Raw genomic sequence first — 60,948 nt, 5'->3', positions numbered from 1 at the left:
TGGTGCTGGTGCAAGTGTATATAAGGAATTGGCTCGTGCCGCATCTTTTCAGACTCCTTTTAGAACCGCTTATGATGGTAGGACTCTGCCCAATGTGTTGTTCATTAACCTTTTTATATTTAAGCTCAAATTTGCCTCAAGGTGTACAATAAGGGGTACATCCTGATCAGCCAGAGAGGGGAGCAGGATGAGGCTGTTGGTGCTGTTTGTACGAGTGCTCTGTGTGCCTGTATTGAGCTGCGTGGCTGGCCATATATATGTGTGCATGCACATGTTGTATAGGCATGCCTGCACATCTGCCTGCTGGAAATCGGCCATTGACTCAACAGCTGGTTGGACCTGGTGGCGTGGAGCTGTGGCAGCTTTGTCTCAGGTTGCTGGATGCAGCAAACCCTAACACCAGTGACAGAGGGCAAAGCTCTTTTGCTGGTCCCATGCCCTGGACTTGCACCCAGAGGTAGGTCTCTAGCTGGGGGATGAGAGAAAAGGCTCTGCAGAGGAGGGCCCAGGAGTCCCAACATGCGCATGTATAGGCCCTGTGGCATCGCCACCAGCCCTGTCCTGGACTGCATTAGCCAGGGCATAGCCAGCAGGGTGAGCCAGGGAGTTGTTCTTTACTGGGCACTGGTGAGGCCAGAGCAGTTTGGTGTCCCTCAGGCCAGTGTGGACAGTTGGAGGCTGTTCAGATGAATGGGCCTGAAAGGAGGCTATCCAAGCAGGTGCCAAGAATTGGTTGAGCCTGGGGGGGCAAAGGAGGGTTAGACAGGAGATGGGGCCAGAAGAGGTGCCCAGAAAAGGAGAAGCCCATAGGACACCATGCTGCAAAACTTCTCCTACCCTGTGATATCTCCAAGGCAGACCAAAAGGGCTCAAGGGGGAAGAAAGAAAAGGGTAGCGGATCTAGGGGGGACCACATGGGGCAGCCAAGAGCCCTGGAGAAGTCCAGTGGCGGCTTTGCCTTTTCCCCCTAGATGACAGCCATATAAACACCATCTGCCTAGCCCTGAGCCCTGCACTTTTGTTCCTGCTGGGGCCAATTGTGGCAGAGATTGTGCACAGCTGGCAGAGGGCAGGACATGCCTCCCTGCAGCTTGCAGGAGAGCAGGGAGCTGCAGATGCTGCAGCCTTCAGCAGTGTGGCATCTCTGGACAAGCTGCCACCTGTCCTACACAGCTCCAGTCCCACAACCCATCCTTTACCTGCTCTCCTTGCTCCCACATCACCCAAAGGTGCAAGCAACTTCCCCTGTTTAATTAACCCTTTGTTATCACCAAAGGGAGCTCTGTCTACACCACTGGCCAACCCAGACTAGATGGCAGCTGAGAAGGCTGGAGGCCAGGCTCCAGGTGTGGTGGAAGTGAGCAGTTATTTGGAGTAAGGACCTTGCCATTGCTCCAGCGTAGGACTAGGGAGGTCTGGATGGATGAGCAATGGGGCCAGGCCTGTGGGATGGATCCAGACCTACAGGTAGGAGATATTGCTGTCCCTCCTCCAAAGAAAAACGCTATAGACCAGGTGGGATGAAACAGCCCCTGAGGAGACCAAGAGGGAAGCCAAGTTAATTCCCTCCTATTCCACTCTGTGGAGCCACCAAACCTGGCTGGCAGCCATGGGGAAGAGCACAGCCTGGACATAGCCTATGGCTGGGCCCAGTGTCCTTTCCCCCTCCACTACCTGGTCTGCACTGCAGCAGGGGGAAACCATGCAGGGTTTCTGGGCATGATGAGGGGACATGCCATGGTGCAGAGGTTTTCCTGGACCGTGGTAAGAAAGGCCTGACAACAAATAGAGCAATAAAGTATCTGTTTTAATGGCATAGAATAAAAAAGAGGAATATAGATCACAAGTAAATCTTATGCCCCTTCAGATGCTGGGCACATCTCCACAAATGGGATTTGCACAGCATGCCATGGGGAAACCTATGCAGGGCCCATCGATGCTGCAGAACAGTGGGGTGCCCTGCCTCTGAATGGATGTAAGATTTACTTGCTATCTATAGTCTCCTTTTTATTCTGTCTTATTAAAACAGCTATTTTATGATGCCACTTGTTGTTGGAGCTTTCTCAGTGAGATTCAAAAAGAGTCCTGCACTGTCTCTTCTCCCCGCCCTGGCTGCAAAACATTACCCTGTTTCGCAAGGGCTAAGAGGAAGCTGTTTCCCCATCAAGTGACCAGAGCTAAGAAAGAGAAACAAAAAGCCATGATAGCTTCTCTTCTAAGGTCTGCAGGATCCTAAGACCAGGTCGTCAGGGGTACCCAGCCCTGGGCAGGTGACTGGGACATTTGGGTTCCAGTTCAACCATCCCAGACCTGCAACTGTGTCTGCAGAAACGCAAGCTGTGGGACAGAAGGTGGCTTGTGGCAACAAAGGCATATCAGGACCCACAAGAAGCCACCCAGCTGCTCAGTGCCTCCGGCCAAAGCCTTCCTCTGAAGAAGCCCTGCTTGAGTTGAGGACAGAGGGAGCCAAGAGGGACATGATGCTGCTCGTGACCCACGTGCTTGCCTTCGGTGAGTGCCAGAGGCTGTGTGGGCTTCCTGAGGGTGACATGAGGCATCCGGAGACTCCACAGAGATGTTACACGGCTGTTTCTCTTGCAGGTGCTTGGCTGGTGGCACACAGCAAGGCTACACCAAGTGAGTATCATGAGGAGGTAGGTGGGGAGTTTGGACACATCTTTGGTCCTGAACCCATCTCCCAGGTCTCTTCCCCAGCCCCACAGAACAAAACTCATCTTTGTGTGGAGATGGGGCCTGGAGCCAGCTCCAGGCTCACTGCAGGGCAGCCAGGCACTGGGGACACCCTGTCTGTCTGGCAGCATCTCTCTCCCTGTGCAGGTGCCCCGACAATCTCCATCTTCCTGAAGCCACCTGGGGTGATCCCACCCGGAGGCTCCACCACCATCTGCTGCAGTTGCCAGGGTGACAATGGGAACTTCGTGCTGTACAAGAAGGGCCACCAGCTCCGTAGCCTGGAGCTCCGTGGCAGCAGGGCCGAGTTCTCCATCTCTAATGCCACGCACGAGGACACAGGTCCCTACAGCTGCCATTACGTGGATGGAGACACTGTGCTGGCTCGCAGTGAAACCGTGGATGTCATAGTGCAAGGTGAGGGATGTGCTGTTACCCCTTTGCGTGGGGTCAGATGCCACATGGGCAGACCAGGATGCACGTAGCCACTTGGCTTCCCCGTACACATGATGGGCAGGGTTTTTCCCTTCTTCCCTGGCTTGGAGAGGTGGGGACCATCTTCACCTCTGCCTGAGCCAGGTGGTGGGGTCATGGAGATCCTGGTGGCTCCCGCCACCACATCAAAGCCCTACACACCTTCTCATGCCCTCTACTCTCCCCACAGAGTTCCGTCTCCCCAAACCTGTCCTCTCTGTCCTGCCTGGGCATGAGGTGGTTGCAGGATCTTACGTGACTTTCCGTTGCACCATCGCACACGCCAGTGCTGGCTGTTTTCTGTACCTGGAGGGCCAGGTTAAAACCCTCAGCTTACTCCCAAAGGAACAAGATGATTTCAACCTCTCCCATGTGCATAAAGGCAACGGGGGCCGCTACAGCTGCCAGTGTTTCACCAAGGGTGCTTCACTCGAATGGTCTGCTGTCAGCAAGACCCTGGATTTGGTAGTGAGAGGTGAGACATCCCCCCAGCCACATCCTGCTCTTCTCTTCCTCCCTGGCTGGCGTCTGTCACATCCTGGGAGGAACTAGAAAAGAGGATGTCGGAGAAGAAAGGAGCTGTAATAGCAGTCCAAGCAGAGGCTTACAGCTTCCTTCAGATGTGTTTGAGCCTTGGCAACTCCTCAGAGACCCTACAGATGACCTACAGACACAGGCTTGCTACGCTAGCAGTTGGGGGGCAAGGGTCAGGGGACACCTGTGCCTGCACCTACCAGCCCCAGGGACAGTTGTACATCCCGTTGCAGCCCAGTGGCACCGTCTGGCTGGCAGTGGCAAGTGAGGGCCAGCTCCACGTTCCTGTCCTTCTCCGCATCTTTGGTGCCACTGGGTGGGGTGACAGGTCAAAGACTGTGGGTAGAGGGTGTCCCACGGGGCAGGGATGTGGGAGGTAGAGCCAACAGGAGTCCTTGGGGCTCCCTTTGCTCCCTATGAGCTTCCCTTTATCACTCTTTAGCCCAGGAGCTCCCCAGCATGCCCCCTTGTCCACATGTGTTTGCCCTGGGAGCCCCATGTGTACCCCATGTTGCCCCCACGGGACTCCTTTTGTCTAGGAGCTCCCAGGGGGGCTCCTCCCAGGGTCCCCCAGTGACTGTCCCTTCCTGTGCCCTGCAGATTACACCTGGAGCAATGTGGTGCGCCTGGCCCTGGGGGCTGGGGTCCTGGTCCTGCTGGGGCTGATCATGGCTGAGGCTGTGCACAGCCACCAGCGCAGGCCAAGGCCCTGCTAGGACGGGGCACAGCTCCCCTCCGCCTCGGTGGGACAGATGGCTGCGCTGCCCCAGCTGCTGGAGCTGGAGGGGCCAGCATGCTCCCCACACACAGAGCTCCCCGTGACTGGGACCAGTAAGGGAACACTGGGATTCCACTCCAGCACCTCACAGCGGGATAAATAAACTGTCCCTCCCCATCCAGCTGCCTCTGGGAGTCACTCTGCGGGACGGGCAGGGTTCGGGTGGGCTTTGGGGTCTGCATGGCTGGGGTGACACCCATGGCACGGCCTGGCGTGACTCTGGGCTGGGGTAGGGCCCAGGGAGCCAGCCCACCTCCCCCTGCCATGTCTGTAGGTCTGTCTCCTTCTGTCCCCAGGGACAAGCACCTTTCCCCAGGGCAGGCAGCAGGGCTAAATAACCAGTGTCCAGCTGCACAGACTTCCATTGCTCACATTCGTTTATTATTTTAAAACACTGACGGAACACATCACACCGTGATCTCTATATATAAATTTACTTTTATACAGATGTAAATTTATATATATAGAACCTTTAAACCTCTGTATACTCGGGACACAAAGTTCCAGAATAGCTTCACTGGCTACAACAAAAGTATTTTTGTTATGAAAACACAAAGAGGAGGTGCGAATATCAAAAACACAGAAAAAAGAAATTGAAAACAAGTGCAAAATGAATGAAAGTGCAAAAAAGCTTTTGTTATCATAATCACGCTCCTTCCAAAATACGCCCCCCTTTCCTCCCTCCAAGGAGGAGCGAGCCTCAGGCCCCAGAGGGAAGGGGTGGATTGGAGAAAAGGAGCTAGGTTTCAGCCCTCAGGTCTTTCCCCCTCCTCTGCACTGACGGGTCCCCTCCTGGAGGTTATGGAGTGAGGAACAGAGGAGCAGAAGCGGCCAAGTCACATCCCTTTCACAGCTCCCTCCTCTTCTCCAGTGCTCCTCATTGCACTCATGTCCCCAGGTTTGCATCTGCAGACAGCAGCTGCCCTAAGCCTTCAACCCTCCTAGACAATTTGGAGGGTTTCTTTCTTTTCTAAAAGTGCTTGTGATTGACATGGAAATCACTGGAGGAAGGCAGAGGCAGGCATGGCTGCCCTCCTCACTGAGCTTCAGGCTGGCTGCTCTCACAGAAATGGAGACCTTGGCCTTGCACTGTCAAAATACTGCCTGTTTCCATGAGGAGGGAGAAACACCTTCCTGAGAGGCTCCAACTGCTCCCATGCACCTGGAGTCACCTGCGGACCAGCCGCCCCAGAAGATACCCCGTGCCCAAGGCTGAAGTACGTGGTAGGACATCTCCAATGGCTCCAGCTAAGCCCTGCCAACACCATCTGCAGCAGGGGCAGGAATGACAGGAGCACAGGCTTGGAGTCCTCCACTCAAAAAAAACATTTGACTTGAAAAATTCTTCATTGACTTACAAATTTTGGCTGCAGTCACATCTCTCAGAAAGACCCAAGAGAAGAACCCGTGGGCCACTCAGCCCCATTGTCCTCTCCAGCTTCTTAGTGACATGGCAGTGGACATCCCTGTGAGGAGTTTGGTCAGGCAACAGGGGAAGGATGAAAAACTTTGGTGCTTCTGCCTTGGTCACAGTTGCCCTTGATGCTCCCTGAGGGGGGGACTCCCAGTCAATGCTCTGTGGAGATGGAGGACCTGCCAAGGCCAGGGGTACAGCAGACCTTCCTTCTCCTGGCTTCCCTGCTGGGACCAGAGATAACTTCTGCTCATGGAGGACACATCGCCTGAGACCCTGGGACCATAGCCTGCCACCTCCACAGCCACAGAGACCACCGCATTAAAACAGTGACACACCAACACTAGGGGAAATGGCATCGTGGTACCGCCACAAACACCCATCCACACATACACACACAATGCTTTGGGTTTAGTTTGGTTTTAAAGGAAACAAGAAGGTTCTAAGTTTTAACAGTAAATAGCCCTTGACCACCTACAAACCCTGTAACTCTCACCCAGATGAATCCAGAAGCTTTGTGCCCAAACAGCTGAGGAACTGATGCTCAAGACAGCAGGCAAGTGTGTCCAACAGGGACCCTCACATCTCGCATCACCCTTCCAAGTGGGGCTGGTTTTCCGGAGAGCTGCTCCCTGCGCAAAGCTCAGACCCAGCAGAGACTTGGGGTCCAGCTGTGCAGCCAGACCCCACAGCCAAGGGGGAGCACCTTGGCAGTCCTGTCCAGTTTGCATCTGCTCTCTTAGAGGGAGGGCATAAGAGCCCAGGTAAGGCAGTGCCCCACGGGCACAGCTTCCTGCTGATGCCCATGACTAGCACAGTCTGGAGCATGCACTTCTGTCTGTTTTGCTGCTGCCCAAGCAGAGCACAGCTTGATTGCACCCAACAGCAGAGCAAGAGCTGATTGCAAGAGGTTGGTTGTACACAGTCTTGGGGGCCAGCCATGGCTTGGATCATGGCTCCCCTTCCCCTTCAGCGGGGGTCTTCTGAGCTTACCACCACCTCTGCTCTCCAGGGCAGCCCTGTGAGAGACAAGGCTCCCCATCCTTCACTCTCGTTTCAGATCTGACACCTGGGTAGCAACTCCTCTTCCAGCACCCAGTGACAGTGCTTAGTCCCTTCCCCAACAAGAGGAATGACCTAGCATGAGAGAATGGAGCAGATGAGAATAGGGTGCTTTCATGAGATGTTTCCTTATAAGTTCAATAACCATGGCCTGTGCAAGGGAGCCTTTCCATTCCAGATCACACCTGGAGAGGTCTCAGCACTGTTTGCACAGCTGAAGATCACAGGGCTCATCTGCTCCCCCAGCACACAGTGGCCCAGAAGGAGACTCCCCATCAGCTGAAGAGACCAACTTCAGGACCATTTACTGCAGATCAAGGGCAACCTGGGGGGTGACTGTGGGACCCAGGAACACAGCTGTTCCTTCCCACTCTCCCCCTCTCCACAGCTGGCCACACTGCAGTGCTTGAAGAGATGGAAAAAAAAAAGGAAAGGAGAGGAAGAGCTGCCTAAATCAAACCCAAGCATTGACAAAAATACACAGACTAGTTGCAAGTCCTGTGTGAAGAGCAAGCAGCAGATGTTTCAAGAGCAGGTCAAATGTGATCCCAAATATTCAATAACGGAGTCAAAAAATGCTACATTTCTATGGGAAGCCTAGAACAGATTGACCCAGGTGTGACAGCGGCTCCCAAGGCAGCGCTGCTCCAAGACACATTGCTGGTGCACTTGCTAAGAACCCTTCATGCCTGTCTTTGGGCACCAGGAAAGGGGGAAAAATTGTTTTGCTACTGATACGTCATTCTTGGGAATGGGAAAGAAAGTGGATGTGGGACCTGGCTCACATCACTGCAGACTATGGAGAGCCCTCAGGGCAGGGGGCTGCCCTCCAGCACTGCATGGCCACACCACTGCTCCAACAGCACCCGCAGCAGGCATGCACAGGATGACAGACCATGGTGAGAGCAGCCTGGGTGATGCCAGGAGACACAGGGACTATCAAGAACTGGCTGGGACTTTGCCAGAACCCCCAAGGCATGTTGGCTTTCCTGGCTCCGGAGTCCTAGCCTACTTGGCCTCTCCTTCATTACAAGGGACAGCATTACATGGATATTCCCCAAACGCCTGCACCCTTACTGAAAAGGTGCTATGTTACTAAAAGGACAGAAAAAAGAGTTAACTGGTGAATTTCTTTTAGCTCTGCAGGTAAGGAATCCAGGGACAGCAGATCTTGCTCTTCAGACAGCAAAACCTGGGGGCCTCGCAAGGGCAAAAAAGGGGGAGAAGGTGGCTCAGCAGGATCGAGTCACCCACCTCAGGAACACCTTCAGAAGCGAGCCATAGATCTGCCTACGGAGGAATGGATGCTTCTTGTCCTTGGCAGCTGTCTCCATTCTAGAAAGAGCCTTGTTCCTAATACATGGGCCAAAGAGGGCTCAACTCCACTTTGCAGAGGATTTTTTAATTGCTTCAAGGGACACAAGTTAACCAAGCATCCTTTCTCCCAGAGACATGCTGGCCAAGACAGCCTGAAGCGCAAGAGGAAATGGAGCTTGTTCTATACCCACCCAGCCCTGGCCCTGTGGGGCACTGGGGCTGCTGCATTACAGTAAAGAGGAATAAAGCACAGATACTGGTTGTGGGCAGAGCAGCAACCAGGACACATTGCTCCCTGGAAGGGGCAAGAGGTGGGCCACTGGTTCCCAGTGCGGTGAAGGGGCAAAGCAAAATCGTCATCTGGCCTTAAAAGGGAAAGTCAAAAGAATTCAGAGAAAAAGGCAAAGTGAGCAGAAGCTCCTTGAGAGCATCCCTTGGAAACAATGTTAGCACAAGCCACTCCAGAGGAACACATTGAAGAAAAAAAAACACAAACAAAAAAAATGCAAACTCAGCTGCTGAGCAAAGCCAAGACCAGCCTTTAAATGGGTGCAAGCACATACACAGTCAGTCCCTTCCCTTATCTGCATGACTTCAGTAGTGGTGTCAGCCCCCAGCTGCTACACCCTCCGCACTGCTCCTCTGTCCCTCAACACCCCCCCCCCCCCGAATCAGTGCAGTCACAGCAGGACATGGGGGGCAGCTGTTACACTAGAACAGGCTAGTCCCATGTCCACCCTCTGTCCCTGCAGCCACCCCTGAGGCTTGGGGTCAAGCCTGTATCCAGTGCTGGAGGAGAAGGGCAGTGTGGAGTGGAGGGGAGAGGATGGGAGATGGACTGCTGGGAGAGTGGAGATGCGGCATCCGAGAGGACATGAGCAGGACATGACAAGCTGCACTCGGTCAGGGGGAATCTCTGTCCTGACCAGACAGTTTGGCAGCACCGGTACTGAGGGAGTGTCCCAGTTGGGCCAAGAAAAGTCACTTTAAGGTGTCATCAGCGTTCTTGAACATGAGGATGGCATTGTAGATCTTGAGTGCCGGGCCCAGCTTGACACTCATAATCTTGACGATGTCAGACTGCGTCAGCAAGAGGAACGCCTCACCGTCAATCATCTGGAGAGGAGAGCAGGGACAAAGGCACTCACCGAAAACCCAGGCTGTGACTTCCTAGGGACAGCCAGCACAGGCACAACCTGGGAACGTGCACAATTGCACTCATCCTCAGCCAGGTGCCACAGATGATGATCCCAGGGAGGAGGGCAGGGGCCACCCACAGCACTCCCACGCTGCCCCAGATAAGCCAGAGCTGCGAGCTCCCATGACCAGGAACCAGGCAGAGAGGGGGAGAGGCCCTTCCAGGGGCCGCCCCAGGAGCTCAAACTGCAGCCAGCCTGGGCTTCTGCACCAGAGTGTAACAAGCACAGCACACAGCCAGCAGGCAACTTGCTCTGGGCAAACACCCCTCCATTTCCTGCTCCAGGTTCCGGCACACGTGGAGGCTGCCTCCAGCTCAGCTTTGCGTGCCTGAGCGCCCTTAAAGCACAGGGGCTATTTACTAACAGGCTGAGACACTTGTTGTACCCAGCGTGCCCAGCATCGGCCTGCCCTGGGTGTACCGTACATGCCTGAAAGCAGCCCCTCTGTGTGTCTGTCCAGAGGGGTCTAAAAACAATGAACCTGCCTGACAGACAGCAATGCCACCAAACTGCTGTGCTGGTAAGAGGATGCAGGCAGGGAAGGATGAATGGGTGAAGAGTAAGCAGCTTCCCTCAAGAGGTGATGGTGCTATTAAGGCTGCAGCACCATCCTCCTCCTGCTCCCCCATCCTACCCTCCCCAGAGGGTCCATCCCTCAGCCATGCCAGGAAAACAGGGCAGCACAGCTCCTTGGGCGTCAGCATGTCCCCTCCTGTGACTGTATCTGCACAGGCAGACAGCTGCACACTCAAATGCAGTGGGGTTGCTGCCCCCAGGGCTGCAGGGTGGGATCGCTGCCAGCTGCTGGACATGCTCTCAGCATTCAGCAGCAACGTGCTGCAGGAAGGCCACTGGCCAATTCCTCCCTACTCTGTTGGCAAACAGCTATCCTTGGCCACCTGCACTCATCCTCCAGCCCTTCTCACCTCATCCTTGAAGAGCTTGGCTTGATCCTCGCAACCCGTCAGAGTCTGAACAAAGCTAAAGACCTTGGAATAAATTGAGAAAAATGTCAAGACAGAAGCAATGTTTATGGCTGGAGACCTCCCATGAGCCCACATCCTCACTTCCACAGAGGCATTTTGCACCCTGTAAGGTAACATGCGGCTGTTAGGGCACAGCTGGCTGCTGGGACTGATGCCAGAGTTCCAGCTACCCAGGCCTTCAGAGGGCCCATCATAGATGCCCAAGAAAGTGAAGGAAGGTGATGATGAAGAATCTGAGGTAAAGATTTCTTTTTCAGAGAAACAGGGAAGTGACTTCTTATCTGCAGAGTCTATGGTTTAATTTTTTAACCTGGCAAAGATGAAACTGATTGCTTTAGAAAACTGTAACATGCTAAATGAAGAGACTGCTGTTTGCCTTCACCTGCTTGCCCTGGGCTAGTGTCACATTCAAGCCAAGCGAGAACCTGGTAGTTCTGCATGTGCTTCCCAGAAGCTGCCATCAGGGCTCATGTCTGACAGCTGTCCATGCAGTACCACCCAAGCATGTCCAGCAGACCATCTTCTCACTAATGCAGGAAAGGGGCCGCTGAAGCACCTCCATGCCTTGTGCATGTACCATGGTGCTGCACAGCCAGGTAGAGTGCTTCCAGCCATGCCAACGGGTTAGGAGCCAGCATGCAGTCTTCAAAACCATCTTACCTCATCAATGGTCCACTTGGCCACTGTAGTTGCTGTGATGCCAGCCACACCCGGCAGGAGTTTGCAGTGCTGCTCCCAGCAGAGCGACAGGGAGCGGTCGGGGTGGGCAGACAGGGCAGACATGAAGAGCGATTGGTGCATATTGTCTGAAGAAATAGCTGGCAATAAAAATGCAAGATGTGATACAAGGTAGAAGGATGAGAACATCCCATCCCATCCTATCCTACAAGCCTTGGGGAAGGCCCCATTTAGGGGAGGGCCCAGGGCTGGCAGCAGATGGTCTCATGGGTCCAGGTATCAAGAGCTAGTGGTTGTCCCTTGAATTAATAGGATATCAGTGTATCCAAGTGTTCAGTTTGGTGGGATTGGGGATGGTGAGGGAAGAAGTTTAGAGACAAGCTTGTCTTTGCCTTGTTCTCACCACCTTCAATCGTTCATTTTCCATACTAAACTAGATTTCCATATCAAATCTCACACCAGAATGCCAGCCCATATCATTCAGTTCATTTCATGTTTTTAACAAAGCTTTTCCCTTGCTCTCTGCTCCAAGGAGTCAAGGATGGCTCCCAAGAAGACATCCTCTTCATTCATCCCCAGTGCTGGGGCAGGCAGCAGGACAGCCTATGGTAAAATGGGATACTGGCTGGAATAAATGTCAGTCATTGTCCTATATCAGTCAGAACTAAATGCCAAGCAAACTGTTTAGCATCGGTTTCTGTGCTGCAGCAATAATTTGGCATTTCACAACCACATTGATATTTTGGGGTACGGCAGCCACAGGATGAAGGCACAGCATCCCTGCCTGAAGAGGACAAAGCGCTGGGGAAAATGCACTGCCATAGAGGGAAGATCCCAATTCCCTGCCCTAAAGCACTCAAAGATTCACAGATGTAAACAGAGAGACATGATGAGGGACCTAGCAGAGCTCTGGTAAGAGGTAGGGACGTTCTTTGTCAGATGGCCAACTTTGGCAGTTGACCACAAGCTCCTCACTGGTGCTGACCTGCATGAGGTCTGAGCAAGTGAGTCAAGGCAGACCTGCCTCCAACAGCTACCACCCCAGCTCCTCAAGCCTTGCCCCTGTGGTGACACCGCGGCAGAGGATGGCACTTACTCTGGAAGTCTTCCTGCTGGATCTTCCGGTACTTTGGAGGTCGCCCTCTAAAGAGACAGGAAGACCGATTTCCAACTGGGTTGGGACTGGCCCGAGGGCCCTCCTCCACACCGCACAGAGCAATGCCTCGGCAGTGGGAGCAAGGATTACCTCTTGGACCCTGACCCAAAGGGTTGACAGCTAAAGACACAAAATGTGGGAAGAAAAACCAAGAAAGGTGCCCAACAGAGCTGGAAGGACAAACGCCAGCTGCCAGCAACTGTGCTCCCCCGCGGTCAAGGAGCCTCTCCAGCTTGGCCATCCCTCCCAGGGATGGCAGTCGTGGTACAGGGGCCCTGCACTGCTGCATGGGGCTCACCGGGCTTGCCCCTACCTCCCGTGGTGCCGAGATTTCTTTCGCTGAGGGAAGCCAATCAGGTTCCTCTTGCGAGTTGAGGCCTCCGTGTCGGACAAGTCTGCCTTAAGCCTGCCCTGGTTCTTCTCTGCCAGTGGGCACCCTGAGAGGCAGTAATGGGCCGTGAATCTCCCCGTCACGTGTCCTGACCCGTCACAACCCGGTGTGGGGCACTTCCTAGAGAACAGAGGGGAGGCAAGCGTCGGACCTGGCTCCCAGCAGCATGGGGGAGGCGAGCCAGCAGGGCCACGCCTCCACCCCCAAGCACGGGAAGCCATAGCCTTAGCCACGGAAAGCAGAGTACAGACGTGCTGAACAGATTCCCCGAGCGAGGGCGCTGGGTGCGTGGGCAGGGCACACCCAGTCCCTCCAGGTACAAACACCCGTCCCACCTTCTCCGCTGCCATCACAGTGACCCTGTGCAAGTCACCACAGTGCTGATCAAGCAGGTCATTGGGGTTCACAGAGTGTCCATCTTCCCTTCCTTGCCCCCACAGGCATCCAGACTAGCCTCAGAGTGAAAAGGAAGCAAGTGTCATGAGTGTGGCCAGTAGAGAAACCCCTGGGAGCCAGATCTGCCTTCCCCATCCTCACGGATGTTCCACCATACTCGCTCCTCTCGATGCCAGCCTGCCATGCTGGGGTCAGCACTACACCATGCCTGGCTTCCCCTGGAAAAGGTCATGCAAGCAACTGACTGAGCTGGGGGAGATGCACTGTTCCTTCTCAGGACTTCCCAGCTCACAACCTCACAGTGAAAGGCATCCATGGGGGCAGGAGGAACATCATCCTCGAAGCTGGCATCAGTGAACAGCATCTTAGAGGCACTGTCCCCTGCATAGCCCATATGTCCCCACAGGCAGATGGGCATGTAGGGCACCCCCAGGGGCTCTGGGTGCCACAGGACAGCCGCAGAGTAGGAGCTCACAGGACTTACACTAGCCATAGACTCCAGGCTGTCTTGGGGCCTGGCCTAAAGAGAGCAAGGGCTGCCCCTAAGCCGGGGGCAGAGCCAGGCGTGGGCTGGGTGCAGGGAAGGGCTGGTTGCTGGCGGGGGTGGCAGGTACAGAGGCGCGGAGGAAGGGCTGGCACGAGCCAGCAGTGAAGCTGTGCCCCTCTGAGCCATGCTGGCGAGCTCACCTGTGGTGAAAGCTGTACTTGGAGCTCTTGGTGTGAGGAATGCTCTTGCAGCCCAGGGTTGGGCAGCCCCCATGGGCAGAGGAGGCTGGTTCCTTTGGCCCTAGACCAGGAAGAGAAACAGGAGATACACTATCATGGCTGCAGCCCCAGGCAGAGCCAGGGCTCTGGGCTCCCTGCCTGTGCCAAATCAGGAGGACTTTTCCAACTGACAACTCTACAGAAAAGCCCTTCCTCTCTGCCCATCCTTGGCCAGCACCTGCCTTCCTATTTCTGCGCACAAGCAGGTGGTGACAGTGGGGATCTGGCACGCTTGGGCCCTGGTATGAGGGACTGACCCAGGCACATGACTTACTGAGAGGGGGCTGCAGTGGGTGTCCAGTTTTTGAGCACCAGCCTATGGGGTGGATGTCCGGATGATCTGCATCAATCCAGAAGTCATAGACATGACTCCAGCCATCAAAATGGATCTGGGGAGACAAGTAGAGAGGTCACCCTTCAAACCTCAGGGCACCTCTCTGAGGAGTTCTGGAGCCCTCCAAGCTGAGAGCAAGCAGCATGGTAGAGCTGAACTGCAGCACAAGGCTCTCCTCCACTCCTGGAGCCAGGCACTGGGACCTGCCAACCTCTGCACGGTGTGCTTCCACAGACCTCCACACACTGTGCCACTGCAACTGGCAGTGAGTTGGGAAGGGCAGGAGCAAGCCACCACAGTGCCTGGTCACAGGTTCAGCACTGAGACTCCAGCACCCACCTTTATCCTATGGTCTTCCACATCCTCCACACTGGCCACTCGGATGAAGGAAGGAGTCCTCCTGTCCACTGCCTCCAGCTTCATGTTGACCAGGAAGCTGTGGGGTGGGCGCTGAGGCCAGGAAGAATCCAGGTCAGTGGGGAGCAGAGCCTTTCTTCGGGCTCCCACTCCCCATGGCAGCTTTCCCAGCAGTGTGTGCTCCTCAAGCCCAGCCCCCAGCCCTGGCCTGTCTGGGTAAGAGCCATCCCAGCTGACAGTGGCAACAGCAGAGAGTGGAGACAGGCCTCCTGGATCTAAGCTGTGTTTCAACAAGATGGGAAAGCTGTGCCCAAGGGAAGAAGGTCTCCAAGAGACACATTTTTGTGATTTATATTGCAGCCACACTTGGCTGGTCACAGCTGCTCTTGCTGCAGTTGGAGACAACAACTATAAAGCAAGCCTAAATGATTTCCCGCCATCCGGATCCTGTCTAGCCAAGGGGATGGTCATACTTTCCATTTTTCCCAGTTTTGAAATATTTGCGCAGGATAGCCCTGACTTCTGAACCTTGAGCGTAGATCCAAACCCCAGGCCTGTGGCAGGAGCATACTGAACATCACTTGACTTTTCATAAAAGCAAAGACCTGTCAATGGAGAAAACCCAAATTCCTGCCCAAGCACAGTGGAGCAGATGATGTGGCACTCACCACTTTAAAGGCCCAGGCTGGGACAGCAGATGCTCCAGTTTCCTTTAAGTACTTTTCCCAGGTGAAGTTGTCGGGGTCAGGATAATCTAGAAGGGGGAAGATGCAGAAGGTGAGATACACCTGCAGGGAGACAGAAAATACCCCAGAATGTCTTACTGCCTCGAAGGACCAACCAAGTCTGTGTCAGGCACACAGGAACCTGAGAGACATCAAGAAGTACTACTATTTTCTCATGGACCATGAAATCCAGGGTACAAGGAAGCAGAAACATCTGGGCCTGCACAGACAGCTTGGATGTCCTCGTGTCTCCACTTGGCCCGACACAACTGCCATGCTGCACCTGAACACATGTACAGGAGCCTTGGCAGGACCATGCCACCTCCCTGGCTGTGGCCCTGCTGAAGGAAACTGCCTCATCTGCAGACAAGCAAGGGCCATGGGGTTTGCGCCCCCAGGCTCCCCACGCCACCCTGGGAAGCCTGTCCCCAAGGGGATGTGGCAGCAAAGGCTGCGTTCCCAGGACACTGACTCACCTTGAGGAGGTGTGAGGGGTTTGCCATGCTCCTGACACCATCCAACTGGGTGGATGTATGGACTGCTGGGGTCACACCTAGAAAACACACCCAAACTCTTACATAGGGCTGACATACCCGGCTCATCACTGCGAGACAGCGCAGGCTGCAGGGGCTCAGGGCAGGCCACTTGGTGGCACCCCCCAGGCCTGCACCATCAGCAAAAGCCCCTGCAGAAGCTGAGGTCTTCTACAGCACCCTTGTCCCTGAGTGACCCAGGGAACCACGGGTGCTGGCAAGGCAAAGGCCCAACATGAACACACCCCAGGTGCAAGCCCTGACACAGAGCTGCCCAGGGAACAGCAACCCTTTGCTGCAAGTGGGGAGACAGGCCATGCCTTTCAGAGCTCGGAGCAGTGGGACCTGAGCAACTCGGGGGGAGCTCATGTCCTGGTCACGGCTCCAAGTAGGTCACAGCACACTCGGGTGCTGCTGCTTCACAGGTCTGCCCTGGGACAGAGCAGGTAGCTGCCCAGCACCAGAGAGGGAGGAGTAGCTGGGGACAGAAACTGCTGCAGCCCCACAGCTCCTCAGGGCAAGAAGTAAGAGAAGGTCAGAGGTCTCCAGCCACAAAGGAACCAGTTGCTCTCAGAATCCTGACTGCGCTAACTGGCCATTTTAATTGGCCTTATCCAGCCTCAACTAGGACACCTCCCCACCCCAGCCACAATCCCCTGCCTAAAGATGCAGGGGCTCCTTTTAAGATCAGGCCTTCAGTCTCTGCATTGCAGGTGGCCCCATCTTCCAGGTGGATTTCAGGGCAAGCCCACAGCATGCAATCACATCTGTCTTTGCCCCACGTTAATTACAAGGCCATGGCAATATCCCAGGCGGTGATGTGGAACCAGTAAAGGTTTGTCCCCCGGCACAGGGGGTGACCCTCTGCCTCACTGGACCACTGGTGGCCTGTCTGCAGCAGCATGCTGGGATTGTCCCACATTTTCCCGAGCAGCCCATCACTCTTGCTGAAGCAATGGCAGGGTGTCTCCCCAGCACTGGCACCCCAGGAACCTCTGTGCACTTACCAGTAGTCGTAAGTATCATCCCAGTTGTCAAAGTGCACCAAAAAGCGATTGTCCACCACGTCAGTCACTGTGGCAACACAGATCAGGGAAGGGTTCATGCGGTCCACAGCTTCAAGCTTCATGCCCACCTCGAAGCCTGGGGAAGCCTCGTGCTGGGAGAAGAGAGGTACAGGTTTCTTTCAGAACCGCAATCCCAGTGCCCTCCTCACCACTTCCCTTGCCTGCTGCAAGGAGGCACCTGCCCAAACCCTCCTAAAACCAGACCCTCCCTGGACTCCAGGCAGGCCCAGGATCACTTAGGATCCCAGAAGGGCAGTACCTTGCTCTGCATGCAAGAAAAGAGGCAGAGGGTAAGTAACTTGGCTAGGCCACACAAAGGAAGAGGAAAAGAAATCTTCAGACCCTCAGGAACTTCTATAAGTAGTAACCTCCAAGAGGAAAACAGCCTCCAACTTACACTGATTCATATTTTGTCACAGAACACTTGTCTGCGGTCACGCTTCTGCAGTGTTAGCAGTGACCATGGCTTGGCAGCAGCAATACCCTAGGCTTGGCAGGAGGAGCTAGGATGGGACCCTTCATCCCACCTTGCCTTTATTTCTTGGACCCAAAATCTGTGCAAAATGCTGTGTCCCATGCTAGTGGGATTGTTGCAGCAATGAACAGGAGGGTTTAGACACAATAAATAACTTGAAAAGGCTGATTTATCAGTAGGTTGAGTTTCCTCTGTAGCTGACAAAGAAAGCATCAGCATTTTGCACTCCGCTATATTCCAACTTTCCTTACCCAAGCTGCCATATGAAAAATAAGGGCAGAGACAGAAACAATGAACACACAAAACAGAGACAAAAGAATTAGTTATCAAACATTAACTGAGAGTTTTTGGCAAAACAATTGTTGAGAGTAGCAGTTATTTCTCCTCACCAGTACTTTTCCAACAGATTTAACTGTCCACGAGACCGACCTGGATGAAACAGTGAATCAGACCAGTGCCAATTTTGGGCACACCAAACTAGTGTCCAAGCTACAGATCCTCAGCAGCAAAGCATGCCACATCTCATTAAGCAATGCCAGCAGTACAATCTCCTGGCCATCTGCACTGTAGGCTTGAGAAGCGTGGGGTGGACAGAGAAAAGCCCAGCACTGGCAGAGGCAGTCTGCTCAGCTGGAGGGGAAGAAGCCACACCTGAACCTGCAGGCTCCGGCAGAAGGAGAAGCTGCTACTCACAGTGTTTCGGACCATGAAGAGGTGCTTAGGAGCTGCCTGAGCCTTTGTTATCTTCAGGTAGTTTGTCCAGCTGAATTCTTCTTCCTTATAACCTACAACCCCTCATGAAGACAAATGAGAGCACCGAATTCACCAAGAGCAGCCAGGAGGTCGTGAGGCCGAGACTGGCCATCCCCGACCAGCCGTCAGCCTGCCAGGCATGTCCTGCTGTGGGCAGATGGGGTCTACGGCAGCCCTGGGAAACCCAAAGCCCATGGCTTAGGCCCAATGGCTGATTTTGAAGGAGCACTAGGAAATGTTGGCAGCGGAGTGGAAATCCAGAGCTCAACTCCTCCCCAGAAAGCATCAGTCCCACCTGCCCTGGGGCACAGCTGCTGGCTCTAGCCTGGCACTGGGACATCCAGGGTGACACGGCTTTGCCCCAAAAGGGAGTGAGGAGAGATCTTTAGCGTGATGGGTGGCTGAAATGTTGTCCTGTGGAACACCCCCAGCACAGCAGCATCCCTTCCTGGGCCCCATGGAGCCACCCTGTCCCCATCTCCAGCTCTACATTTGGGAGCCCACTACTTGTCCCCCTCCTTCAACAGGACCCATGAACTGAGACTTGCTAACTCCTTACCTTTTGGGGGCTGAAGTTTGTGCCCCGTCTCCTCAAACCAGCCAGCAGGGTGGATGTCGGGGGAGTCAGCATTCAGCCAGAAATCATGGCACTCAGAGTAGCCATCAAAGTGGAGGCGCATCCGGTAACCACACACCTATCAGCAAGGAGGGCAGGAAAAGGAAAGGACCATGTAAACCCCCTGCTGTCCCTGGCTGAGCATTGCACACACCTCCCCTCCCACACATAATCTCAGCATACCACTTAGGGAAGCCAAGAGTCAATCATAGGCCAATGCCCAAATAGGGAAGCACATGCCAGTCGCAGAAGGTGTCCATCACAGAACAGGGTAAATGCAAGGCTACCATAAGCCAGCCCTGATAAGGGAGGTTCAGGCTGGTGCATGAGATGCCACGGTGGGGCACCTTGATGGATCCAGCAAGAGCAAGGATTCCCTTTTCTGCACCTGGGGGAGATGCTGGTGCAGGGATTTTGGCTAAATGCCATACTGCTTTGGCAAAATCTCTCCAGCAGCAAGAAGAGCAGCCACTGTTGTATGGCTGATCTCTCTGCCTGCCTGGGGAGCACTGTGAGCCAAGGCTGGTTCGGCTGCCACATGGCTGAGCAGAAAGCCCCACAGACAGAGGGCCTCCACGGACACAAGGAAGAGCAATGCAATGCCTCCACACCCTCCATCTCAAGGGCTCAGACCTGTCTGAGGAGCACCAGCAGTAAGATAAGCTGTTGCCATCACCACAGTCTCTCCCTCCATGGCCCTGCTGTGTCAGGGTGATAAAGAGACCAACTAGGCTGGGGCATGACAGCTGCTCTACAGAGCTGTTTCCTGCCCCTCCAAACTGGAAGGAAACTCCTCATTTGCTTGACCAAGGTGCTGGAGTGCCACCTCATGTCATGGAGCAGCATGCAGGCAAGGGCCCAAAGCCAGTCTCCTCCACAGCCCAGCTGGCAGCACCTCCCCTCCCACAGAGCCTCCTGCTGCACAGGTGTGAGGAGGAACCACAGAACACGGGAACCGGAGGCGCCTTACCTCAGCCACTGTCAGGATAAAGTACATAGATGGGTGCTGTGGATCAATCCCCTCCAGCTTCATCCCCACTTTAAAGCCGTTCTTGTGCTGGGAAGCTACTTGGTACTGGAAACAAAAATTAAACTACAATGTAAAAAACGACACAGGTAGTTGGGTCTAGAACCATCCCAAGGAGCAACCATCAGGCAACGGGAGCTGCTGGGACCAGGAGATTGTGGGCCACAGGTCATGTTGTCATCCAAATTTTAATTCTTTTCCCATACAAAAACACATTCTTCCACCTCCTTGTGGGTTTGCATCTCTTGCTACTGGCAGGGCAGGGTGCCCCTAGGCTAACAGCTGCAGCCAGGGAGAGTGGGGCACAGGTCTGGCTCCTTTTGCACCCTGGCAATCAGACGCCTGGGAGCAGGGGTGCAGCACATCAGCGTGGCCTCAGAAGAGCCCATACCTGGCTTTGAGGAAGGGCTGGAAAGGCTCCATCACCTGCCAGAGCTACAGGGGTGTCCTAGGCAAATGTGGGGTGCTTGGGATGGGGGACAGCACCCTGCTGGGGAGTGGGACTTGGGGCAAATCAAAACTGGAGGCTGACTGGTCACCTCCAGGTGAAGATGGGAGCTTACTTATTGCTCAGAGTCCCACAAAATAGGGAAGCAAGGAAGAGAGGAGAAGGAGGAGGGGTGGGAAAAAAAAGGGAAAGGAAAGAGAAGATGAAAGAAGGAAAAAGACAGGAAAATCCCAACTCACATCCTGGAAGAGATCTAAAGGGGCAGCGACAGCTTTCTGCTCCTCCAAGTAGGACGCCCAAGACCAGACTTCTTTCTTCTCCTCACTGGCACCTGAGCGCAGCACAAACGCACACACAAGAGGCGCTGCTGAGGGTCTGCTCCAGCCTCCGTCCCTGCCTCGGGGCAGTGCAGAGGGCAGGCAAGCACATGGCTCCCACTGGGGCCGCATCCCATTCTCACGCACAGGCCTGCATCCCTGCAAAGCTCAGCACCATCCTACCAGAGCCCCTTCACGAGCAAACCTGGCTGGTTGTCCAAGGAGGGACAGAGCTAAGAGGCCCCCTCTCACACAGGTCCCCATGACCCAATGTCCTCTGTCACTGTACAATGTTCTAGCAAGGCACCGAAGGAGCCTGAGGGACAAGCCATCCTGTGCAAAGCATCAGGACACCTCTGCAACCAGTCCTCCTCCAGCTAGTACATCCGAAACGGCCACAGCACTGATGGATTTGGGACAGCCAGCAGGATCCATCCAGAGGTCTGGGAATCACTCGCAGCTGCAAGGGGCTCCCGGCCAGTCAAACCAGCAGCGAGCTCACCTCCCGCCACCACTCCAGAGGCACCAGCTCTGCTATCCTTGCTCTGAGACAATCACCTGGGCCCCCCTTGGCACACCAGCACCACCCTGATACCCTAGAGATGCATTTACCCTTACGGTATTCAGGAAAAGAAGACAACATCGTCTCTTCATAGGCAGGGAGGTAATCCTTCGTGCCTTCAGCCCCTTTGGGAAGGCCACAAAGGCCTTATCCAGGGCACATGAGACACATGCCAAGTCTCTTGCTTTCCAGCCACTTTCTCTCCCTGCTTCATAGTGCCTGAAGGGACTCCAGGAATGCTGTGCCTATTCCAGCACTGAGTAATTCACAGCTACAGGCCAGCCATGGCAGACAGCCTTTGGTAGGACAGGCCAGAAAGGCAGGGAAAAACAAACCAACTCCTTCCTCCCTTGGGCTTAGTGGAAGCGGAGATGGAAAAAATAGGAACTTGCAGAAGAAATTAAAGCTGAGCTTCAGTGAGCAAGGTTACTAACCTAGATGCTGAGCTAATACTTAAGAGTGACAAACACCTTTATGATTCTTTAGGACATAGAAAAAAGTGGCAGGCATGTTTGGGGAATCTGTAAGTACAAGCTCTGCACTTCTGGAGAATGACAAATACACCTGGAGATAGAGCATACACTGACTCTGCTGCACTGAAGCATCCAGGTGTATATTTTGTTTGCTGATGTACTTCTAAAATAAGAGAAAAATGCTAAAATAACAAGGCTCATCACTGCTTACTTGTATGCAGCAGGGAAGGTTACATGCTCAGGGCTCAGACTGTAGAGAAAAGGACCTGGCAAGCAAGTATGAGATCTTTTTTTAATAGTGGTTAACTCAGTGTAACATCAGGGGTTAATGACATCTGGCCCCTGCTACTGTCCCTACATTTGGCTATGGAGAAGAGCATGAAACTGGAGGAGTTTAATTTTAAAATTACTTTGAGTATGACCTTTCACTATGCAAAGACAAAAAGTTTCCCATAAATGTTTATTTTCAGTATTTTCCCCAGTTTTCCTTCCCCCTTACCCCCATCACACTGCAGAGAAAAAAATCAAACAAGCAAACACTGCATCCCTCAACTTGTCTCCTTTCCCGCTGTGTTGACAGCTCTGCATTTGAGATCTCCTCTGATATGGTCCAGGAATAGATCCACACAAGATGAGACAACCCCAAATCACCCAGCTTCAGCTGCACCAGACCTACAGGAGCAGCTCCCAAACTTGTGAGCTCCTGATAACATGAGGGAAGTTCCCTGTAAGACCGTTCAAAGCAGGGGCAAAGCCAGACATGGTGCAGAGTTACACTACTGCTCAGGATAGTGCCTCTTGGAGCAAACACAGTATCCACAAGCAAGTAATAAATTCAGCTCCCAAGGGAAGGGACCAGAAAGCACTGTACAGTATGGCCCAGTGCCTGAAGAAGACACAGCCGTATCTGTAAGGGTGCACCCTTCCCATGGAGAGAAAGAGAGGAAAGGAGAGAAATGGAAAGAGACAGAGAGAGCGGGATCAAGCCAGCAGAGGAGCTTACAAGCCTTCAGGAACATGTACCACTGCATTGTACTGGGTGTTTGACTCTGCTGGAGCACCAAAATGCTGGCCCAGCCCCACAGTACCACAGCTGGACCCCACAGCCATGGCGAGAGCGCTCACCCCACCGCCCGCCTAGCCCTCCATACCGTGCTGGCTCCCATTCCACGCATCAGCCTCTGGATTGCTGATGACAGAGTCTCCTGCAGAGTTTTTCCTCTCTTCCTGCTTTTCTTCCTAGACATGAGAGCAGACAAAAAAGAAACCCATTGTGTTGGAGGTCTGCACAGTGGTTTATACTGTATTGTACCCTCACACCAGTGCAAAGGACCATACCGTGCCGGGAGCCCAAGGGGGATTTTTATGCTGAGTGGTAGCAATCACAACCGGAGTGGACTGGCAAGCAGAGCTTCCTTGCCTCATCAGTCACTCTCCCTTCCCCAGGATACACATCATGCAGATAAACACTCTCTTACTTCAACACTTACTTTGGCGGCCCAGACTCAAGAGAGCAGTTGAGAGTGCTGGATACCTACAGCCCAATGTGGACATGTCTAGCACTGCCCAATCCAAGGTGCTCAGCATGCCAAACAGCCAGCCAAGTGTCTAGAAGCCCTAATGCTCCACACATTCAAGTCTTTTTGGTATTAACAGCCTACAGGTTACCCTTTTGACATATAGCTGACACAGCACTGAAAAGCACCAATGAGAACTGCACGCACCCTCAGTGCATACAGGGGTGTCCCATGCCCCACCCTTGACATCAGCATGTGCACACACATCCCCTCCCTGCGCTCTTCCTACCATTTGCTCAGATTCATATTCTTCCTCTGAAGGGCTCTGGTAGTCCTTCCTCTTTCGTTTCTTCACTGGCTTTAGGATTTCAGTGGCATTGTTGCTGCTGGCAGAGTTTTCCACAATGACGGACCTGCATGGAAGAAGGGTAAGTAAACCTACTGCAGTATGGTACGTGGCAATGGATAGGGTGTCAGTAAGGGAGTGGTTGCTGGAGAATCACTGTCACCCCATTTCTTACTCATACGTGCTCCCATCCCTCCTGCCTAATGTATGTGCCCCTCTTGGCACACAAGTTGGCAAGAAGTTAGAACCAGGGTACAGACCAGAATCACCCTCACACACTTGGGTGTCAGAAACCTGAATCCAGGGATGGATCAAAAGCAATCTAGTTTCACAGCAGGGCTCTAAGTTGCATCAGTCACACAGAGATGTTGGAAAACGAGTCCCAGCAGACACACATTAGTAAGCAGAGGGGCTGGAAATGCCCTCATGACCCATGCCTCCCACTGCTGCTCAGCCTGGAAGCACCCACTACAGCAACCTCCTGCTGCAGCCCTGCTCCAGCAGATACATGTTTATGAGGCCACAAATTGGGCAGGAGAAAATCTGGCGCCTGTGCTTCCTGCTGTCCCCTGGGACAAGTCTTGATCCCCCCACAGTGCAGCCAGGGCACTCCACCTACAGGAAAGAGAGAAACAAGTGGGGTCCCCAGCACCTGCCAGAGACAGATGCGCTTGCATCCCTTGCTGGAGCATGTGGACAAGGGGAGGCAGGGCAGACAGACAGATGGATATGGCTCTGTATGGAGCAGACTCCCCTTCCTTCACCTTTCTTTGAACTGCTGGTGACAGTGCTCGCTGCAGAAGCCCCTGCCTTCCCGGGCTCCATCTGACACATGTCTCCGGCCACAGGTATCACAGTGGCACATGCTTTCTGCTGTTGGCAGCTTGGTCTGCTCTGGCACATCTGAGTCAGAGAGAAGAGGAGCAGTGAGGCACAAGGTACAGCAAAGGAAGGAGAGCAGGAAGCAGGAGACATTTGCCTTGCTCAGGGCCTATGCCAAACACCCGCTGGATAACAGTACCCACCCCAGAAATGCCACCATGGTGTCCTTACCCTGAGCAGTAGGATTGTCCCTGCTGGTGGGTGCCACCTCTGAGTCCCCATCTTTCTCTGTCTGACCCTCCTTTATAGCTTCCACTGGAGGCATCTTATCAGCACTCACCACCTTCAGCGTCCCATACTCGTTTATTCGAAACTATGTCATTGAACCAAAAAAACAAGGAAAAATAGTTAACAAGGAGGATAGAAATGTAACTTGATAGCTAGTGGGTGCATGCGAGCTCTGAGAATGAGAGGGACATGGTTCAGTCATTAGCGCATCCAACAAGAGGACAGGTCTTCTGATGATAGAGGTGAGCACAGCACCAAAGTCACCTGTTCTGCTGCCCCTCCTTGCAGCCTGTGCTGGCCACTGAGCCTGCCAGGGCAAGCACACTGCCTGCACTTGGGTGAGACCAGCACCAGCTGGCAGCACAAGGGGCAGGGCGGTGGCTGGAGGATGTGGTGCCCTGAGGCTAAGAAATCAATGCATTTTGTGCAAGCTATTTCACATACCAAGCGGTACACCTAAAGGCACCTGCTGTCTGATGAGCGCAAGGCCACTGTTTCCAGGGTGAGTGCAGGAGTTTGGTGAGAGCCAACTCCATGGCACAGCTTGGAAAAGAAAGATGCCCTGCACAGCAGTAACATCCCTCTGCCTGCTGCAGCCCCCCAGCGTGCTCTCTCTTGCTAAGCTCACAAGATGGGAGGGGCATAGGGATGGGGCACAATAAGAGCCTCGCAGAGCAGGAATAGGTGGGATCCTCCAGCTGGGGTGCGGGTACTGCCAGGGGCCACTTCACATCCTGGTGGTCCCTGCCTGGCACAGGCTGAGGGACTGCCACTTACAAGGGGCAAGCAGCTCCAGGGAGTGTGGGGGGAGGGGGGTGTGCAAACACAGTGGCCCAGGGCTACACTTACCCGCAGGTTACTCCCAGGCAAAGTAGCCACCCCATCTTTCCACTCCAGCACACGGACTGTGCTGCAGGTCTGCACCCCGCTGATCTGGGGAATGACAGTAGCTGTGATGGGCTCACTCCCTGCTCCCCTCTCTGGCCTCTCAGCCCCTGTGCTTCTCTGTGGTTCCCTGGGGAATCGCTGAATTTCTAAGGTGCTCGTGGGAAGGTTGATGGTAGTGGCATTTGCTTGAGAAGGGAAGAAAGGAAACAAACAACCAGAGGCATACACAGAACACTTAACTGATGCAAACAGGGCTCAAAGGCAGCACAGAATGACAGAGAGGACATGGTCTCCCAGCTGAGGGCTCACTGCTGTGGGCTAAAGCACCCACAAGCAGGCAGCACGACCCAACAAGATCTACAGCCAGCAATGGCTTGTGCTGTGGGGTGGCACCAACACTATCCACATTCAAGGGTTCCTACTTCAGCCTAACCTCAGACTATTCCCATGATCAGGATGCCCTGATGTGGCAGGAGTGTGCTGGCGAGCTCCTGGACTGCATCTTCCAGTTCAGTTTCATTCCAAAGGAACACACTGTGCAACCCAGGGCCATTCCACAGTGGGAACCGAGGCACTGGGAGCAAGAAAAATTGGGAGATTTGCTTCTAAAGAACACCCCTGGTTTCACCTAACACACATTCATGCTTTCCTTGCACACCTCCTGAAAGATGCTGGTCAGCTGGGCTGAAAATTGTTGTCCCAATTTTCAAGAAGGGTAAGAAGGACGACCCTGGTAATTACAGGCCTGTCAGTCTCACTTCAGTGCCTAGTAAAATTATGGAGAAGGTTATTCTGGGAGTTATTGAAAAACACTTGAGAGACAGTGCAGTCATTGGTCATAGCCAACACAGGTTCATGAAGGGAAAGTCCTGCTTAAGTAACTTAATTTCCTTTTATGATAAGGTCACCCATCTACTTGACCAAGGGAAGCCAGTAGATGTGGGTTTTTTGGATTTTAGCAAAGCTTTTGATACTGTCTCTCACAGTATCCTTCTGGACAAAATATCCAGCACACAGCTAGACAAGTCCATAATATGTTGGGTGAACAACTGGCTGATGGGTTGGCCTCAAAGACTTACAGTAAATGGGGTCACATCAGGCTGGTGGCCAGTCACCAGTGGGGTTCTGCAGGGATCAATTTTAGGGCCAGTGCTCTTTAATGTTTTTATAAATGATCTGGATGGAGGAGTCAAATGTATATTAAGTAAGTTTTTGCCAATGACACTAAATTAGGAGAAGCTGTGGACTCCCTTGAGGGTAGAGAGGCCTTACAGAGATCTGGATAAACTAGAGAGCTGAGCAATCACCAACTGTATAAAATTTAACAAGAGCAAGTGTCAGATTCTGCACCTGGGACGGGTTAATCCTGGTTATGTGTACAAACTGGGTGACGAGAGGCTGGAGAGCAGCCCCGCGGAAAGAGATCGGGGGTTTGGGTTCATGGCAAGTTGAATGGGAGTCAGCGGTGTGCCCTGGCAGCCAAAAGGGCCAGCTGTGTCCTAGGGTGCATCAGGCACAGCATCGCTAGCTGGTCGAGGGGGGTGATTGTCCCACTCTACACCGCACTGGTGCAGCCCCACCTTGAGTACTGGGTGCAGTTTTGGGCACCTCAATACAGAAAGGACATCAAACTGCTAGAGTGTGTCCGGAGGAGGGCGACCAAGATGGTGAAAGGTCTCGAGGGCAAGACTTACGAGGAGCGGCTGAGGTCACTTGGCTTGTTCAGCTTGGAGAAGAGAAGGCTGAGGGGTGCCCTCATCGCAGTCTACAACTTCCTCAAGGGGGGCAGCGGAGGGGGAGGTGCTGATCTCCTCTCTCTGGTGACCAGCGATAGGACACGAGGAAATGGAATGAAGCTGCGTCAGGGGAAGTTCAGATTGGACATTAGGAAAAGGTTCTTCACTGAGAGGGTGGTCGGTCCCTGGAACAGGCTCCCCAGGGAAGTGGTCACGGCACCAAGCCTGTCAGAGTTCAGGGAGCGTCTGGACAACGCTCTCAGTCATATGGTTTAGTTTTAGGTAGTCCTGCAAGGAGCAGGGAGTTGGACTTGATGATCCTTATGGGTCCCTTCCAACTTGAGATATTCTGTGTTCTGTGGTAAGCGGCAACCCAGGAGCCCACATGCCCTGCAGAGCAGGCACCCAGCACACCATGCTGCACTGGCACAGGGCCCCAGACATCAGGGCTTTAGTTTAAAACTCAAGAGGTTTTGATCGGCCACAAATTGTCCAAGTGATGTGGGATAGCCACAGAGAACCTCTAAGATGGCAACAGCAGCACGGCTTTGCCTCCCAAGGTTTGGGAAGAGCACAGATATACAATGAACGTGAGGTATCAACGTGAGGGGAGAAGGCTGGGGAGGCACCAGTTAGAGAGGACAGTTCCACATACCTGGTATGATGAAGGCAGTTGTTGGCAGGTGGGTGCTCTGCACAGTGCTCTCAGTGGTGACCACATGGACACTGACCTCCCCAGCAGCATTCCCCTTTGTGCTTCTCACAACCTCCATCTCTGCTCTGCTGTCCATCACCTTGCCTGGGCACAGAGCAAGATACTGGAAGACAGTTAAGAAAGAAATCAAGTTGGGTACAAGTACAAACATGACAAAGGAGTGAGAAAGAGACTGTGGAGGATGGTCCCTCCCTTTCCACCATCTCTCAGCAGAAACCCCTGTAAGACATATTAAAGGTCCATTGAACCCAACAGAGAACAGCATGAAGGTCACAGCTGGTACCAACACGACCTAGTAAAGCCCCTGTTGCAAGATCCCAGCTCCGAGCCTGCAAATGGCAAGGGTTTTTTCTTACCTGGCACCACCATAAGATGGTACAAGCACAGCAGGTCCACCACAAGCTATGTCTGCTCCTGGCTCCCACTGGGGCCTACATCACTCTGACACAGACTGTGACTGAGGGTTGGCAAATCCTACCCTGGAGAAGACGGAGGTCCCTGAAGCTCCCTTTCCAGTTCTCCCATTGGGCAGTCACCCTTGATCTTCTAACTGGCTGTAAGAGGGAATTTCACAAGTGACAGGAGTTAACCAGGGCAGGTTGGGGGGGAGTGGAACATGAAGTCCACTGCATGCAACTGAGTTTCTCACAAGACTGGTGATGTTCAACCCATTTAGCCATGAATTTCAAGGAGTAGGCAAGGTGTCAGGGCCGTGAGAGTACTACTGCGCCTTACTGGCCCTGACCAGCCTTCCCTGGGACCCCCACCCATGGGCCCAGGGGCTCCGTGTCAGCCCACCCTCAGCCTGCCTATGCCATGCTGCAGCAGTGCTGGTCTCCAGCTGCTGTCTGGCAGCAGTGGGACCTGACCTGCCAGCTGGCATCCCGGCGTGATCTTGGACCTTGCCTGCTGACCTGAGCTCCTCACTGGACCTGGCCACAGTGGCCCTGCCAGCTGCCTTCCTCAGTTCCCTGCTCCTGGGCTAGCAGCTGGCCCCTGCTGTGCCCCAGCAGGCAGGACGGTGCCTACACCAGGATAGCCCCAAACCAGGGCCTGCCTGCAAAACAGAGGAAAGAACAGCATTGCCTCCCAGTGCCGAGGTGAGGGAGGGCTCTTGGCACTGCTCCTGCCCTAGTGAAAAACACAATGGACACCCAGAGCTAAGCAGAAAACCAGCAGTATCATCAGATGTGCTCGGGGAAGGCAGAATTCTCCATGCCTGCTGAAAATGATGGTCCGAGTGTCCCAGAGACCGCTGGAGTCTGAGGACGCTGGGCTGGGGAGGGATTTTGGACCTGCCCTGTTTCCCACACCCTCGTCAAAGCAGTTGCTGCCAGGATGGAGGCAGGGCTGCTATGGGGCTAAGTAGGGGACCATGCTCTTGTCTGGGTTGCTTTTGATGCAACCTAAATTCGAAAGAGAAGACAGCCATGTGGAAAACAGGATGATCATTTCAGTGAAGCATGGTTAAGTAAGAATTTGGTTACAAAGGGGAAAGTCTGAAATTTTAAAATCAGAGACATTAAGATAAAGGTGTTGCAACCAGAGGGTAAAGAGTGGGATGGTGTGCTCAGGTTAGGGGAGGATCTACTTCTTCCTCTCTCTTACAGTGCTGTCAGGTTTGTGATCAGAAATACGTGATGTTCAATTGACAGATGGTATGGACCTTTAAGGCCCTCCAGGTGCAATGTCAGAAAAGCACTGTTAAGTGTTGGGAGAACTGAAGGAACCGAGTCATTCAGCTGGACACCAGACTTCAACTGAAAGCCAAAATGAATTTGGCAGCCAACCTGTCTTGGTGCTTCCTAATACCCACCAGGAACCTATCTGCTTTCTTAGGAACTTAAATCTGATATTTATCCTTGATTCATCACTTGGGTCAGATATTTCAAGGGCAACTCCTCATTTTGTGTGAGCTCTTGGCTTTTTTTTTTTATTATTTAAACAGAACTTCAGACTGAAATGCCTAGAAAGGAAGAGAAATAACTAGATCCAGTGCCCAAGCTGGGTGATGCTCAAACTCATCTCTACAGCAGTCTATGATGTGAACACAATAGCAAATAATTGCACAGGAAATAACCAGCAGTAATTATCACGTGTCAAACACTCTCCAACTCCTTGCAAGGCTGCCTCCTGATGCTGTCGAGACTGGTTCTCCTGTGCCTTTTGAGTTCAGGGTGAACAGAATTAATTTGGATTATAGATTGTGGCACTATTCCTTAAACTGAAAGAATTAAATAACTGAGATTTAGGACTTAACCTCCAGACAATCCCTCCTCCAACAGCCTCCTGGGACAGAACTCGCTGCAGCAAAAGGCATGTCCCCCCACTGTATTACTGCTGGGCAGCCCAGCTCAGAGGGTCAAGAGCCCTCGAAGGAGCTTGAGGGAGGCAGAGGACCCCACCCAGCCCATGGCCCTGCCCTACAACAAACTGTCACTCCGGTTCCTCTTATCTGCCCCTGAGCAGCACTGTCCATGCTTTCCCTGGCACTTCTGGCCAAAGCAACCTCTTTCTTGTTGGCAGAAAGCTTTCCCTAACACCCTGCCCCAATTCCTGCCCTTTGAGCTCACGTGGAGCACAAATTCTGCAAACAACTCCCGCAGCATGTGTCCTGCTCCAACCCGCAGGGGAGCAAAGACTTTGAGGTCCTGGACACCATAAAACCTTATGCTTACAGATGTCTCGAGGCATGTTTCTTTCTTTTTAAGATCCATGGGGGGAGACAGGTCCAAAGCTATTCCAAGGCCACACATGAGCAGCAAGAACATTGTCGGTGTGAACCTGTAAGCACACCGTTGCCACAGCTGAAACCAGCGACCCCCAGGGCTCTCCCACCTCTTGTCAAGGGCTTCCATGGTGTTAGACAACAATTTACCACCAACACTGTTCACATCAACCATAGCACACATTGTTAAACTTTTAACTCAGGATTTCTGAGATAACTCCTGCACAAAGAGTCCCAAGCCCCAGAACACTGCTCTGGACCACTGCCCCACAATGCCTTGGAGCCTTGCTGGTGGGACAGGTGTGGGCATGACACGACACCCAGGCTGCAGAACTCCATCCCCAACCCAGAGGAGTGAGAATCAGGATTGGAGACATTGTTTGCAGCTCACGGTTTTCAAAAGCCTAGCAGAAAAAACCCTGGAAGCCCAGGAGCAGCATATGAGCCAAAGGGGAGAAGAGAACAAGCATCTCTGTAAAGGAGCACAGTCACAGCTATGATCTGCCCTAGCATCAGTGTCACAGCAGGAAAAAGGCACTGGTACACCTCCCTGTGGACAACCCCGTTCCCTGAGAGCAGGACCTCTGACAGATGTCGGGGAGAGGATGCCTGCGGCTGAGACAAGTCCAGTTGCTTCAGCGCATGGAGCCAAAGCCCAGGCAGGTACCACCATGCCAGAGATGACTTCAAGGGGTCTCCTTCAAGCCCTGGTATGACCCATTAAGGATTGCAGGATAATTCAGGCTGGAAGGAACCTCAGGAGGTCTCTAGTCCAACCTCCTGCTCACAGCAGGGTCAGCTATGAGATCAGACCAGGTTGCTCAGGGCTTTATCCAGTCTGGTCTTGAAAACCTCCCAGGATGGAAACCATACTTCCTGCAAATTAGCACAACAATTAGCAACAAACTAACACATTGCCTTTCTGAAGACTGCTCTCGACAATGATCACAAGGTTTATTTATTTTCTAAATTTTTTTATTTAGTTGGGATCTTAAAAAGCTTTTAGCTTACATGTGCCCCAGTGACATCTGATAAAACTCTGCCCTGCCCCAACAGGACCAGAATTAGGCCAACATGTAGTAGCTTTCAAAAATCCCACCATCCAGATTTTAACTTAGCAAGCACTTGTAGAGGTGACAGCTATTTTGGACTTATCAGTGAGGCCCTGAGTTCTCCATTTTTCCTGGTATTTATTGAGTGTAACTCTGTATGTCTTACAGAGGGTGTAGGTCAGCCCCACTCCCCAACAAGCCTGCCAGTCTTTCCTTTAGGTCCACAAGGACCTAAAACTCTGCACACCCACTCCTCTCTTCTGCCTTCTGCTGAGGGACAGCCAAGGACCTTGGGCTCCCACTCTGGAGAAGCCAGACAGGAGAGAAGCCATCCTAGGAAACCCTGGCCACACACACACGCTGACCTGTAGTCCCTCCAGAGACCACTACAACACGCTGGGTGGAAGGAGGAATTTTTCAAGACAACTTTCATCCAGAAGAGCTTGCTCTCTTTCTTGGCCTGCTTTACTTCAGTAAAGCAGTTCTTGCAATCACATTCTCCATGTATGAGTACATACATGCATATGGCCATATGTCTGCAGTCAGACCCCACCAGCCTATTTCAGCCAGTTTTGATAGCAAAATTAGATGTCTCTGTAACAGTGGTCTCTATCAGAGTAAAACCCTCAAGTTTGGGAAACCAGGCATCTGCACAGAGAACAGGGTCTCTGCATTGCCCCTCACCTCTTACGGGAGGGCATCAGCACGGAGCACAGGCTGAACTTCCCAAGCACCAGAGAGTGGCTGGGGACAGCTGATCTGTGCACACATATTCACACATGCAGAGGAAACTGGCCACAAAACACACATTTTACAGTAACCAGGCTTCACTGTTTCCGCTGCTCACAAAGTTTTGAGCTCATCAAACAAGAAACATCGGGTGTTGGCACACCAGCACTCTGCACCAGCGACACAGGGGCTTGGAAAGCAAGTGTTTCTACAGTTGCTATACACACGAGCCTCCAGCTCTGCCACAGTCTCACACCCACCCTCTCACAAAACCACAACAAAGCCAGGGAATGATCTGCTCTTTGGAAAGAGGAGGGATACACTGTGTGCAACAGGTGATAGAGGAGCACAGAGAAAAGCAGCTCCCAGCACAGAGATGCTGTACAGCCCTGTCAGCACTTTATAAAGCACAGTCTGGTCAAAATATGTGTTTCTTTTCATCACAAAATTGGCTTAAAATAACTATTTCAAAGAACATTAACATGTTCATTGGCTTTGTGGCTTCTCAGATTTTTAAATATTCCTGAAATCTGCACTGGTGTATGCTGGGGGCCACCCAGCTGGAAAGCAGCTTGACGGAAAAGGTGCACAGCAGGTTGACCATGAGCCAGCAATATGCCCTTGCAGAAAAGGCAGCAAACAAACGGTGTCCTGGGCTGCATTAGGAGGAGTTTCACAGCACGTGGAGGGAGGTGATCCTTCCCCTCTGCTCAGCACTGGTGAGCCCACCCCTGGAGTGCTGGGTCTAGTGCTGGGCTCCCCAGTGCAAGAGAGACAGGGACAGGCTGGAGAGAGTCCAGCGAAGGGCCATGAAGGGGATGAAGGGACTGGAGCATTTTTGCTAAGAGGAGAGGCTGAGAGAGCTGGGACTGTTCAGCCTGGAGCAGAGCAGGCTCAGGGGGATCCCACCAGTGTGTATAAATACCTGGAGGGAGGGTGCAGAGAGAACGGAGCCAGGCTCTTCTCAGTGGTGCCGAGGGACAGGACCAGAGGCCATGGGCACAAACTGGAACACAGGAGGGTCCTTCTGAACATCAGGAAACACTTTTTCACTGTGAGGGTGGCTGAGCGCTGGCACAGGTTGCCCAGGGAGGTGGTGGAGTCTCCATCCATGGAGATGATGCCTGGACATGGTCCAGCTGCCTCTGGGTGGCCCTGATGGAGCAGGGGGTTGGACAAGGTGACCTCTGGAGGTGCCTCCAACCACAACCAGCCGGTGATTCTGTGAATTATTTTTTCAGGAATTTCCACAGAGAGCTTCCCCATCCTTAACAACAGCTGAAACATGGATTATTAATTACCTCCAGTGGCAAAATTGAGCCTTTAAGAAAAAGCACCAGCTGGGAGCATGCTAAAACTGCAAGCGGTACACCAGAGCACTGCAGAGACATGGTGGGCTGGGAGCTGCTCCCTTGGATCTTCCACTGTCTTCTGGCATTGCCCAGGGCAGGTGTTTAAAAGACTAATGGCACTGCAGAAAGTATTTGCTCCATATACACACAGGAGCACACTCAATAACACCCTTTGCACATGCAGGTTGCCCAGTGGAGAAAGGCAAACATACACACCTCTTCCCTTTCAAATCTGACTGTTGCTTTAAACCCAGAAGGCAATGCCTCCTCTGGAATAAACCAGGAGCCACAAAGTCCTCCTAGGTTCTGCTGCAGCATGGGATGAGGTTCGGAATGGACCATGGTCTTTATCAACATCTCAAAACAGGATGAAATGTCCTTCCATGCAGTAAGATGCTGCTCGTGTTGCACGTTTCAAAACATGAAATAGATTCTGCGAAGATAGAGATCGGAGGGAGAAGGGCAAGAGAGCAGCAAGCTGCCTTCAGCTTTAGGTTTAGACACAGCTAACAAAGCAGAGACACTTGGGCTGGGTGTCACCTGCTGTCCCCAGGAGTGTCATTGCCACCGGGACTAGCTCTTGGGCCTGTGGATCTGCTCAGACCCACAGATGGGGAGAATGAGCAGTTACCAGTGATCTCGTGTGCCACCACAAAGGGCTCAAGGTGACACCATCCAAGCTCAATGCTGAGGCCAGAAGGCAGCCTGAAGCCTGGGCAGCTCCGACTGGGCACAGACCCCCAGCCACTGCTGAGAGAGGCACAAAGGGGACACCCGCATCCCACCTTCCACTCTGCTGCCGTAAGCCACTGCCTACTGATAGCACCAGGCCTGCTGCTGCATCCAGCCTTGCACAGAGTTAGGGCATAACACAGGATCGTTTTCCACAAGTGCAAGTTACACTCATAAGCAGGCGGAAACATCCAAAGAGGATTGATACATGATCCCAAAACACTTCAAAGCGTCCAGTCTTTTATTTTCTTTTATAACTAGTGAAGAAATAAATCCAGAACCTGACCTAGACCATGTGGAGCATCCTCTCTGTAGCCTGGGCTGTTTGTCCTGTGTCCTGCTAGGCTGGACTAATGTCCTCCATGCTGCAGGACCCTTTCAAGGACTGCAGCGGTGTCATCTTCAGGCTCCAGGACAGCACGTGCTCATGAGGTGTTTGAGAAACACCAGAAGGAACACGGTCAAGCATCCACCCTGGAAGGGGCTTCCAACCTCTGTGTGTCCCAGAGAGGATCCCTTGGGAAAGCCAGGGAAGAACAGTCCCATTCCCTGTCTCTGCTTGGCACCACTGGGTCATGTCCAGGTAGCGCCTGGCACCACACACACCCAGCTGGGGCCAGTCAGCCCAGTGGGACCTGCAGCTGCACCAGTACAGAACCTGCCCAAAGAAGATAAGCACCTGTACGTCCTTTTTTTTTTTTTTCTTTTGCTTAAGATATCCCCCACTGTTGGGCACAGTGGCTTGCCTTGAGAAAAAATACTTCGCTGCACATGAATGTTACAGTCCTAAAACGGCCCACAGCGAGCCCGCCGTCCCCCCCGCGGGGCGGGCAGCCCCCGGCCCGGCCCGCTCCATTTCACTCCACTCTCGGCCGCCTCCACCGCCCGGCCGCAGCTCCCCCCCCCCCGCCGCGGCCCGGCCGGTACCGTGCCCCCGCCGCCCGCCTCGGCCAGGACGCGGGCCGGGGCGGCTTCCGATGAAAGGCGGCAATGGCGGAGCGTCCCTCCCCCGCCGGGCCCGGGGCCGCCCCGGCTGCAGGGGGCGGCGCGGAGCGGGCCCGGCCCCGGCCCCGCCATCCCATCCCAGCCCCGGGCCCGGGCTTCCCCCGTGGGGGAAAAATCGAAGGCGGGGAGGCGGCCCCCGGGCTGGGCAGTGCCCGGCCGCGCTCCTTACCTCCACGGCGGGGCCCAGCGGCCGGGGCCCGGCCAGGGCGCTTGACTCCGAGCCGCAGCGGGGCTGCCCGGCCCGGCGTGCGCTGCACAGAGCCGCCTTACGGCTGGGCCGCCGCCACCGCGGCGCCCGCACGGCCCGGCCCGGCCCGGCCCGGGGGTGGCGGGGCTGCGAGCAGGGGCCGCACCGGGCGGGGGGGGGGGGGAAGGGGGGGGCTTGGGCGGCGGAGCCCGCGGCGGGAGGGGCGCTGGGCCGGGCCGCGCGTGAGTGCGAGTGTGCGTGTGTGCGCGGGGGGGGGGGAGGGGGCGGTAATTGGGCAGGTTGAAAATGCATGCACTTAATGAGCGCCGTCGCCATGGCAACCCGTGTATTCCTCCACGCCGCAGTGGCAGTGTTAATCCCGCCGCAGGATTTCGGGGAGCTGCCTGGCGGGGAAAGCGGGGGGGGGGCGGTCGCCAGGGCAACGCCCGGGCCGCGGAGCCCCCCCAGCCAGGGCCAGCCGCCCCCCCCCCCCCCTCCGGCCCTTCCCATGGCAGAGGCTGGCGGGCACGGAGCCCCTTGTCCCTAGGACGCTGAGGAGCCCGAGGCTGGCACTGGTCACCCCAAGGCAAATGCTGAGCTCTGGGGGTCCCAGCGCCCCCCATCCTTGCCGGGCACAGTGGCCGTGGGGTGGCTGACACACAATTTTCCAGTGTTTTTCTCTCCTGGGTTAGATGGGACAGGAGGCTTGAAAGCCAGAAGCTGCTTTTTCTCTAAGTCACTAATATTAACCTCACCCATCTCGGAGAGCAGTGGGACTACATCACTGAAGGGAGCGTGTCCTCCAAACCAACTCCCCAGGCCTCCTCTGAGGCAGACAGGCATGGCTGCCCCCGCGAAGCGGGGGAAGTCTCTCCTCAGCACCCGTACCACAGGCTCAAAGAATAACTGGGGAATGCTAACGCGAAATCCCCAAGATCGCTGGGAAGCAAAAGGGTCGCTCGAACTAGTTCTCTGGAGGAAATGTAGGACTTGCTCTTGCACAGTGCTGACGAGTGCTTCCTAAGTGCTCTGGTCAAAAACCGGCAGCTTACCTGCCCACCCCTTAGTATTTTATGGCCACGCAAGAAGTGTGCCTTTTAGACACTTACACAATGCCTGTCCTACTTATCCGCAGAAGGTGGGAGTGGAAGGAACCAAGACTGGAAACACAAGGACCAAAAATGCACAAAAAGCTGCTGAGAACGGCACTCAATGCGTGTTGGACCGGCTGGGGAGAGGCGACTGCTGGCTCACCCTGCAGGCCAACTCCTGCCATACCGAACCCAGGGCAAGGGCTGTTCTTGATCGTTTCAGGGAGCGCTGGAACAAGCTCTTGGTTTCTAGCATGAGTATCTGCCAGTTGTTTATCACCTTGAGTTCTGTACTCCAAAATTTTTAATACATTAAAAAAGATGAAGTCAAAGATTCTGATGAAGCAATTAGAACCTGAAAATCAAAAAGTAACAGGTATTTGCTTTGCTGCTACTGCCCTCTTTCACCTTTTCAAACAAACCTTCAGTGGCACAGTATAGAAAAAGGTCTTCCCATATAAATCCTTTTATGCTGCAGTGGGAGGTTCAAATAGTTTTGAATCAGGAGCAGAGCGAAACTCTGTCACTTGAAGAGCAACCCAGCATTTACCTTCTCCCATCAGTTCCCTGTTCCTGGCTATGCTTGCCATAAAAAAATCATGAATTCAGAATGACGAATTGTCAGATTGTACATTAGGAAAAGGTTCTTCACTGAGAGGGTGGTCAGTCCCTGGAACAGGCTCCCCAGGGAAGTGGTCACGGCACCAAGCCTGTCAGAGTTCAGGGGGCGTCTGGACAACGCTCTCGGTCATATGGTTTAGTTTTAGTCCTGTGAGGAGCAGGGAGTTGGACTCGATGATCCTTATGCGTCCCCTCCAACTTGAGATATTCTGTGTTCTATGAACTTTTATTTAAACTTAGCTCTTAGTAATGTTTTTATTATTTAATTTATTCTGACATGGCTAATCAGACTCCACTATGCCATTAATACCACTAGACCTAACTAGTGCAGACTGCAGCAGGGCTGTGCTTAACAAGAGATGCTCTGGGACACATTAGGCCAGGATTTATGCCCACACATTCTGCTACTCACAGGATGGCAGCATCTGCAGGTGGGTGTGTCTGCCACTCCCGTCCTCATCCACAGTCATGTCCCATGCTCATTTGACCCAAAAGCCTGACAGAGACCTTGCAAAACATGAAGCAACAGGAATAAGTTTGAAGTACAAACTGGCATCCGTAGCTTTTATTCCCACTGGGCCAGTCACTGCAATTCTGTGCTTCAGTTTCACGCTCTCCAAGGGGGCTTTCATGTATGGAGAACTACAAAACAATTCTGCTCTGTGTTGTCAAACATACGTAGGTGACACCTAAATTATGGCAAATGGTTTATTACACTTTCAGCTCAAAGAGCAACAGTTTTTAGTTGTCAGGAAATGGACCCAGGCAAGGTAAGTGGAGAGGCTCTTTCAAAATATTTTCTCGCATCTCCCCAGGTGCTGTCAGCACTTACTCCATGCTGAGTGGCATGCTTGTACCACAGAGTGGAGCAGAACAGGAGATGCCACCCTAGGGCAGCTGTTGCACCCCGCCATTGCCCCCCAGGTTAATTGTACAGCATCACTGTTGTGCCACTGTGATCACGAGAGACTTTGCTGTGTTATTTTCCTCTTATGTTGGTGCTGAGCAAGGATGCTGACAGCTGACACCAAGCAGAACAAGGAACACAAATGCTGTGCAAGGGAAAGCTTTTTGCACTTCACCCATTTCTAGGAGAAACATTGCTCTTCGACTAGTTGATCAACTGAGTGCAACTGTACATTGTGATTACACCAAGCAGATGAGATGTGATCTATTTAACACCTACTGACTTAGTGGCAGTAACTTTTCTTATTCACATTTACAGGATAATCCTATTCCAGGAGCTGCACACACCAGTAATAAATTTGCCCAAGTAATTCCCCCCACAACTCCATAAACATGACAGCACAGGCTGCATCTTCCAGTTGCCTCCAACCCTGGCGTCACCCACAGAGCTTTCCCTCCACTATCTTCTGTATTTTGGACTGAAATCACTGTACTCAGTTCTTGCCCAAAGGCAAAACATTGGAGCAAAACGTAAGCTTTTGCTTTTAAAATGAGTAAAAATACTAATTTTTAAAAATTAGTATTTGAGATATTCTACATTAAAGTAGACCACCCTGCAGAAGTCACTTTCTGTGAACAAGAGGAAGAGGATGTAGCCCTTGAGTCAGAGAATCACCCAGAATCATGTCCAAAACTTCAGTATTAGTACGAACTGTTGTGAAGTACATCCTGAAGCAGGCATTAGCTGTAGACATCTTCCTGTTGTCACTATTTTTTCAGTGGTATGGATCATACCAGCTGCTGTGATCCATTCCTTCTTATATAGGAGTGCACCTATGTTCATCCAACCAACTTGGACATGTTATTGACAGATGTAGCTAAAAGGGTAGAAGTTTATGAGCCACTTCAGAGCAGTTGGTTTATTTCAATTTTTTATTGGATTATGAAACTGAAACTTCCCCTCTGACATCTACATACACATTTAGCAAAAATAATAATGCATGAAGAAGCTTTGAGAGTTAAGAGCCCACATTCTGCTATTTGATTCTTTCCACCTAACCACAAAACAAAACATGGGGCAAAAGGGCTGATCACAATGTTAACAGATACCGTTATGATCCCAAGAACAGTTAATAGCTGCCACTATGCAAAGCAATATTTGTATTAGTTTTGCTTCTCACTTTTTAAAGTAATGCATTCCCATTCACATTAAATAGACATTACAAAGCGCACAAGAAACACAGCAAAGATCTGCTAATTCTGTCACAGGAACTTTACCTTCTGATCAACATTTGAACTATGCATCTTTCAAATGATCACAGAATTCTGCATCATCTCTCAAGGACATACCAAACATCAGCTCAGCTCAGTTTCTGGGATTTCCAGGTTCCTGAGCCAAATTCCTACTTTCCCAGCTCCTTCACTTATGTAGTTGCGCTGTAGATGCCATGTGGATGTTACAACACCAACCTGAACTAGATTTAAGTAGAAATTGGAAACAGTTCAGTTATTTCACGTGTGAATAATAAATCCAGCAATCATGTTTTATATGCCCCTCCCCATTGCTCATGCAAAGATGGTTACAGTCTTGTTTGGGACAGAGTAAGCTCCCAATCATAAATGGACTCTAATTCCACAATATTTAGAGGTAGAAACATTATAGCAGGAAAAAGAAGTCACCTACTCAAGCCACTCACAGTTTCACTCTAAGCATAGTAATATTGCTAGGTGAGATACTTAGGTGTACATCAGTCACAAAAGTTGTGCTCTTCGTTACAGCAAGCCAACATACTGTCCCCGTTTTCTTTTAGTGATGTAGCGTAAATAGCCATTTCAAAGGGTATGGTTTATGACAGCACGTTTTAAATCCTCTTGTTCTTAGTCCATCTCCTGCTTTTTTAAGCAATGATTTCTGAACACTTGGCATGAAAGAAGCCTGTATGTCTGCCTATTAAAGTATGCTGCATTCTTTTTCATGGTGGCACAGGGACTTGCTGAAGCAGAACCACCTGCATGGACTTGAATAGTAGCGTTACTGGCTTCTGGAAGTCACATGTTGTGGATGTAAAGGTGCAGGTAAGCCTTTCTGGGCCTCGGCATCAAAAAGGAAGTAAGCATCTCTATTCACTTGTCCCCTTCACTGCCTTTGGGGACAAATTACCTTCCTTGCCAGCTAGATCCTCATGGTAGTCCCCAATCCCTAAAGCACTACCTCATTGCATGCTTCAGGACTCAAGTCAGTCACCTACCTAGATCAGGAATAATCACATTTTGCAGCCTGCTTCTTCCCCAGACCAGATGCATTAGGGATTTGTTCTCTTCTCCATCAAAGCACTGAGCTAGAAGCCAAAGCATGGTAGAAAACACCTTTTTGAGCTGGGAAAAAGAATTCCCTTTTATGACCTCCTGACACAGGCAGTCAAGGAGATTAACTTCAAAGCACACAAATGATGGGTCACCCAGGAACTCTGAGCAAGGATGAATTTTTAATACCAGATTTCCCCATTTGTGCATCATAGCCAGTGTCCAAGGAAGATTTCAATTTACGTCCAAGGCTATAGGTGGCTTCACTCTGACTCACCACCTACATGAAGTAGAAACACTTTCCTACTATCTGCCAGGGTTTAAGTGAGACACACTAAAGGAGAAGTGTCTTCACCATCTAACTTTAAAGCAGGTATTTTACATCACATGGATCGCTGATTTAAGGACAGAACTTGCATTTATGTCAAACACCAAAATATAGGGAGGGATGCTTTTTTAAATACAGGAAAAGGCTAGGAACAGACTCCAAATACAGCCCCAGATTCTAAGTTTCACTTGTTTTTTAAACAGTAGAGTGTTACACAGCAATCACGGAAGCCTTCTACAGTCTCTTACTCTTCTATGAAGTTTAAGACATTTATCTAAACCACGCTTTTGTAACACCTATGAGAGATCTCAGAAATAATCACACTTGTGATCACAAATACACCAGTCAGTCTTCCGCTCCTACAAAAAATTGTGCCGACAGAGCCAGAGGGATTAGTGTTTGGGTTTTGTTGGTGGGTTCTTTGAAGAGTTACCACAAGCCTTGCACTCAACTGCACTGGTTCAGTGTCTGGCACTAATGAAATCCTACTAGCTTTCAGAGGAAACAAATCCAGAAGGATGCAAGTCATGCCAAGGAATTCCTGCTTCATTTGTACAGTAAAGGGCCATTTCTGTTTTGCATAGCAGCCAAGAAAGACATCGCATGTGGCTTCAGTACCAGAAAAAGAAATCTTCGATATTTAAAGGAGTTACAGGCAGGTTGGTTAAATCTAATCCGGGCCCTCCCTGTAAGTAATTCATGAATAAAGATGACTTCAAACATAACCATTGTCATAACAACCTCATTTCAGAAAGCTAGGAATATAGTTGGTGAAAGCCATCATTATGCAGTTAACCAAGATTGGGGTGCTAATAGCTACTGTAAAGCCAAGACATTCTCATGCTGGCACTGGAAATCAGTTTTAGAAACAAGCTGTTACTTACACCCACAAGCACGTGCAAAAAAGTAATTAACATCTTGTTTTATTACTGCAAAGACAAACACAGGTACTGAAAATACACATATATAACTTTTAACCTACCGAGCTCTGAGCTCAATTCTTGTTTTGAGGAGTGTAACATGGATTTTACTGAAGACCCCTAGAGGTTAATCAGAGGACCAGTTTTCCATGAAGTCTGAACTACTTCATGATCAGCATAAATAAAATCAAGGGGGCATAATGCTTTTGTGTCAACAAGTTTAAGGGAGGTAAATATTTCCACAAGCGTAGCTTAGGGCTGTAAATCTGCATTAAACTATTCTTGCACAGTCTGACTTCTGTACAAAGTCCCCAGTACTTCCCCCCACTTGAAATCCAATGCAGAGAACGTAATACCTGCAGTGATCAGAACTACAGCATATCATTTTTCTAGTCACGCTAAAATGCACCTCAACTAAAACAGCTTCAATTTAAAAAAAAAAAATATTACTTATCACAGATTAACTAAACACAGGCATCACCTCATTCCAGGTGCAGAGTAAAACTTCAGTACTAAATGCACTCTGCAGAAGCGTGGGTTTAGTCACACCAGAAATATCTGTGAAACTCCAGGGTTACATGAACAGTCATGGGGAAGCCTGGCTTGGCAGCTCCAATACAGCTGCTTTTCCATCTTTAGGATAGAAACAGCATGGAAAATTGTACAATATAAAAGCAACGCTAACCTGATCTTTCGGCAACACAAGCCACGTAACCGCTTCCATTCAAGTTCCATTAGGAATGTGAGTTTATTGGGTAAAACTAACTTTATTCATCCTGGAATCCCTTCTTGTACTAGCACAGCTACTCACACGCAACAGGCGAAAGCTCAAGCTTACTAGGTATGATCAGAAAATGGCAAGAAACTTGAGTACTAATTTTCAAGAGAACTGTTTAGATCATAAAGCAATTCCAGGAAAGAAAAGTTGGCATCAAATTGCATTTGAACATGCACTTGATGTGCTCCTTGTGCCTGATCGAATTCATCCTAACAGATGTGTAAAATTCTGACCAGTGAGAGGTGCTGCTTTCACATCCAGTCAGGCTTGAAGAAAGGACAATGTATTGGACAAACGGTGCTGGTCTCAAGCACAAAACCAAGTCCATTTCAAGAGCTCCCAAGTCTCTCACTAAAAGAAGTTACTCCAGCAAAAGAGCTAAGTAGGATTTCCCCAGCATGAGAGGCAGAAAAAGAATCCCATTACACTGCAATAAACACAAGAGTTTGAGTCACCAATTTAATTTTATACAAGTCAAACTACACGTTGTATAAAGAGTACAAGGCAGTTCTAATGTTTGCTATTGCATGTTACAAAAATCAATTTAGCTATAAAGGGGAATTTTTGGGATGAGTCCTATTCCACAATTTAAGTGAATTGGCAACTGTGGTTTAGCAAAGCCTTTGTTAAAGACTAGAACTCTAGCTCAAAGAGATTACATTTCCAATAAATTTCAGACTTACACACAACAGGATTATAGTTCTCCTAGTCTGAAGCAAAATGTTAACATAAATGAGTCAAAAGGGAGGGAAGACAGTTTTATTTACCTAGTTTTCATATCCAATAGGTATTTAGAGGCTGACAAACCATACAACATACTAGTGACTTGGACCACATCCAAGAGACACATTAGTGTCTGACAACAGTGACACTTGATATTCAAGAAAAAGAAGTCAGAAAGCTTTCTTTTAAGTTTGAAACGTAGGATTTTTCAGCAATACTGTACAATACAGGTTCCAGAGTACCTTTATTACCTTTAATACAGTCACAGTAGGGGGGGGAATGTTCTTTTGGCAAGTTAAGATACAACACAAATGCTCCAACTTGAGTTTATTGCTGGTCTAAAAATCTTCCTAGTATTGTTACCAGTTTATATAGTTTGCAGCCTGCTTCCACAAATTAAGATAAACCGGAGAATTATCTGACCTGCCCAGCAAGGCAATCCTGCCTTTGGCAGCAAGCTGTAACCTATTACACTAATGATACCCACAGTTCTAAAACCATGAAAAAAAATAAAAGGAAAAAATGATACTTTCAAAAAAGCCCAGATTTAAGCCTGTTTATATTCAGTTTATTTTAATATAAAAACCACTTTGCACTTAAGAGTAGTTAAGTTACTCCTGCGGAAATGCTATAAAATCAAACTTTTAGCTGAATTTCTACAAAAGGGGGACTTTTCCTGCTTTGCACCACCATCCGATCTCGTGTTTTCAAATTTGGGATACAAATTAAACCTTTATGCCTCATTACTTAGTTCTTAGGCCATTCATTCCTGCAAGAGAAAAAACCAACTTCTGAAGTACTAACATAACACTAATGGCCTGACAAGTAGGAAAATGTTCCATAATAGTGTGCAATGTAAGAGGATAGTTGTAGTCTTAATCTCTTGAACTAGATCTTGATCGTGAGCGAGATTTTGAACGAGATCTGGAGCGGGACCTCGATGCAGCTCTTTTGGGTGGTGACTCTGAACGAGCCTTGGCAGATGGCTGCTGCTGCGGAGAATTGGAACGAGACCTGCTCCTTGACCTGGACTTAGACTTAGCATCTCCTTTACCATTTTCTTTGGGAGATCGAGACCTGGACCTGGATCTGGACCGTGACTTCTCAGACTTCTCCTTGGATCTGCTGTGAGAGCGTGAACCCCTGTCAGACTTGGGTTTCGATTTGCTCTTTGATCTAGACTTCCTGCTTTTAGATCTGGAACGTGAGCGGTCTTTGCTTCGTGACCTGGATTTAGATCTTTGAAAAAGAGAAAGAGTTTATTCTGCATGAACTCAAGTGTACTTATGGCAGTTTTAAGTATCTATCAATCAATAATTAGCAATTCCCGTACTAACAGAAAACAATGCTTCACTTACCGTGAACGGCTTTTGGAGACGCTACGGGACCTGCTGCGGCTGCTCCTACTTCTACGACTTCTGCTTCTAGACCGTCTTCTAGATCGTGACCTAGAAACATTTAAAATGTAATTTGGCCCTTATTCTTTGCCTGGTGTGCCCTGCTACGCTATCCAAGAGCAAAAAGCTGCTAAAGAACTTCTCAAAAACAAGCATGGCCACATCAAGATGTACTATTAATCCACCTACATTCAATATATTGTCAATGATTTACATCTGACATTTCACATGTGAAAAACTCTCAAACCTGGCTTTGCTGTATTATGTAAAGTAATTCCTTCCACATTCTCAAGCATCACCCTACTCCTGAAATATCAACTGAAGGTAACTATTGCAGGTTGGGCTACCTATACCTATTCTTAGTGTAAGTAGTCTTGATGCAGAGACTGACATGTCCCAAAAGTTACCTTGACCTGCTGCCAGAGTAAGATCGCCTATGGCTTGACCGTGGCTTGTCTTCAACCAGCCTTATCTTCCTTCCGTTTATCTCTGTGCCATCCAGTTTGTCCAGGGCACGCTTCATGTCTGAGTAAGATCGGAACTCAATCACTCCTTCATTTGTACGTTCTTTGTGAGCATCTGCATAGGTTACCTCACCAGCTTGCCTCATGAAATCCTTTAGGGAGTAGATGAAGAATTACATAAGCATTCCACATGCTTACACTCTGGAAGTACATTAGCTTAAGACAAGTCTGAGCAAATGCAAGAAGCATTAGTTCCATGTAAACATTCATGCACAAATACTTCTACCTAAATCAAAATGAACATTGATAGGAAGGGAAATTATTGCTTCCTGCTAGTCAAAACAGGCTCTATGATAGAACAATAATACATACTTTCAAATCCTGCCAACTACAGCGACTGGAAAGGTTTTCAACAATCAGTCTGTACTCTGTACGAACAGGCGGTCCGTATTTATCTCTTCCAGATTGTCTCCGACTGCTATATCCGCCACCACCCCCACCTTTATTGTACAAAGAAATAAAGTTAGATCGTCTCCTAGCATGAAGAAAACTAAATGTTCTGAAAAAGTTAGTTAAACAGTTATATTTACTGGAGTAGGACTTTATTTCTCTAAGCCTCCAATAAACTTTGCAATTTTGCCATAATCTATATTAATGGCAAATCAAACAGACTAAAATCCTACAAGTCTGTGCTCCTAAGATCTGTTAGAGAGTGACTGCTCCTTATTAGATTCACCTTGCTAAGTTTTATTTTACAGAACATTGTAAAATATAAAACTTAACTGATTACATGCATTTCTACATTTTACAAAAACGTTTACTAGTTACACTAAGTACTTACATCACAGTATGAGGTTTTTGGTGGTGGTTTGGCCACAAAACACGCAAGGTAACAGTCACCTAGTTCAGTTTAACCAGTTTTGTCTAACCCTTGGAATCCTCACCATCACCCTGCGTCTAATGGCAAAAGGCTGCTGTCGTCATGGCTTCCGGTAAGGTCAGCCAAAGGGTCATAGGGCAAGGGTCACACAATGTATGGAAAAGCCATGGCCAATCAGGAAAGGCAGTCATCTTAGCCTCAGTGGACACAGCCTCAGCCCCACTGGTCACTTTTAAATTGAAACATCAAGGACTTGTTAAAAAGTTTGAATTGAACATGCAACAATTTTATACAACATACATTTGATTCTTTTTAAAAAGACAGATACCCACCCCCCCAAACACCACACTTCTAGATTACTGAAAGATGAACCTTAGTACTTTTAATTAACAGTACTAGGCCAGTTAAGCTCTATATAGCTCAGCTCAAGAAGCTATACAAGTTAGCTGAACATAGAAACATTAATAACATCCCCCGCTTAGTACAACAGATTACTGCTTGTAAACCACCCCCCCCATATATTCAACTGAAACATTCACATGAAAGTTCACAGCTGAGTCCTTCTACCCCAATTATGCAACGGTATTTATTCATTAACATTAGTGATGGAACATCACCGTTTCGTCTAAATGCTCCCAAGAACACTGGAGCCCTTAAATTAGCAGAGCATATCGTTTCCAATTAACGAGAAACCCTTTCTAGATGGCCACAGTTTTGCAGCCAGAATTGCTTCACATATTTGCCCTCCTCGGTTTCTTAGGAGATATCCGAGTGCAGCGCTGGTGCCAAGAAAAACGCCTGCAGCACCAAGTCAGCAGAATAGCTTGCTCCCAGCGATGCACCCGGTATCCCCTACTACCGTGCTCGCAGAGATACCGACACCCCACCCCCTCAGCCCCACGGGACTCGGTCCCATCCACTCAATCACCCCCGGCTCTGCCCTGCCAACACAGCCGAGCCGCCTCCCCTCGCCTCCTGCCCCTCGCCCGAAGCAGCCTTACAACCACGCAGAAAGATGGGCCCGTACTCACTGCGACTACTGTAGCTGTACCCGTCCCTGTCCCGGCGGGGCCCGCGGGCGTGCTCCACGATCACACGCTCCCCGCACAGATCCTTGCCGTTCAGCTCGTAAACGGCATCGTCGGCGTCTCGGGAGTCCTCGAACTCCACGAAGCCGTAACTGGGGGGAGAAGCAAGGCCCCGTCAGCCGCCCGCCCGCGCTTCCCGGGTCAGGGGGGGCCGCGCCGGCCCAGCCGGGACAATAGGAGCCGGCCCCGCCGCAGCGCCCCCGCTCCCCCCCGCGCCGCCGCCATCTTGAGCCCGGCGCCACGCGGCAGCGCGGGCGGGAGCGGCCGACGACATGGTGGGGGGGGGCGGGAGGAGGGCGGCGGGCGCGGCTCGCCCGACCCCGGGGACGGCGAAGGGGGGGCGGGGGGCGTCCGCCGGGCGGTGGCGGCCTTTAGGCCGCGGGACGGCGCTCACCCGTTTTTGAGGTCGACCTCGAGCAGGCGGCCATAGCCGCTGAAGAAGCGTTGGATGTCCTTCTCCCGGACGTGGTAGCTCAGGCGGCCGATATAGACGCGCGGCATGTCCGCGGCGGAAAGGGGGGGGGGAAGGGAAGGGGGAGGGAGAGGAGAAGAAAGAGAAAGGGGAGGAGAGAGAAGGAGAGAGAAAGAGGGAGAGAGAGAGGCGGCGAGAGGGCGCGAGGAGCGGCGCTGCAGGCCCGCACGCTGGCACAGCCGCGGCCTGCTCCGCAGCACAATGGCGCCCGCCGCCCGCCGCCGCTTTTATAGCGGGGGCGGGGCCCGCCGGTACGGTCGTTACGGCGCAGGCCAGGAGGTAACGTCATCACGCTCTCGCGAGCGGGCGCTGGGGAGGCGGGGGAGGCGAGAGAGGCGGGTAGGGTGGGTACGCGCATGCGCGGAGCTCCGGGAGTGCCCCGGGGAGGCGACAGCCGGCGCTGCGCACGCGCCGGGCGCTGGCGGGCTCCGGCGACCGGGGCGGGATGCGTTGCTCTGCGCATGCGCAACGGCGCCCGCCGGCGGGGCGCGCAGGACTGGGCCTGCGCCGGGCAGGCCGAGGGGACCTGCGGGGCCTGGCCTTCCCCGCACCCCTCAGCTCCACGGTTCCGGCGCCCCCTTCATCGCCGCTGAGGTTGCTGCTGCCGCCCCCCTCCCCCCATCCCAGCCCCCGTGGCTGCAGCCCCTCAGCCGCTGCCGCCAGGTGGCGGCGGTCCAGCTCTGTCAGCTCCCACCGGGCCCATTTCGCCCAGGTCTGCCTGACGGCTGGACGGGACAGGGCTCTGACAGGGAAGGCTGGTGGCAGCGCGTCTGGGCCCGTGGGCCGTAGCCCAGGGTCAGTCAGAGCAAACCCCTGGGGCGGGAGATCACCGCCGCGTCCTTAGGCGCCTGGCAGGTCCCTCGCCGGCCGGGAAGCCCAGAGATCTCTGTCTACGGAGCTGCTTTCTAGGCAGGGTTACATGGGAGCAATCCTTAATACCAGCCCGAAGTTAATGAGGTCTGTGTCCTGGTTTCCCTTTATATATATATAATACATGTTCCGAATTAGAAAGGTCCTCCCAGTATATTACTAAACCCACTGTTTCAGTCTGCTGGGCTTTACATTGTAGCACTTATTTCATAGTATGTAATTTGTATATTTGATATAAATGTATATTGTATTCTAATAATGCAACATTTTAATACATTTTTTACTATGCAATTTAAATATTTGAAGTGAAAAGGCCAAATTTACTCCTACTCCTGCATTTTTCCCAGCTGCATGAAAAGCAGCTCCTGTTCACCTAGTGCTTCAATATTGTGAGCATCAATGTCAGTAATGCAGCCCACCAAAGACAATAACTGCCTTCAATTTTTGGGATGTTGTCCTGAGTTAATCTGTAACAAAGCGGCTGCTGAGTTTGAGTTGAAGTGGGCAAAATCTCTTGAGTCTCATTTTTTTCTCATTTAATAAAAGCTTCAAATAGTATGGCAGACAATGAGTGAACCCTTTCTCTTCTGTTATAGTGCACAGTGCTTGTAACATTTCATGAGTTTGAGTGTTTTCTGTCTGCTTTAGAAAGTCACAAATTTACAGGCCTGCTGTAGTAAAGGTCCTCTCCCCACTACAGCTATATTCTGTTATTTCCCACTCCTGTTATCGTAAGAGGATAATGATTCACTGGCCCAAGTTTTAAAAAACCTTAGATGTGAGCATTTATCTGAAATTGTCTGTGCTGGCACCTATGGAGTAGGAGAGCTGCATGCTAAGACTTGCTAGAAACAACCCAATTAGATAGTTCTTGTAAAACATCCTGTGCTTGGTTGAAGATAGTGTGTAAGCCTGTACTGAAGTTCAAGGATAAGAAGGATAGCTAAGCCTGTTCTTAAGGGCTTCCCTGCAAGTGGATGCTCTTCAGGATCAGAGCATTAAACACCTGCCTTTTCTGAAAGATCTGCACTTTGTACTTTCCTCACAGCCCATAAAAGCTGCCCTCTTGTAGGTGATGACACTCATTTCAACGTCTCTGCCTCTTAGCATAAGGAATTTCTTTCCCCCTTCCAACAGGGAAAAATAAATTCTTCATGACAAAAGTGCTGTCCATGCATCCTCTGAGCTTTGAGACCTCAGCTGGTGTTTATATCACTGCCTTTTCTTGGGAGAATATTCCCACACAATGCCCTAGAAATGGATGAAAAACAGTCTGTTCAGCTAAGGGCCTTATGGAGCATGAATGAGCACTGGCAGTCCCTGCACTTTCTGGCCTGTTTTTATGAATGGAAAGAACTGAGCTTGGGACCTAACCATCCTGAGTGCTGGGATGTCAAGCTGTAGCAAACAAAAGCAAATGAGTGAGTCAGTCCTCCTGTAATGAGACAATCAGACAAACCCACTCCCAAAAGCAACATCAGGTTGGAAAAAATCCCCAAGGGAGTAAGTGACAAAGCAGCGCAGGAGAGAGGGGTCAGGAAATGGACAAATGGCACTAGGAGTCCATTTGCTGAGTCAGGGGAGTGTTTAGGAAGGGAAAGGAGATACAGTTGCCTCATTCTGTCTTACTTGGTCTGGCTTGTTACTAGCAACAATACATCCTGCTGATGAGGCGAGCAGAGCCGCCTGGGCCAGAGGCACCGGAGGCCTCCCCAGTTCTGGACCAGTAAAGCACACATGCACAGCAGCTCTCCATTGTTCATGTGCTGAACACATCCAGGGACAGAGGAGCCATACAGGTATCTCCACATGTGCAGTGCCTGTTTCTGCAAAGAAGTATTGGTGCCTGCGCCCCATATGCCTTTTAGAAGTATGCAGAGGATGTGACCATATAGGATGTGAAGTCCCATGTTCCATGGAATACTGATACACCACCGCTGGATGGTGTGTCTTTCAGGCTTCCAAGAGCCCCCATTATATATGATGGCCCTCTCTGGGAGTACATCTCAAAGCTCTTGGCAGGTGGCAACAGAGAGACATTTGCTGAGGCCACATAGAAAGTGAGGGAGGATTCACATTAGGATCTTGCAGCCTTGTTTTGTTTTTCTGTTCCTATACTTGAGGAGGGATAAAGGGTCTCCAAGGTGCCTCTTCACTGGGTGCCATGCTCTGCATCTCCCTCAAGCCATTTTCAAATCCTTGATTCTCACACCCTTGCCCTTTTTTCACTGTTTGTCCCCCATAATCAGTTACCTGGTTTTCACATTGTTTCTTCTTCCTCTAGCCTTCTTGCACCTTGCGGGGCTTGATGGCTGGGTTAGGACCAGCCTGGTGCCTAGAAGGAGAATGACAAAAACTCCCCCTATTCCAAGGCCATTTAGGGACCTATCTAGCCAGCCTTGGCTGTAATTAGAATGGTCTCAGCCCTGTGCTGTATTATGCCTTCTCTTATTGTCTGTTGGTAACCCTGGAAGGCAAGAAGTGGCTGTGAGACAGTGACATAGTGACCAGAGATGAACCTCACCACTTACACAGTTCAGGCAGGCTGGTGGATGTTGCTCAAAGGAGATGCAGATCAGATCCAATTAACTTCTTCATCCTTTTGGATCAGTGGTCCCAGGCCATTTCCTGACCTACCTCTGTTGTGTCCTATTATTTTTACGCCCTTGTCTTAACAGTCCTATTCCTGATGTACATGAGCAAACACAGCAGCAGATTCAGCCTCTGAATCAATAGCCTTTCTCACACACAGAGGGACATGTGTTCCTGAGTCCTGGGAATCCAGGATAAACACCTCAAATGCATTAGTTTTATGGCCTGATCTGCCAAATCAACTGGCACTGCAGAGCTGGAAATTGCAACTCTGTAGTTCAAAACTTTAGTGCTTTTTCCTGAGCGCTTAAGACAAAGAGAGAAATGGAGAAAGAAGTATTACAGGCTTTTCATACCACTTCCACAGTGGAAGGTCAGAGGAATGTCATAAGAAGAAATTACAATTAATCTTTTTTCCTCCTAAGGGCAAAAGGCTCTAATCTCTCGGTACAAAGGTTTGAAGTCTGTAATTAATCATAATCTGTGAGATGCGAAGCAGAGGTCTGGTAACCTTTTATGGGTCCTTTATTGTTAGTCCAATAAAAGTATCACATGTAATTTGTCTGTCTTGTTGAGGGCTAATATTTGACTAGTGATTATTTTTTATAATCTGTTGTCAGAGGAGCCCTCAGTGTGAAATCCATGTTATTTCTCCAGTCTTGCCAGCAGTGGGTATGGCCATATGTGAGTGTCTCATGAAAACAGTATAAAATATGCATATCATGAATTTATTATGCACCAGCTGTTTGTTGCAAGACTGGCGTCTCAGGGTGCTGCTGTCAAGTGTCTGACTGTTTCTGTTACACTTCCGTCTCCCATCACCTCGTCCTCATCACATCTCTCTCATAGGAGAACTCAGTTCTGAAGCCAGGTGCTGCTCAAGAGGCAAAATGGGCAGGCTGGCTGGTTTTCTCATGTTTTCCCATAGCTCCTTTGTGTGAATCCTATAGGCACCGACACTGGAGGGCGAGTCTGGATTGATGTGCAAAGTGTGGGCAAATTCAGTTCAGGTCTTTGGCAGGTGTATTTAGGTACTGTGATCATCGGGTATTTTGCTGCTGTGATCATACCCGTCATCACTGGGTATTTGGTGGCGGACATACCTGCATCTTCATTTTGTTCATGGGGAATGGAGGCTTAGGGAGTGTTATGGATGCATGCACACTCAAAGCCAACATGTGTTAAAGCTCAGATTTATTCTTCAGTAAAAAGTTAGTTAGAACCCCAGTAACAGTAGTGAACTACAGGCTCAATGGTGTAAGGGGAATTAGTACTACACAGGCGACTTAAGAATCCTTGAGATTTAAAAGTGATGACTCAAAATGCACATATCACTCACCTAAAAGCTGAGGGCTCTCTCTCTTGAGGAGTTACCTCAGACAGTGCCCCAACCCAAGGGGGAGTCCCCGACTGCAGACCCACTGCTCCAAGGAGGACTGGTTCCAACATGTCCTCCAGCGGGACCCTGTTTATACCCTTGTTGAATCTGATCTGTGGTCATTTTAATCCCTATTGGCCAAGAAGGTAACTTCAGTGTACCTGGTGCGTCTTGACTGGCCAGTTCAAATTTCAACCTGCGGCCTCCAGGGTTTAGGGTTTTTTTTTCCCTCTTCTCCCTGCCTGGAGAGGTTTCATTTCTGGCTTGGGGGCGGGGAGGGGGAGTGTACTGCCACAGGGAGACCAGCACTTGTGAGGTCTTCTCCTGGCTGTCTGGCAGGCCCTGCCTACAAGGGGCCATTCTTCTCACACATGGCTCCTCCTTCCCAAAATTCAGGTCAAGGAGCATTGCAGGGGATAAAGTTCTCTTCCATAGGATCGTGGGAAGAAAGCAAACTGACATAGAAGTGCTGTCTCAGCGACAGGCCACTGCAAATCAGCATGCTTTAAATGAATGGTTTCCTATGGATTTTTAGTCCTCCAGCTGCACCAACCTGTTAAAACATGAGAGTTTCAAAAGCTATCATCATCCAGTCACAGCACAAACTCAAAAATGTCTCTGAGCCAAGGCATGGGAGATTTTAACAGCTCCCAGGAGCTGTTGTTCAAGGACCTCATTCATCTGTTGTGCCTTAGCAGCTCTTTCGGAGTCACCATGCTAGGTCAGCCCAGCCACTGACTCATGAGCATCAGTATGGGCTTTGGACCAAAATGGGACCTCCTGACACATATGTAGAGAACTGCTGAACTGACTGTGACTGTTCCTGTGCACTTGTGGCTAGGATTTGACTTTTTTCTATTGCTTTTTTTGCAATATGTGAGTGAATGTGTCCTTATATGCCTTGCGGGTCCCCTCTGGGCATAGACTTTGAAGCACCAAGTTCAGGACAGCAGCCAAGCACGGATGCACATGGGGTTTAGTGGCTTTCAGTCTCTCGTTCCCTCTTCTGCAAATGGGTTTCATTCCTCCATGAACCCTCCATCTGAGCAGGGGCACCCAGTATTGGTCTGAATGGGTGTTTATACAGCTAGGACATACACATACAGAGAGAAATGGGTATCCTTGGGCTGTGAAAGTGTCTGTTCTTCTCCCCAGTAGCACTGGCTGATGTTATGTGGACTATTGCGTCTCCTACATGGTCATAGACTCCAGCAAAAATTCCCTCTCCATTCCAGGTAGAGGTCCTGCCTGCCTCTGAGGAAGGTCACAGGAGGAATGCTATCCATTCTGTGCCCAGACAAAGCACTAACTATACTCTCAACCCGAATTTCTTGTATTATTCAATTTGGGGACTGTATATAAAGGCTTGTCATTTCAGCTCATCCTATGTATATTTATATAAAATCAATTGATCTATATATATGAAATGCCTAGATATAGCTGGCACACTGCTGGGTTAATAACATGTTGTGCTGGTTTTGGCTGGGATAGAGTTAATTTTCGTCATTGTAGCTAGTATGGGGCTATGGTCTGGATTTGTGCTGGAAACAGTGTTGATAACACAGGGGTAATATAGGGATGTTTTCGTTGCTGCTGAGCGGTGCTTACACAGTGTCAAGGCCTTTTCTGCCTCTCACCCCACCCAACCAGTGAGGAGGCTGGGGGTGCACAAGAAGTTGGGAGGGGACACAGCCAGTACAGCTGACCCCAACTGACCCAAGGCATATTCCAGACCCTATGATGTTATGCTCAGCATATAAAGCTGGGGGAAGAAGAAGGAAGGGGGGGATGTTCGGAGTGGTGGCCTTTGTCTTCCCAAGTCACCGTTAGGTGTGATGGAGCCCTGCTTTCCTGGAGATGGCTGAACACCTACCTGCCCATGGGAAGCGGGGAATGAATTCCTTATTTTGCTTTGCTTGTGTGCGTGGCTTTTGTGTTATGTATTAAACTGTCTCAAGCCACGAGTTTTCTCACTTTTACTCTTCTGATTCTCTCCTCCATCACACCTGGGGGGACTGAGCGAGCAACTGTGTGGAGCTTAGTTGCTGGCTGGGGTTAAACCATGACAGTCCTTTTTGGCGCTCAATGTGGGGTACGAAGAGTTTGAGATAATGACAGATTTGGCTGGAATGTGCTAGATTGAATTTGTAGCTGTTATTGCTGTTTAGCTTTTAATTGGAAGGCTCCTGTGCTTGCCATGGAGCTTGCTTGCCTCACTGTATATTAGAGCCTAGTGCTCTTTAGTGGCTGCTTTTTGCTTTTGCTGCTTGCTGTACTGCTGTAGTGTTTATCGTCTGACTCTGCTATGCCTGGGAACATTTTGATAACAGCAATGGTGATGTGCCTGGGCTGGCAGATGGCCAGGGCATGGCTGCTGTTTCTGTGCTGCTGTACTGGATGGGCTGGAACTCCAGTGTGAACTGGAGTTGAAGGGACAGTGACCTGCAGAGGAGTCCATGCGGTAGCAGGACACCCCGAAGTGTCCGTGGCTGTTGATAAGCACACACCAGAGCAGATACATCTCGAAGTGTCTGTGGCCATGGTTATGTCTGTGCAGCAGGAAGTATACCTCTGAAGGGACTGTGGCCCAAGGATAAGTACACCTTGAAGCAGCTGTGGCTGTGGATAAGTCTATGCACAGCAGGTAAGTCTCCCCCATGTCACTGCAGGGGAGTGAGTGAGCAGCTGTGTGGGGCTTAGTTGCCAGCTGGGGTTAAATCATGACACACATCACAGAATGCATGTGAAACCTTTGGCTGAGCTTAGACTAAAAAACCTCCTATGTGGGATGTCTCCAAGCCTGAGTCCCCAACCTATGCTGCCTTAGGAGAATATAGAAGATGAGTGATTTTTATTTTTTTTTAATATGCCTCCTATCCAGCTCTTCTAGATATCCAGAAATCTAGAAGAGCAGGGCAAGGATTACCAGCTTATTTTTCTTTCAGTGATTCTCCTGATGAAAATCTCCAATTTGATCCTGTCCCCTCCCCAGGCAGAACAGGGCCAAGGGGATGTTAGCACGGACTCCAGTCTGGCTGGCCATAGGGCCGATGGAGATCTTCCACATTGGGAAATTTTGATGAAGTTATTTTTCTTTCACTGGCATTTTCATGTTAAAAACACGTTGGGTTTTTTTCTTTCCTGCCAGCCCTCGTTCCTGCCAACCGCTGCGATTCTCTGCTACATTAATTTAGCCACCGTACTGATTGCCCAGCAGAGGGGTGTAGAAATCAATATACAGACAGAAAACTCGCTTCCATTTCCCCCATTTTGCCATCCAGCTCTCTGGCAGGCAGCTCCTGCCCTCATCTCAGCAACGTGAGCCGTGGCAGCCTCAGGGCTGAGGACCACGGACTCGCAGGACCCCGGGGGACTCGTCCACTGAGCCACAGTGCTGGAGCCAGCCCTGCTACCCCCCAGGCAGCCGTGGGCCGGGGAATGGAGGTGGCAGGGGAAGAGAGAAGGCAGGGAAAGGAGGGTGATGGAGGAGGTGAGAAGAAGCCTGCCAAGCCACCCAGGAGCTTGTGGTGCTACGAACCAGTACCACTGACTTGCTCTGGGTACAGTGCCGGGGACGTGCCTTGCCCATCACTCCCCTGCTGCAGGCAGTGCATGGAGGAGACACAAGCATCTGCCAGCATGAGGGTTTCTGGCTGAGGGCATGAGGTGAAGGAAACTCCCAGGAGTGCTCTGCTGCTGCGTGAGGTCAAGGCAGGCTGTTTCAGGGGCTGGCAGCGGTTCCAGCCTTTCCTGGCTTTATTTGCTTGGAGTGGTGTGGGCTGGACACCTTCAAGAGCTGAGAAAAGCTGCCATCCCTGTCCGTGTGTGGGCAGGCTAGCAAGCTTGAGGCAAGGTGTGTCGTATCTCTTGGGAGCTCTGGCTGTCCTTTGACCCCACTGGTGACTGGAGCGGGTCGTGACTTGCTCGTGAGTGGTAGCGGTGCTTTGCCTCCTCTCCTTTCCACCTTTGCATTCATGGCTGGCTGCAGGCTGCTCTGCCACTCAGACAGCTTCCTGTGATGTGTGTTTTCCTAACGAGGCACTTTGGGGCCTTCAAATTATATCCAAATTTCCTTCTCTCCATCTGCTTTCCAGCCTCTGTCCATCTGCTCTTAGTTCACATCAGGCCTGGCTGAAATTTGTCACCGTGGAATGGCTCTTCGGAGGTGCAGTGCAAGGATCCGGCTGGGATGCCCTGATAAGCGCTCGCCTGCCTATCCCTGCCGCTGCTAGTGCCACCTGCCAGATCTGTGACCAGGATGACTATCGCTGCCTGGCCACCGCTGCGCAGGCAGGGTCTGCCCACACCCTGCCTGTCCCTGCAGGCAGTCACTGTGTCCCCGTCCTTGAGATGTGGGCAGCACTGCAGCCCCGTGGAAGGGCTCGTGCCCTGCTCTTCCATCCACCCTCGTATGTGGCAGAGATAAGGATGCCAGCCACCGGTGTGGAGGGATCTCGGCACAGGGGCTGGGAACAGCCTGGTGCAGGCATAGATTTGCAGGTGGGTGCGGGTGGGGCTCCAAAACCTCAAGTCTGGTGTGAGAATGGTGATTTGCTGAGTCCCTCTGCATGCCATCCTGGGGGGCTTTTATCCCCTTCTCCAGCTGTTCTCCTTCCCCCTGGGGTTCAGCACTTTTGATTCTGAATAAAAAGCAGAAATCCTCTGGACTCCAGGAGCTGAATGAGTGGAGGGACTTTGCAGCACTGTGGCAGAAGTGTTGACTCATTAAACTGACGTCACAGAAAATGCTCTTTGCATTAAGGAGATTAATCACAGCTTTTTTTTTTTTTTTAAAAAAAAGAACTCTTTAACTTATGTGAATCCTTCCCGTGAATCCTTCTCTATGCTGCCCATGATACTTGGCCTCCTTGGCTCAGGCTGAAACTTATTTAGCATTAAAAATCCCACGCCCAACAGTATTAATAAAACCTAAACCCTTATGGGCTGGAAATTCAAAGACATGATCTCTCTAAGAGAAGCAACCTGTCAGAGCTCCTTCCAAACCACAGGGAAGGAGCAGGGTTTGCAACAGGGGGAGCATGAATAAAAATGTTTCTGGAAGGAAATGGAGGGTTAAGGCTTGACAGAAAAATGCCTGACCTGCTAGTGCAGCCGTCATGGAACTGGTGGCATGTGGAGGTCATGCACATGCCCTTCGGTCTGCCAGACTGTGCTGGCCTGGTGGGTGGGAAGCTCTCCTTGGGATGCTGGCAAGGATTTCAGCTGTAGTGCCATGATGAAGCCAAGCAGGACAGTGGGACCCTGCTGTCAGAGGCTCTGGAGAAGTATGGAGGAGCCCCAGCTCCAGGAGATCTGGTGAGCAGAGCAGAGGTGTTGGGGAAGAGCAGCAGGAAATGTGATGGTGGTGGATGCGGTGATGCCACCCCTATGAGACAGGGCTGGTGGGCAAACGGAGGCATCCTTGTACACGGGAGCAGGGCTGGGCTCGGCAATGGCTTTTAGGCAATGGCTCTTTACTGTCCAGGGAGGGGAAAAGTAATTAATTCACTCTAGTAGGACCTCAGAGCATTTCTGTTGAGTCGAGATGAGCCAGTGCTCAACTGTTTATCCTGAAAGCCAAACATCTAATGAATGATATAAGACTTTCACACATGTTGCAAGGATAAACATTATCAAATAATTTATTCTTAGATCTTTATACATGAGCAGAGATAGAGATTTATTCTCAGCAGTGCCACAAAGGTTATATCTTTGGACTTTGAATTAAGATGTCTTGAGTTTATTTTTCTCTGCCACAGCTTTACATGATCAGATTTGAGAATTAACCTGGTAAATCCAGCAAAACATCTCTGGGCTATGCCATGTGTGTGAGAGAGAGAGATTTAATGCCACACGTAACTAAATGGAAGAATGACTCTGGTGCAGGTAACTGCTTGCACAATTGGGCAGTCTTTTGTGTTGTGCTTAAAGAGCCTGGGATGGAAGGTGCTCCTGAAATGAGAACATTTTTGTACCTTTTAAATGACACAGAGTAGGAGATCAGTGTGTCTGTGGATTTTTCAAGAAAGGGTAATGTCTGTAAGAATAGTTCATTAATTTGCCTCTCCCCAAATTTTATTGAGTTGGTGGTTTTTTAGTTTCCTTCCATTTTGAAGGCATTACAGATTTTCATATTAAAAAAAGATTTTCATTCATGGCTTAATTTTACCCTTTTCCCATAACTTGCTGGCTTGCTGACAAGCCTATTTATAAGAATGATTTAGTTTTCACTGAGTACAAACCTAGGTAGAAGATAGTTTGGGAGTCATTTAGTAAGATAAATAATTTTTTTTTTCTCATTTCAGTAAATTCTAAAATGCATCCATTGTTCCAGAAAAATAAAAACTGGGTTATCAACCATGCCTGTAGCATTTGCCACGTGGTATGAAGACATTGGAGATGGCTACACTCCTGGCACCTTGGTGATGCCTGCATACAGCAGCGCAGAGAGCTTGCCCAGGCTCCTCAGGGCCACGGGCAGCAAATCTGTGGGTTTCAGCTGAAACCAGGTGTGGATCTGAGATTTTCCATGAGACGACACAGGGGATCTTGAAAGGCTTTTGCTATCACTACGGTGACCTCACCATGTGTTATATCTGTGGTGGTGTGGGTATTGTGCAGTGATTTTCCCACTGCCTCCAGCATCCGATCCTGCTCCAGGAGGGAGCTGTCATAAGCTGGGCTGAGCTTTGGAGCAAGATATCCCACAGTCCTCTCAATCGGGGCATTGCATTGGTGATCACCACGAGATCCCCTGGAAAGGCCTGATTACCAGGGGCAGAGACACAATGTTTTAAAGAAGTCAGTATCTTTATCAAGGAATTGACCCACCAACCACTTCTGAAAGCTTCTTAAATGGCTTGTTTTCCACCTCTGTGTAGTAGTCCTTGGGAATGAAGCCTTGAGCAGCTAATAAGAGATTTAGGTGCAACTTGGCCAGCTGAATGTGAGCCTTCAAGTCCTTACAGCAGGTCTGACCTCCCAGGATGCACTTAAAGTTGCCCTAGGCCAGACCTTAATGCAGCCCCTGGCTTATAGTCCCTGTATGAAACACGCTGCACAGATGGATACAGCCAGGCAGATACAGGGACATAAGGAGAGAAGGAGAGTGCACAGTGTGAGAAGTGATGGCATTAGAGCTGAAGACACATTAAGCTGTCTGTAGGGACTGCAGGAAAGAAAAGCTGATTTTGTTCAGGCAACACAGGTGCTAGAGTGGAGCGGCTGCATTTCAGCCCTGCACTCCCATGCCTGGACAGGGAGAGCTGTGGGAAGGCGTCAGAAACTGGCCTGGACTCTATGTATCATGTGCCCTCTCCAGCATAAGATATCCCTGAGGTGTATATAAGGGTAGAGTTCAGCCCAGGGGGTAACACTTCACAAGCAAAATGCCTCACTTGGCAATATGAAAAAGCAATCAGACTGCCTCGCGTGTGATTACCAGTGACCTTCCCTTGCAGCTCCTCTGCTCTTGTTTATCAATCTGGAGACATCAGCACCTTCTAATAATGGTGGAGTTGCTGGGAGGGGATGGAAAATAGATTGTTTGACCTGACACTGCCCCGTTTGCAAGCATTTAGCCTCCTCCTCTGAGTCCTCCTGCAGTCACAAGGGAACTGGGCCAGCAGTGGCTGAAATCTGTGCTGCTCCTGGCATGTCAAGCTTTCTCCCGCAGCAGCCCACACCGCAGGGCTGGACCACTTTGAGATAGGCACTAGTGCAAAAGAATTCACACTTGCGGATCTTGTCTGCACTCCCTCTGTGTTCCCTGGATGCTGCCAGCATGCTGGAAGACCAGGCATGGGCTGGGACTTTGTAGTCCACAGTGCTATACAACCACAGAACGAAAAGATGTTTGCTGTGCAAGGTAAGTAGGAGAAACCTGACAGTCAGCTGGCAAACATGAGCTCTCTCCTTCCCAGGATAATGTAAGGGCTTTCTTCAAATCCCTTTGCCAGCAAGAGGTTTTCTCTGTCTGGGACTCGTCCCTTTCTATTAGAGGGTTTGGGCTCTTCCCAAACTCTCTTTGGAGATCTCTTTGGAGTTCTTCTGTCCAAATAACCGTTGGCTGCTGAATAGGCCTCCGATTTCACCAGCTGACATGGGCTCTTCTCTTTCTGTCCCCACTGCTCTCTCTTGTGATGGGCTTGGAGCAGCAACCACAGTGTTATCTCTGAAGCAATTTGCATGTCTTAGATTCTCCAAGAGCATCTCCCCAGGGGTGCGGTTTGCTGACAATGAACAGCATTGATTTCCCCAGGTGACTGAAAAAAGCAGGGAGACCAGAGTACCTCCAGTGCTCATGTCCTTAGTACCAAGCAGATAGGACCTGTTAGGGGAGCCTTTGGTCCCTCTAGCCACCAGCTGGCTGGTGCTGACCCCAGAACATCTCCAAGTCTTTGAAGAGGTAGCAGCACATTTTAGAGAAGCATGTTTCTCACAAGTAAAAAGAAAGCAACACAGGGTAACAGCCAGAAGAGGTGACAGTCTAGGACCTCACCTGTTCAGGAT

The 60,948-nt window shown here is 50.9% G+C and overlaps 3 protein-coding genes across 6 annotated transcripts; 1 reads left to right on the top strand and 2 right to left on the bottom strand.

The window, feature by feature from the left end:
• The first annotated feature begins 2,214 nt into the window (after positions 1 to 2,214).
• LOC142028691 (osteoclast-associated immunoglobulin-like receptor) lies at positions 2,215 to 4,566 on the top strand. Its single transcript, XM_075022536.1, has 6 exons — positions 2,215 to 2,242; positions 2,329 to 2,511; positions 2,602 to 2,637; positions 2,839 to 3,108; positions 3,356 to 3,640; positions 4,300 to 4,566. Exons 2-6 carry the CDS (start codon positions 2,478 to 2,480, stop codon positions 4,413 to 4,415), a joined length of 741 nt encoding a protein of 246 aa, XP_074878637.1. The 5' UTR covers positions 2,215 to 2,242; positions 2,329 to 2,477; the 3' UTR covers positions 4,416 to 4,566.
• Positions 4,567 to 8,548: 3,982 nt separating this feature from the next.
• L3MBTL1 (L3MBTL histone methyl-lysine binding protein 1) lies at positions 8,549 to 35,787 on the bottom strand. Of its 4 annotated transcripts, none has more exons than XM_075058358.1 (22): positions 35,608 to 35,787; positions 27,781 to 27,943; positions 25,351 to 25,574; positions 24,445 to 24,586; positions 24,156 to 24,294; positions 23,335 to 23,458; positions 22,680 to 22,767; positions 20,416 to 20,507; positions 19,672 to 19,776; positions 18,645 to 18,780; positions 18,026 to 18,126; positions 16,798 to 16,949; positions 15,734 to 15,810; positions 15,201 to 15,286; positions 14,515 to 14,625; positions 14,116 to 14,230; positions 13,764 to 13,863; positions 12,603 to 12,800; positions 12,230 to 12,276; positions 11,116 to 11,273; positions 10,396 to 10,458; positions 8,549 to 9,386 (listed from the first exon to the last, which is right to left on the bottom strand). In XM_075058358.1, the coding sequence occupies exons 2-22, from the start codon at positions 27,914 to 27,916 to the stop codon at positions 9,252 to 9,254; spliced, it is 2,529 nt and encodes an 842-aa protein (XP_074914459.1). In that variant the 5' UTR covers positions 27,917 to 27,943; positions 35,608 to 35,787; the 3' UTR covers positions 8,549 to 9,251. The 4 variants fall into 4 exon arrangements, with proteins under 4 accessions (XP_074914459.1, XP_074914451.1, XP_074914477.1 ...); XM_075058350.1 differs by having other exon boundaries at positions 18,026 to 18,117; positions 35,608 to 35,731; XM_075058376.1 differs by lacking the exons at positions 27,781 to 27,943; positions 35,608 to 35,787 and adding an exon at positions 27,084 to 27,176 and having other exon boundaries at positions 25,351 to 25,434.
• Positions 35,788 to 41,782: 5,995 nt separating this feature from the next.
• On the bottom strand, positions 41,783 to 47,802 carry SRSF6 (serine and arginine rich splicing factor 6). The gene is made up of 6 exons (XM_075058337.1): positions 47,520 to 47,802; positions 47,069 to 47,217; positions 45,530 to 45,657; positions 45,101 to 45,309; positions 44,655 to 44,744; positions 41,783 to 44,535 (listed from the first exon to the last, which is right to left on the bottom strand). The coding sequence occupies exons 1-6, from the start codon at positions 47,624 to 47,626 to the stop codon at positions 44,172 to 44,174; spliced, it is 1,047 nt and encodes a 348-aa protein (XP_074914438.1). The 5' UTR covers positions 47,627 to 47,802; the 3' UTR covers positions 41,783 to 44,171.
• Between the last annotated feature and the right edge of the window lie 13,146 nt (positions 47,803 to 60,948).

Source organism: Buteo buteo, chromosome 2 (assembly GCF_964188355.1).
Source record: "Buteo buteo chromosome 2, bButBut1.hap1.1, whole genome shotgun sequence".
NCBI lineage: Eukaryota > Metazoa > Chordata > Aves > Accipitriformes > Accipitridae > Buteo > Buteo buteo.
The sequence above is the reverse complement of the archived record's forward strand: the minus strand, read 5'-3'. Positions and strand labels throughout refer to the sequence as shown.

What these genes read in the sequence shown, in the direction of transcription:
- SRSF6 (XM_075058337.1), bottom strand. Translation starts at nt 47,626, where the DNA reads ATGCCGCGCGTCTATATCGGCCGCCTGAGCTACCACGTCCGGGAGAAG. An exon ending in GTACAGCTACAGTAGTCGCA is followed by an intron (nt 45,658 to 47,068) that starts GTGAGTACGGGC and finishes TGTACAATAAAG; the next exon opens with GTGGGGGTGGTGGCGGATAT. An exon ending in GTAGTTGGCAGGATTTGAAA is followed by an intron (nt 45,310 to 45,529) that starts GTATGTATTATT and finishes TACTCCCTAAAG; the next exon opens with GATTTCATGAGGCAAGCTGG.
- L3MBTL1 (XM_075058358.1), bottom strand. Translation starts at nt 27,916, where the DNA reads ATGGACAGCAGAGCAGAGATGGAGGTTGTGAGAAGCACAAAGGGGAAT. An exon ending in AATATGAATCTGAGCAAATG is followed by an intron (nt 22,768 to 23,334) that starts GTAGGAAGAGCG and finishes TCTCATGTCTAG; the next exon opens with GAAGAAAAGCAGGAAGAGAG. An exon ending in CAAACTTCAGCCCCCAAAAG is followed by an intron (nt 18,127 to 18,644) that starts GTAAGGAGTTAG and finishes TGTCTTCATGAG; the next exon opens with GGGTTGTAGGTTATAAGGAA.
- LOC142028691 (XM_075022536.1), top strand. Translation starts at nt 2,478, where the DNA reads ATGATGCTGCTCGTGACCCACGTGCTTGCCTTCG. An exon ending in ACACAGCAAGGCTACACCAA is followed by an intron (nt 2,638 to 2,838) that starts GTGAGTATCATG and finishes CTCCCTGTGCAG; the next exon opens with GTGCCCCGACAATCTCCATC. An exon ending in CGTGGATGTCATAGTGCAAG is followed by an intron (nt 3,109 to 3,355) that starts GTGAGGGATGTG and finishes CTCTCCCCACAG; the next exon opens with AGTTCCGTCTCCCCAAACCT.